The 72,089-nt window shown below is 36.1% G+C and overlaps 1 pseudogene; it reads left to right on the top strand.

Moving 5' to 3' along the window:
* Positions 1 to 54,079: 54,079 nt before the first annotated feature.
* On the top strand, positions 54,080 to 54,261 carry LOC123935611 (annotated as a pseudogene).
* The last annotated feature ends 17,828 nt before the right edge of the window (positions 54,262 to 72,089 follow it).

The raw sequence follows: 72,089 nt of genomic DNA, 5'->3' as shown, positions 1-72,089 counted from the left end.
CTCTGTTCTAATCTTGATTTCCCTTTTTGAGTGTGGAGTTGGCTTAATTTGTTGTTGATTCTCCAATTCTTTAAGGTGTAGAGACAGCTGGTATATTCTGGATTTTTCAATTTTTTTGAGGGAGGCTTGCATAGCTTGTATTTCCCCCTTAGGTCCGCCTTTGCTGTATCCCATAGGTTTTGGACCAAAGTGTCTTCATTCTCATTGGTTTCCATGAATTGTTTAAGTTCTTCTTTGATTTTCTGGTTGATCCAAGCATTCTTGCTTAAGAATGCTAGCTTCCAGGTGTTTGAATTCTTTCTAAACTTTTCCTTGTGGTTGAGCTCCAGTTTCAAAGCATTGTGATCTGAGAATATTCAGGGAATAATCTCAATCTTTTGGTATCGGTTGAGCCACGATTTGTGACCCAGGATGTGGTCTATTCTGGAGAAGGTTCCATGTGCACTCGAGAAGAATGAGTATTCTGTTGTTTTAGTGTGGAATGTTCTGTATATATCTATGAGGCCCAACTGGTCCAGTGTGTCATTCAGTGCTCTTGTTTTTATTGATTTTCTGCTTGGATGATCTGTCTATTACTGAGAGTGGAGTGTTAGGATGCCCTACTATTAACGTATTCATTTCAATATGACTCTTTATCTTGATTAACAGTTTTCTTATGTAATTGGCTGCCCCCATATTGGGGGCATAAATAATTACAATTCTTAGATCTTCTTGGTGGAAAGTCCCTTTAAGAATTATGTAGTGTTCTTCTGTATCTGTATACAGTCATTAATTTAAAATCTCATTGATAGGATATGAGAATCACTAACCCCAACTTTCTTTTGAGGCCCATTGGCATGAAAGATGCTTCTTCATCCCTTCACTTTCAGTCTGGATGTATTCTTAGGTTCAAAATGGGTCTCTTGTAGACAACATATGGATGGGTCCTGTCGTTTTATCCAGTCTGCAACCCTGTGCCATTTTATGGGTTCATTTAGGCCATTCACGTTGAGAGTAATTATTGAGAGATACGTTTTTATTGACATCGTGTTACCTGTGAAGTATTTGTTTCTATAGATTGTCTCCATATATTTCTGTTCAATGATATTCTTGGATTTTTTCCTCTTTTATAGAACCCCCCTCAATATTTCTTGCATTGTCAGCTTGGTGGTCACATACTCTTTTAAACCTTGCCAGTCTTGGAAGCTCTTTATCTCTCCATCCATTTTGAGTGTCAGTCTTGCTGAATAAAGTATTCTTGGCTGCATGTTCTTCTCATTTATTGCCCTGAATACATCTTGCCCACACTTTCTGGCTTGCCAGGTTTCTGTGGGCAGGTCTGATATTATTCTGATGAGCTTTCCTCTGTATGTAAGGGATTTCTTTCCCCTAGCTGCTTTCAAGAGCTCCTGTCTAAAATTATGATTCATCATTTTCACAATCAGGTGTCTCGAGGTCTTTCTAGTTTGTATGATCTTGGAGGGGGTACCTTTCTGCCTCTAATACACGAACACTAGTTCCATTCCCCAGACTGGGAAAATTTTCATGGAGAATTTGTTCAACTATATATATCTTCTAGTCTTCTTTCTTTCTCCTCTCCCTCAGGGATTCCAGTAATTCTGATGCTGGAACATTTCATGGCAACATTTATTTCCCTAAATCTGTTTTCATGGCTTCTAAGCTGTTTGTTCCAGGCTTCCTCCTGATCCTTTTTCTCTATCAGTTTGTCTTCCAGATCACTAATCTATCTTCTGCTTCAGTTACTCTAGCTTTTAGAGAATTTAGATTAGATTGGAACTCATTGAGAGCATTGTTAACATCATCCTTGGTGGCTTTCACTTTTGCCCTAATCAATTCCATTTTTTCATCAAAGGCTTTATCCAGTTTAGCTATTGCCTGGATAATTGTTAGCCTGAATTCCCTTTCTGACATATTATGTCCATATCTAATAGCTCTGATGGAGAGGGCCTAGTCTCTGAATTTTTTTTCTGTTGGGCATTCCTTCTCCTAGTTATTTTGGTGAGAGATGGCTGAATGGATGTGTAGCTGAATGTATCAACCGTGGTGCAGGCAAGATGCACCCTGGAACGCTTCTGTCCACTGGCATCTTCTGGCCCCGCAGAGATCCAGAAGTGTATAATTCTAATCTCAGGCTTATTTCATGGGTGATCAGAGTTCTTTGGTAGGTAATCAGCTCATTTTAGGGGACAGGTTGAAACAGTACCTCCTCCTACTTCTCCACCATCTTGTCTCCCCCCAAATGGAGGCCTTTTATAACATGTATAGGATTTGGACTTTATCTTCAGAATAATGGAAAGACACTGAAATTTTTAGGTAGATAATTGATGATCAAATTTAAAAATCAGAAATAATATTCGTGGTATTGTTGAGGATGAATATGAGGGGTGAGTGTTGAGATGGGAGGGGCAGATATGAATGGAGGGCAACTTAGGTTAATGATGACAAGGATTTGAATCAAGGCAATGCATTTGATTAAAATGAAGGATTTCAAGATATATCTAGGAAACAATTGACTAACCTGGTGATATATGAGGTAAAGGGAGAAGTAGGAAGCGTGGGGATGTGAGGTAAAGGTAGGAGTTAGGATTACTCCTTCGTTTCTTTCTTTGCTTACTGGACAGAAGTACCAACAATAAGTAACATCTGATTTTGAAGCCATATGTCTTATCCTAAGAGAGAACATGACTGCTTATGATTAGAACAGTAGGCAAGTTACTTGAGGATTCAGATAGTCTTACAGTCTTTATAAATTTACATACAGAAACACATGAACTTATTGCCCCAGAAGATTGGTGTTCCCTGACTTGGGCTCAGTGTCCAATGCCTCTGGTTTTCTAGAGTATTTTGGCCTTATTTATGTATCAACTCTGGAACAGGTAACATGGTATAGGTCTCAACATTAAAGAAACCTATATATTAGTCTGAATGGTTCAAATAGGAGTCATTAATACAACTGCTTTACATTTAGTTCTTTTACATTTTGGCTTTCCTTTAGAATGTTGCAGTGTAGGCCCATTATTTTTTCCTCGGGATAGTAATCTTGCTACTTTGGTCTTTGATCATTTATTTGGTTAATATCTGAAGACTTCTGAAGATGTTTCTTCTTCACTCCTCATTTAGGAGATAGAAAGTGCCTTAGAAAGTCTGGAGGTTGACTGGAGTATCACTGTAAGTTGAGTTGGAGGGGAAGGGGTTGAAGATGAAAAGCTGCCTACTTTTAATGGGTTAGATTCAAGTACTTGAAAGTTTGGCCCATCTGTTGTTTATGACTTGGTAAAAAAAATGGGATGTGTCTGAGCAGATTTGGCTGTTCAAGAATTTCTTTTACTGACTCAGTCTAAGGAAGCTTCTAAACAGATTCTATGACTCAAAGGGAGAATTAAAGTAAACAAGGGATTGGATTCCCCATGAGTGTGGGTAGAAGGATTTCTGTGGCTTTAGAACTATAAGAAATGATCAAGGCATATGCTTCAGTTATCTGTTGCAGTGTAACAAACCACTCCAGAACTCAGTGGTAGAAATAACAGAAACCATGTTGTTACAGTCAGGATTTTGTACATTAAGAATAAAAATAAAGCATTCTGGGGAAAGCTTGCTTCTGCTACATCATAACTGGGGCCTTGTCTGTGGTGGCTTGAATGGTTGGGGATTGGATGACTTGATCGGATCATATGTCTGGGGGCCTTGATTCTGGCTAAGTTTTTTGTTTATGTCATATCTTTTGGGTTTGGAATGTCCAAGATGGCATCTTCATTCACTATCTGGGATCTGGGCTGGGCTGGACTAGCTGGAAAAGCTGGGGCTGGTTTTCTCTCTTTCTTTGTATATCTCTCTATGAAGCAATTCCATGTAGCTTAGGATTTTTCATAACCTGGAAATCTCAAAGTAGATGAAATTCTTACCTAATGACTGGCTTCACGTAGAGTGAACATTCCAAGAGGCTTGGGTAGAATTATCCAAGTCCTCCTATGACCTAGCCTCAGAAGTGCAGAAATACTTTTTCTGTTGTATCTTTTGATGAAATAAGTCACTAGGTCAGCCCAAATTAAAAAAGAAGGAAAACATATTTTACCTTTTAATGGGAGAAGTAGCAAATATTTTATGGTTATAGTTCATGGGCTATATAGCACAAGATGAAAAAGTCTTATGATGATGATTTAAAAAAAAAATTTTTTTTTTAGATTTTTTTATTTATTTGACAGAGAGAGAGTAGGCAGAGAGGCAGGCAGAGAGAGAGGAGGAAGCAGGCTCCCTAATGAGCAGAGGGCCCGTTGCGGGGCTTGATCCCAGGACTCTGGAATCATGACCTGAGCTGAAGGCAGAGGCTTTAACCCACTGAGCTACCCAGGCGCCCCTTTTTTTAAATTTTTTTTTTTTAGATTTTTTTTGATGATTTTTTAATTGAAGTAGAAATTAACCTCTCCTTTTGTTGTCTGAGGTGCAGTTCTCTCTGGCTGAGAATAAAAAAGGGAGGGCATACAATTTGAAGTTCTTTGGATTTAACCTGATTTTTAAGGTAATGGGTTAAGGATTTTTTTTTTTCATTATGTAATAGTTTTCCCATAGCAGACTAATAGTAGCATTAATAGCTATTTACTGAGGAACTATAATTGCTAGACACTGCTCGTGTTTTATTTATTTGATTTCAAGTCCTGTGCAAGATAGGTATTATTATTCTCATATTGCAGATGAAGACAGTGAAGCTGAGGCAAATTAAGCCATTTTCTCAGAGTTATAGTAATAAAGAATAGATTTGAACAAAGTCTGTAAGGTTGCTTTTGCTATTCCCACTATACTCTGTTATGTTTAGTGAAAACAGTTTCAGATATCATTATGGAGAGGTAGTAAAAACTCAGTGAACCAAGATGATTAAATGATGTTTGATGATTTTTGAGCAAACTAGTTTAGGTGCCATTTTGGGTGCCATTTCAGTTTTGCTTTGGAGTTAGTCTAGAATATTGTTGTTTTAACCATTAATAAAAAGTAATTTTTAATCAAGAAGTGAACATAATTAAAGTCTGATAAGATATTTAAGTTTTTTTCCCCACCAGAAGGATGGGTTAAAAGATTGAAATCACTGATGTGGAAAATGAAGATAAATATGCATGTCTCATGGAATCCACTGGAATTGGTTCTTCGATACATACACTTGTTTTGAATTTAAATGTGAAACTCTGATCAACTGAAATTAAAATTTTTCCATTTACATAGGCTTGACAGTTGGAAATTATTTTCTTCTCTTCCTTATGCTTATCTAATTATGGAAATAAAAATGTGTGTATTTTGCAAGGTCTCATATTTCTGATTTCATTTTTTCCTGGTTCTGTCCAGATTGAGACCTTCCCTAGCTTTTCTGTTACTATTGCATCAGTGGATAATTTGCTTCTAGATATCCTCCAATTTTGAGTTATCTTACATTGTTCTCTGAGTCATGGTCTAGTTCTGTTATTCCCAAGCATGGTACTTCATATATCTGAAAATTAATTTTTCTATTTATTAAATCGCACCTTCTAGTATTATTGTAAGAAATAAAATTATATATACAAGTAACTTTTTGCTTGTTGCCTATATAGCTATAGTTAAAGATGAATTTTGTGGCTTCACTGATGGAACTAATGTCAGGTTTATTTCTCAAAATGAATGAACAGGGAGAATATAGAATGAGCAAGCAACAGAAAGGCTTACAATATATGAGTAAAACCAAATCAAACAGATTTTTGATATACAGATTCATAGGTTGTGCATTATAAAAGCCAAGGGGACACCATTTATGTAAATAATAAAGTGAACGATACTTCTAGATATATGCAGTACATAGCCTGTACAACTGTACACGGAGGCCCTGAAAGCAAGTTTCAGTGTGATCTTCTACTTTACATAGACCCATTAGGGAAAAGAGAAGAGGATAATGAGCTCAGGGGAGCGGAAGCCCCGGAAAAAAATCTCACTTGATTGTGGTGAATAATTCTTTTAATGTACTGTTGAATTTGATTTGCTAGTATCTTGAGAATTTTTGCATCCATGTTCATCAGGGATATTGGCCTGTAGTTCTCCTTTTTAGTGGGTTCTTTGTCTGGTTTTGGAATTAAGGTGATGCTGGCATCATAGAAGTAAAAGGAGTTTAGAAGTTTTCTTCTCTTTTCTATTTTTTGGAACAAGTATTGTTCCATATTGGTATGGATGGTATGAATATAATATTGGTATTAACTTTTCTTTAAATGTCTGGTAGAATTCCCCTGTGAAGCCACCTGGCCCAGGACTTTTGTCTGTTGAGAGATTTTTGATTACTGATTCAATTTCTTTGCTGGTTATGTGTCTACTCAAATTTTCTATTTCTTCCTGTTTCAGTTTTTGTAGTTTGTATGTTTCTGGGAATTTATCTATTTCTTCCTGATTGCCCAATTTTTGGCATATAATTTTTCACAATCATCTCTTATAATTGCTTGTATTTCTGTGGTGTTTGTTGTGATGTTTCCTCTCTCATTTGTGATTTTATTTATTTGGGTCCTTTTCTTTTTTTATAAGCCTGGCCAGGGGTTTATCAATTTTAATTCTTTCAAGGCACCAGCTCTTAGTTTCTTTGATCTGTTCTTTTTTGTTTGTTTGTTTCTGTATCATTTATTTCTGCTCTAATCTTTATTATTTCCCTTCTTCTGCTGGCTTTAGGTATTACTTGCTCTTCCTTTTCTAACTCCTTTAGGTATGAGGTTAGATTGTATATTTGAGACTTTTCTAACTTCTTGAGGTGCACGTGTATTGCACTGTTCCTCCCTCTTAGACTGCCTTTGCTGTGTCTCAAAGGTTTTAGATTGTCGTGTTTTCATTTTTATTTGTTTCCATGTGCTTTTAAAATTTCTTCTTTAATTTCCTGGTTAACCTATTAATTCTGTAGTAAGATGTTCTTTAACCTCCATGTATTTGTGGTCTTTCCAAATATTTTCTTGTAGTTGACTTCAAATTTCTTAGCACTGTGGTCTGAGAATATGCGTGGTATGATCTCAGTATTTTTGTACTTGTTGAGGGTTGATTTGTGACCCAGTATGTGATCTATTCTGGAGAATGTCCCATGTACACTCAAAAAGAATGTATTTTCTGCTGCTTTAGGATGAAATGTTCTGAATATATTTGTTAAGCCCATCTGGTCCAGTGTGTCTGAATCAAAGTAATTTTAACCAAAAATTAAATTTAATCTTCATTTCTTAAATTCAGCTAAAACATTATTTTTTTGTTATTTTTAAAGGATTTATTCAGTTATGCAAAAATATATTTACAGCTTATACTGATAATGGCATCTACTCCAGCCCACTCTCCTCACTTTTATTTCCATATATCCTGGGTGAGTCAGTCTCCTTTTAGGGTTTTCCAAGAAATCTGGATGTTTCCTAGTTAATAGTCATCTTATTATGCCCATGTGAACTGTTTCCATGGTTTCTTTCTAGGCTTATTATTACAGGAGTTTAAAATAAGTTCATAGCAACATAGAAAGTGAATGTAGACAAACTTTATTCCAAGTATAGATCCTCCTCACCCTCCCACCACCTAATATTCATAGACTGAGAAGTCATCAGGGATAAACTCATCCATGAGAAGTAGATAAGCAGAAAACCAAGAAAGGAAGGAAATCATGGAACTAATTCAGTTGGGGATGAAGGGGTCGATAAATACCCTTTGCTTGGAGAACAGATAAATTTCTGACTATAAAAGAAATCTCTTCAAAATGTTTAACTGTGAGGCACTTGCCTGGCTCAGTCAGTAGAGCATGTGACTCTTGATATTGGGGTTAAAGTTAAAGTCAGTCCCACACTGGGTATAGAGAATATTTAAAAATAAAATCCTAGAAATAAATAAAAAAATATCCATGCTAGTGATTTTTAACTCTTTATTGCAAATTTTGTTGAATTGTTCAGGTACTGAAAGAAACAACTTGTGTCTATGTTTTCCTATAGTAAAAAAAAAAAAAGAAAAAAAAAGTATGGTAGACAGAGAGAATATTCCGTTTATCTAGTTACAGAATAGCCTGAAGATAGGACAGTTGAATGGTAGTTGTAATTTGTGTGTGTGTGTGTGTGTGTGCACGCACACACACACAAGCAAAGCTGCCATTAACACTAACATACATTTTCTCTGATTCAAAAACAATAGTTTAATAGATAAGTGTGGTTGAAAGAACTGATTGACACCTGGCAGAAAGTTCTCAGATTGATTACATTACATTACAAAATGCCTGAGAGGAGATGGGACTGATACTAACCATCAGTAAATTTCAAAACTCAAACAGGAATCTTGTTGACAGCAGGGTGTTCAGTATAGAAACCAGTTTCAGCACTGGCACTATCTCCTAAGGTTCAGTTTATACCAGATATCTGTGCCAAGACAGTGTAATGTGATGGAATGAAAACTGAACTTGTAATCTGGACATGTGCATTAGGTTCCAGGTGAGTTCTTACTACTGGTACTGTCTTGGAGAATTACAGCTCTGGAACTAACATTCTTTGTCTTTAAATGATCTCTAAATGTCTTTTGGGCTCAAAATTTCTGTGATACCCTGATCCCAGTTTATCATTGTAGGGATACCATGTATAGGAAGATAGATTTATTTATTTTTTTAAAAGATTTTATTTATTCATTTGACCAAGAGAGATGGAGAGAAAACACAAGCAGGGGAAGCAGCAGACAGAGGGGGAGGGAGAAGCAGATGTCCTGCTGAGTAGGGAGCCAGATGCAGGGCTCAATCCCAGGACCCTGGGATCATGACCTGGGCTGAAGGCAGACACTTAACTGACTGAGCCACCCAGGTGCCCCAGGAAGATAGATAGATTTAATGTATTTAAATGTGTGTGTGTGTGTGTGTGTGTGTGTGTGTGTGTGTGTGTATTTATATATATAATATACATGTATATATATATATGAATATGTGTATATGTGTGTATGTACATACACACATGCAGTTATTTCCATGCATCACAGATTCTTCTGGTCATAATTATCCTTTGCAAGCATGAAACATTTTGGCTTGTTAAAATGATAGTAAATCATCTATCCTCTATTATTGAAGAGGTAAGGCCTCTTTTTTTTCAGGATTTTATTTATTTATTTGAGAAAGAGAGAAAGAGAGAGAGAGAGAGAGAGTGCACACATAAGCAGGGGAGAGGGAGGAGCAGTTCCCTGCTTAGCAGGGAGCATGATGTGGAGCTCAATCCTAGGACCCTGGGATCATGAAATAAGCCCAAGGCAGATGTTTAACCAACTGAGCCATCCAGGCACCTTGAGGTAAGGCCTCTTAACAGTTATAAGTAAAACTTGAAACAGATTTTTAGGTTATGAAAAATACTATTAAAATAATTCACAAATATTCATAAACATGTATTGTGAAAATGCTTCTTAGTGGATGCAAATATAAATGGTGAATAATAAAAGTATGATGAATATATCTGCAAAGAATTCTAATATTGAAAATGTACTCAGCACTGCTAACTATCAGGAATCCAACTTTGATAAAATAATAACTTCCAATTTTGTTATGTAGGATATATAATTCAGCATAGTACTGGAAGTCCTAGCCACGGCAGTCAGACAAAAAAAGATATAAAAGGCATCCAAATTGGCAAGGAGGAAGTAAAACCTTCACTATTGCAGATGACATGATCCTCTATGTAGAAAACCCAAAAAGACTGCAACATAAACAGTGCTAGAACTGATGAATGAATTCATTAAAGTTGCAGGATAGAAAACCTATGTACAGAAATCTGTTGCATTTTTGTACACCAATAATGAAGCAGCAGAAAGAGAAGTTAAGGAATCAATCCCATTTATAATTGCACAAAAGCAATCGGATACCTAGGGATAAACTTAAACAAAGAGGTGAAAGACCTATACTCTGAATACTATCAAACATTAATTAATGAAAGAAATTGAAGATGACACAAAGCAATCGAAAAAGTTTCCATGCTCATGGATTGGAAGAACAAATATTGTTAAAATGTCTATCTACCCAAAACAATCTATATGTTTAATGCAATCCCTATCAAACTACCAACAGGATTTTTCACAGAGCTGGAACAAACAGCCCTAAAATTTGTATGGAACCACAAAGGACCCCAAATAGCCAGATTAACCTTGAAAAAGAAAGACAAAACTGGAGGCATCACAATTCCAGACTTCAAGTTATATTGCAAAACTGTAGTGAACAAGACAGTATTGTAATGGCACAAAAATCAACCCACAGATAAATGGAACAGAATAGAAAACCCAGAAATGAACCCTCAACTATGTGGTCAACTAATCCTTGATAAAGCAAGAAAAAAAATAATCAATTTAAAAAATTGGCAGAAGACATGAACAGACATTTTTCCAAAGAAGACAACAAATGGCTAAGGGATACATGAAAAGATGCTCAACATTACTTATCATCGGGGACATACAAATCAAATCTACAAAGAGATATCACTTCACACTTGTCAGTATGGCTAAAATCAACAACACAAAAAACATTAGGTGTTGGCAAGGATGTGAAAAAGGGGAACCTTCTTGCACTGTTGGCGGGAATGCACACTGGTGAGGTCACTATGAAAAACAACATGGGAGTTCCTCAAAATGTTAAAATAGAATTACCCTATGATTCAGCAATTATACTACTAGATATTTATCCAAAGAATACAAAAACATACACCTATATCTTTATAGTAGCATTGCCTACAATAGCCAAATTATGGAAACAGCCCAAGTGTCCACTCTCTGATGAATGGATAAAGAAGAAGTGGTATGTATATGCAATGAAGTATTACGCAGCCATAAAAAAGAATGAAATCTTGCTATTTGCAGCTACATGGATGGAGATAGAATATTATGCTAAGTGAGATAAGTCACTCAGAGAAAGACACATACTATATGATTTCACTCATATGTGGAATTTAAGAAACAGATGAACAAAGGGGGAAAAAGAAAGAGAGAGAGGTAAACCAAGAAAGAGTCTCTAAGCTATAGAGAACAAACTGATGATTACCAGAAGGGAGATTGGTGGGGGGGGGTGGCGATGAGTAAAATAGGTGTTGGGGAGTAAGCAGTGCACTTCTTGTGATGAGCACTAGATGAATCAGTATATTGGACACCTGAAGCTAATATTATACTGTATATTAACTAACTGGGATTTTAATAAAAACTTAAAAAAGGAGGTAAAAGTGATTAGAAAGATATAATGATTTAAGATTATTATTTTTTAAATCTAGTATATTTTAAGGATTGCTATAGAGGAAGAGGCTGTTAAATACTTTGAAAATTTATGAAGTGTATTTTCATTAGCTCATCAGCTGAAATATGGAGTTATCCCCATAGCTGCTCATCTTTTTTTTTTTTTAAGATTTTATTTATTTATTTGACAGAGAGAGATCACAAGCAGACAGAGAGGCAGGCAGAGAGAGAGAGAGAGGGAAGCAGGCTCCCTGCTGAGCAGAGAGCCCAATGTGGGACTCGATTTCAGGACCCCGAGATCATGACCTGAGCCGAAGGCAGTGGCTTAACCCACTGAGCCACCCAGGCGCCCCATAGCTGCTCATCTTTAACATTTTTCTTAAGTGCCAAATTCTCACTGTTGAAATTGTTTCTGAAGCTAACTTTTTTCTTTATCTTTTAGATTCTACTGATGTTAATTATGGTGATTTACCACTAAGCACCTCAAGGTGTATTAAGTTATTTAGGCCTCCATAATACATTTAAGAGAGACTATAGCACAGTTTTAGCATGGACATGTGTTTTAAAAAGCACAGTTGCTGGGGGGAGGTGGGATTGGGAGACGGGGAGGGGGCTATGGACATTGGGGAGGGTATGTGCTATCGTGAGTGCTGTGAAGTGTGTAAACCTGGCAATTCACAGACCTGTACCCCTGGGGATAAAAATACATTATATGTTTATTAAAAAAAAAAATTTGGAAGGGGAGGCGAACCATAAGAGACTATGGACTCTGAAAAACAACCTGAGGGTTTTGAAGGGTCAGGGGTGGGAGGTTGGGGGAACAGGTGGTGGGTAATAGGGAGGGCACGTTTTGCATGGAGCACTGGGTGTTGTGCAAAAACAATGAATACTGTTACGCTGAAAAAATAAATAAAATGGAAAAAAAAAGCACAGTTAGCTGTCAAAATCAATTCAGAAAAAAATCCTAATTTTAAACATTTCTCATAAAAAAAATTCAAGGGAACTTAGTTCCTTTAAAAATGAACATTCTTTAAAGCTCCATCCCTGTACCCAATTTTCTTTTACTCCACAGTATTGCAGAATTTCTCACACAGAAATCCCCAGTTATACCCAGTACTGTTACCTTGGCTTGTCCCTTATTCTTTACTACAGATCTTACAGTATTTTCTTATGAAGATAGTCTTCATGCCTCTCCTCCCAAGCATCTCATTTATATTTCAGAAAGAAAAACAGGATAAACTGGATCAGAAATGACACCATTTGGGGGGCAAGTTTGGAAGTGGGAACACTTCCAGATTAATTTTCTTCATGTCCTATGAAGTGTTATGATGATTTTATACTATATTTTGGCCTTATCTGCTACATTTTAACTTCATTGAAGGCAAAGATTATGAATTTATAACTTTGTCGCTGCCACCTCATCTAGTCACAGAGGAAATGGCCAATTATTTAGAAATGACAAAGACATGCGCTCCTTCCAGACTTTCCATCCCTAAGAACAGAGGTTTTTGGCAAACTAAGACCAGTAGGATGGACATCTATTTTCTAAATTCAGTATTAATGGAGTATAGCCAAGCCCACTGAATTAGTGCATGGCTGATTTCAAAGGCAAAGTTGATTAGTTGCCACAGAGACCAGAAGGCTGGCAAGCCTAAAATATTTGCTATTTGGCCTTTAAGAAAAGTTTGCCGACATCTGCCTTAGAAAACAAATTCTAAACTCCCCAGGTTGTTTTTAAAAATATTTGTTAAATTTGTCCAATATATCATTCCTCACTATTAATCTCTACTTTAATGTGGTCATTGCAATGAGAAGACCCCAGCTCATGCTTGATCAAAGCTTCTCACCTAGAAGATTGAAAATAGAGCAAAACACTGCAGTGATGAAAGATGTCTAGGATTATTTCATAGCAGTTATGTTAGTAGTAACTTGCCTTTTGGTCAGTAACATTCTGGCCGTAGTAGGAAGCCAAAGTAGGAAGAGCCATGGGAAGGCTCTCTAACTTCTTGTTCTGTCATCTGCCAAAATGTTCTGTTTTTTTCTCCAGCTCCACAGCAGTACAGTACTATGAATCCTGATATTCTTCCCCAAGTTCCTTTGAAGCCAAGGACAGACAGATTTGGTATTCATTATTTGCTACCAGAAGCATCTTCACATATATACTTGGTATAAAAATACTAATTTGATACCTGCTCATAGCCATTGTTCAGGGCTGTACCCAACTCTGGGAAGTGCCATGCACATTGTTATCATTATGAATGGCACTTTTTAGAGTTGTGCAGCGCCTAACCTTTATTAGCTGTAAAAGACTGCCTTGTATCTGCTTTTCTTTCCAGCTCTTCTTCAGTCGTCTTATATCCATGCTCTACAACTGAGTCAATTCCAACTACTCGTACTATCCAGACAGGCCATGGTATGACTCATTCTTTTTGTGATCACTTCCTTCTCATTGCAAATGCAGACTCTTCATAGTTTGTTCATCTGACAAAGTCCTACCTCCTTTAATGCTCTTCTCAGATATCACCTCTGCTGTAAAACTTTTCCTGTCACATCATTTTCCTGCCCCTCACCCTAGGCATTCATAGTAAATGACTTTATCAAATGTGTGTATAACACTTTGTGTACATATCTATCAAGTCTTCTCATGATGGATTTATGTTCATCTATATTAACCTGCATGTACTTTGAGCAAACGAGTTTGTCTAATTGTGGCCTCATAGAGTAGACCCTAGCATATAGCGATGTTTAAATGGCTATCCCTTTGTGGACTCTTGATTGTATTCTTTAACACTCATAATTCCCCGAATGAGTCAAATTATTTAATACTTTTGAGTTTTCAGTGTCCCATTATCACATATATCCAAATGCAGCAATAGCTACTTCTTGCTACCATTTACCCATGTCAAGTAAAAAAAAATCCCAACTTAGTAAGGAGAGACTTTATTTAAAAAGATAATTGCAAGGAGGGGTCTGTTGCAATAGAGGGAGAAGACTTTGCCAAAGCTGGAACCTTGTGACGGTAAGATCTGCAAGTCTCTCAAAGGTTAGGCAAAAAGGGGTTTTCTTTTATTGGGAGGAATAAACAAAGTTAGAAAGAATAGGATGTGGGAAATGGGACAAAAGTGTGGCTTGATTGGATAGTAGATAAGAGAATATTTTATCCAGCCCGTTATCAGGAGAGATTATATGTTGACTGAAGCTGACAGTGAGTCACAGTTCTGGAGCCTGAAGAAATAAGTGAAATCTTAACTAACATTTGATTAACAAACATTTTGTCTGCTGTTGATTAGTGGGAACAACAGTTCAGCTGGTAATTAAGGAGGCAAAAAAAAAAAAAAAGAATTTGGAGGATCACTGTCTGGCCTTGCTATAGATAAACAAGAGGAGGCATCTGTGAGTCTTAATAATAAGTCAAATAGGGAAAGGTGGTTCTTTGCAATAAGCTATTTCCGGAGCACATAGGACAGAGGAATATTTTAACTTTTGCTGGTTTCCAGGGTTACAGGGCTCAGGTAAAATCCAACATTTTCATCAAAAATAAAGTTTTTAGTATCGAAGGGCAAAATTAGATCTACATATTTTTTTTTCCTTTTCCAGTAGTCATCACAAAGCTAGTAATGTGTCCACTTGCTAAATTCAGTACTTTTTATCTTAGAAAGTTCCCCAAATTAAATAAGTCAAGGACATTTTTATAAAAAGCAAATTACTACTTTCCTGTGTAAATCAGAGTGTGAGCTGAGTTATCAGAGAATTATCAAATTCCTTTCAAGCTAAAGTCACCTTCATTCATTTGATAAGACTGTAGAGGGCACAATGATCCTGGAACAAAGCGTGCAGGAAAGACTGAGAACTTCAGTCTTGAAGGAAAAACTGAGAACACACCTAGGCAATAACCTGAATGTAGGCTGTCAGTGATTCATATCTGCCTTTCAGAACACAGATTTTTAAAAATCTTTTTAAAAGAAAGTTTTCTTATTTGCCACTCTTTCTTTTTAATTAATCCTAATTACTTTTCATGTGGGAAATGTGTTTGAAGAGGTAGAATTATAAATGAATCCAGCATTATTGTTATATTCCCCTGCACTAAGATGTCATTGTAAGGCTAAGGCAAGGAAGTAAAAGATAAGAGATTGAAAAGACTTCTGGGAAAATGAAGGAGCGTGTAAACAAAACAAAACAAACCCAAAACAAGTGACAGGTTTCTGTTACTCTCCTGGAAGTAGCATATATTAGTGGAAAGACCACAAATTAGTTGGGATATCCATGAGCTATTATCAGCTCATTTGTGGTTTCAAAATCCTTTATTATTCTTGATGCCATTTACAACCAAAATGAAGGCTGGCCATTTTCCTAATAGTTTGCTCCTTCCCTTGTGCTATCATATGTGTTAAACAAGTGGCATATACGCACTGTTTACCTTTTCTCCTCTCCTTACCCTGCTTTCATTTACATTCCACTGTTTTTATTTTTTCAGTAATGACTACGTAATTCCCCAATTCACAGGTTTTTCTTTTGTCTCATTTATTTAAAATCTCAGCCGTCTTTGGCAATTTGCTGTCCACAGTTGCCTATCTTTTCCCTTGAACTGTGACTGTATAATACCTTGTTATTCTTCTTTCACATTTGACAAATCAGTTTACCTTGAGTGCTTCTTTTTGATTCTTCCCATTATTTTATTTTGAGAATTCTGCAAACTTCTGTATTTTGCCTGCTGGTTCTCCTTCTCTATCAGAGTATTGATTCAATTTTATGGTTCCAACTAAAACTTGCCACTGGATTGGATATTACCTCAATGGCAAATGGTTCTGATATTTATATAGTTTACTCTCACTAAACCTTCAGTTTTATATTGCTCACTGTCTTATAAATATTGATAAATAGATGTTTTGCTTTTCTTTCAAAGAGAGCTATTCAAAATCACTTTTTCCTCCAAAACTCATCCCCCTTTCTGATTTTTCATCTTTCTACCTCTGCTGTAATCTTTAGATAGAAAAACTTAATTGAATTTTTTTTTAACTTATTCTTTGCTCTTCAGGTTCATTGCTACCCTCCTAGGCCATGCCCTTAAGTCCAGGTAGCTACTCTAGTCTGAGTTCATTAGGATGTTCAAGAGGGCAGACTTTTTTTATATTTAACTATAAATTAACATACAGTATTATATTAGTTTCAGGTATACAATATATCTCCTCATCACAGTAAGTGCTCATCACAATATATACTCTTATCACAATGGTGTACTTAGTGCTCATCTACTTTACCCATCCCCCTACCAACCTTCCCGCTGGTAACCCCCAGTTTATTCTCTGTATTTAAGAGTCTGCTTTTTTGTTTGTCTCTTTTTTCTTTGTTCGTTTGTTTTGCTTCTTAAACTCCATATATGGATGACTGACTTATTTCACTTATCATTATTGTTACTATATATATAAAATTGCTATAACAATACTGTAGCAATATTGTTGCTAATGATTTCCTCTTTTTTTTTTTTACAGCTGAGTAGTATTTCATTGTATACACACACACACACACACACACACACACACACACACACACATCATATACCATATCCTCTTTATCTGTTCATCTATGGATGGATACTTGGGTTTCTTCCATCTTCCATAATTTGACTATTGTAAATCATGGTGCATTTATGATTTTGAATTAGTGTTTCTACCCAATGAAAACCTTTGGGTAACTTCCTAGTAGTAGAATTGTATGGATTGTGCGGTAATTCTTCTCTTTTTAAAATTTTCATTATGTTCAGTTAGCCAACATATAGTACATCATAAGTTTTTGTTGTACTGTTCAATGAAATTGTTTGATAATTCTATTTTTAATTTTTTTGAGGAACCTCCATACTGTTTTCCACAGTGACTGCATCAGTTTGTATTCCCATCAGTAGTGCACAAGGATTTCTTTTTCTCCACATCTTCACCAACATTTGTTATTTCTTGTCTTTTTGATTTTAGTCATTCTTATAGGTATAAGGTGATATCTAATTATTGTTTTGATTTGCATTTTCCTGATGATTAGTAATGTTGAGCATCTTTTCATGTGTCTGTTGTCAATCTGTATGTCTTCTTTGGAAAAATGTCTATTCATGTCTTCTGACCATTTTTAAATTGGATTATTTGTTTTTTGGTGTTGAGTTGTGTAACTATATATTTTGGATATTAACTCCTTATTGGATATGTCATTTGCAAATACCTTCTCCCATTCAGTAGGTTACCCTTTTGTTTTGTTAATTTTTTTGTTGTTGTGCACAAGCATTTTCTTTTGGTGTAGTCCCAGTAGTTTATTTTTGATTTTGTTTCTCTTGCCAGAGTTAACAAATCTAGGAAAATGTTTCTGTGGCTAATGTCAAAGGAATTACTGCCTATGTTCTTCTAGGAATTTTATGGTTTCAAGTCTCAAATTTAGGTATTTATTTATTTATTTTAAAGATTTTATTTATTTGACGGGGAGAGAGAGAGAGAGCGCGCGCGCGCATGAGCACAAGTTGGGGACCAGGAGAGGGAGAGGGAGAAGCAGACTCCCTGCTGAGCAGGGAACCCAATGTAGGGCGCGATCTTAGGACCCAGAGATCATAACCTGAGCTGAAGGCAGATGCTTAACTGACTTAGCCACCTAGGTGCCCCTCAAATTTAGGTGTTTAATCCATTCTGAACTTATGTTTGTGTATGGTGTTAGAAAGTGGTCCAGTGTCATTCCTTTGCATGTGTCTGTCCAATTTTCCCAGCACCATTTGTTGAAGAGACTGTCTTTTTCCCATTGGATATTGTTGCCTCCTTTGTTGTAGACTAATTGACCTTAAAGCATGAGTTTATTTCTGGACTTTCTATTCTTTTCCATAATCTATATGTCTATTTTTGTGCCAGTACCATACTGGTTTGATTACTACAATTTTGTAGTATATCTTGGAATCCAGTATTGTGGTACCTCTAGCTTTGATATTCTTTTTTAAGATATCTGTGGCTATTCAGGGTCTTTTGTGTATTCATACAAATTTTATGATTATTGTTTTAATTCTGTGAAAAATCCATTGTTATTTTGATAGAGATGGGATTAAGTATGCAGATTTCTTTCGGTAGTGTGGACATTTAAACAGTATTGTTTCTTCAAATCCGTGAGCATGGGATATCTTTCCATTTGTTTGTGTCATCTTCAATTTCTTTCATTGATATTTTATAGTTTTTGAAGTCCAAATATTTCACCTTCTTGGTTGAGTTTATTCCTTGGTATTAGAAACTTTTTTTTAAAGATTTTATTTATTTGTCAGAGAGAATGAGAAAGAGAGAGAGAGCAAGCAGGAGGTGCAGCAGGCAGAGGGCGAATTAGGCTCCCTGCAGAGCAAGGAGTTGAATATGGGACTCATTCCCAGAACTGTGGAATCATGATCTGAGTCAAAGGCAAGACGCTTAACTGACTGAGCTACCCAGGCATCCCAGAAACTTTTTAAAAAAGATTTTATTTATTTATGAGAGGGAGAGAGAGTGTGTGGGGAGGAGCTGAGGGAGAGGGGCAAGCAGACTTCATGCTGAGCATGGATCCCCAGACGGGGCTTGATCTCAGGACCCTGAGATCATGACCTGAGCCCAAACCAAGAGTTAGACACTTAACCAGCTAAGCCACCCAGGCCCCTCACCACCCCAGGTATTTTATTATCATTTCTTTGTGCAGTTGTGGATGGGATTATTTTCTTAATTTCTCTTTCTGCTACTTCATTATTAGTACATAATAATGCAATAGATTTCTGTATATTAATTTTGTATCCTGTAATTATGCTGAATTCATTTTTCATTCCTAATTTTGGGGGAGTCTTTAGGGTTTTCTCTGTAGAGTATCATGTCTTCTGCAGAGTGAAAGTTTTGCTTTTTCTTACCAATTCGGGTACCTTTTGTTTCTTTTTCTTGTTTGATTCCTGTGGTTAGAACTGCTAGTACTATGTTGAATAAAAGTGCTGAGAATGGACATCCTTGTCTTGTTACTGGTCTTAGAGGAAAAGTCCTCAGTTTTTACCACTGAGTATGTTAGTTGTGGCTTTTTCCTATATGGCCTTTATTATGTTGAGATAAGTTCCCTGTAAACCTACTTTGTTGAGGGTTTTTTTTCATGAATGGATGTTGTATTTTGTCAAATGCTTTTTCTGCATCTATTGAGAGGATCATACAGTTTTTAACCTTTCTCTTGTTAATGTGATGTATCATGTTTATTGATTTGCAAAACTGAACCATCCTTGCATCCCAGGAATAAATGCCACTTGATCCTACTTTAATGATTTTTTAAATGTATTGTTGGATTTAGTTTACTAATATTTTATTAAGGATTTTTACACCTATGTTCATCAGAGATATGGACTGTAGTTTTCTTTATTTGTAGTTTCTTTATCTAGTTTTGGTGTCAGGGTAATGCTGGCATCATAGAATGCATTTGGACTCTTTCCTTCAAGAGGGTAGACTTCTACATGCTTTGTTCATTAATGTAGCCTGAGCACAAAGGATTGTGACTAGCTCAACGAATATTTGTTAAATGAATGAGTCTAAATATTCAAACTTAGACTCTGCTGTTATTTAACTTATTTTACATTCATTACCAGGTGAATATTTTTTAATGCCAGTTTTATTGCTGCTTTTATGATTAGAAATTCCATCTAGTATACTTTGTCTCTTTTGTGTAGCTTTCAAGATTGCCCATTATCCTATCCTAAAGAGGTCTTAAAAAGTGAATTAATGTTTTGTATAAGAGTGAGCACCCTGAAGTTAAGTAGTCTGAATTTGATTATTGTTTCTTAATTTGCTACTTGGGACAGTTATTTAGTTTTTCTGTGCCTTGATTTCTACATTTGTAAAATGAATATAATGATAATTGGATTGATTTTAGGGTGAAATGATTTAGTGGATCTTAAGTACTCAAACAGTGCCCAGTATTTAATAAATGCTCAATATGCATTAGTTATTATTATTACCTGTTAGTCTCTACATTTCAAAATATTTTTTATGCTGAAGTCTGGTATCCAAATATTTAAAACAACATATCCCAATTTCAAATAAAATTTTATGTATAATCCCAATAAATTTACAAAATATAAAGTCAGTGATACTTTGACTATTTATATCCTCCCCTCTTTGATAAACCTGTAAGTCTCCTTGACACAATCCCCAAATTCCAAGTACTATAATTTAAAATTATTGGTCTAAGTAACTCTTAAAAGGTTGAGTAAATCATATCTAAAACCATCAGATTGTAAAGACAGCAAGCATTTTAGTTATTCATCTACTTATTTGCCTGTCTCAAGTGAGGTTATTCTAGCACAAGGGAGTTATGTGTGTGTGTGCGTGTGTGTGTGTGTGTATGATTTTATTTATTTATTTGAGAGAGACCGAAAGCAAGAGAGATCACAGAGCTCTGGAGAGGGAGAAGTAGACTCACCTCTGAGCAGAGAGCACAATGTGGGGCTCGATCCCAGGACCCTGGGGTCATGGCTGTCGCTTAACCAACTGAGCCACCCAGATGCCCCAAGCGAGTTATATTTTAAAAGATTATCCACCAAAAAAAAAAAAAAAAAAGATTATCCAGCACAGACCATTTATATCTCTTTTGGTAAATTAATATAGATCAAAGGAATAAACCTCATTTTTTTCATATTTTTTTCAGAAAAAATGAGGGAGACATTTGAATTGGAAATCATATTTAAGGAATCAAAGTATTGTGTTATTTTAACTGTCATATACAGAATAATTTATCTTTTGAGTATTTGTAGATGATTTAAAACATTATTTTCTGAACTGAAGCTGTGAGATTTAAAGTATATTTTCTAAATAATAATACTGTGCTTTTCAACTCTAAGCCTAGTGAAACTTTTCACTTTACTGATATCACCATTCTAGCAATATATATATATATATATATATATATACACATGTATATATGTATACGTATACATATATACATGTATATATGTATACGTATACATATATACATATATATGTATACGTATACATATATACATGTATATATGATCCTTGACTGGAAATTTTTAAGAAAAAAATCATTGGAATCATTAAATGAAAGATATGATCTAAAACTATCCTGTCTTATTCTCGGAATCCCCAAATCATCAAATGACCATGGACTAAGAGTCATGTACTCTTAAAAGTATGGAGGTTAACAAATTCATGAGCTATTTTAGTGCCTTTATTTTACAAATGAGAAGGATATGGGTCTGCTGAGCTAAACAATTTATCAAAAATAAACGATTAAATATTAGATATTAAGAAGTATTAAAATTTTGGTTCCCAATCTAATATCCAACATTTGGCATATTAATCATATAGTCCCAAATCAAAACATTTTTTTCCTGTGTCCCAAAAGGAACATACTGTTGTTTTGGAATCCAGATGACATAACAACTTAAAAACAACATAAAAGACAACTTTATTTTTAAAATTTTTTTTCCAATTTAATTTGATTTTTATTTGTTTTTTGTTTCAAGTCTTTATTTAAATTCTAGTTAGTTAACACATGGTATAATACTGGTTTCAGAAATAGAATTTCATGATTCATCAGTTACATATAACACCCGGTGCATACCACAATAAGGGTCCTCCTTAGTCCCCATCACCTATTTAGCCCATCTGCTACCCACTTTCCCTCTATCAACCCTCAGTTTTTTCTCTATAGTTAAGAATCATTTATGGTTTGCCTCCCTCTCTTTATTTCCCTTCCCTTATGTTCATCCGTTCTTTTCCTTAAATTCCACATATGAGTGAAATCATGTGGTATTTGTTTTTCTCTAACTTATTTCTTCTAGCATAACACACTACAGTTTCATCCACATCATTACAAATGGCAAGAGTTTATTCTATTTGATGGCTAAGTAATATTCCTGTGTGTGTGTGTGTGTGTGTGTGTGTGTGTGTGTACTTTATCCATTCATCAGTTGATGGACATTTGGTCTCTTTCCATAATTTGGCTATTATTGATAGTGCTGCTGTAAACATTGGGGTGCATGTGCCCCTTCCAATCGGTATTTTTGTATCCATTGGATAAATACCCAGTAATGCAATTGCTGAATTGTAGGGTAGTTTTATTTTTTAACTTTTGGAGGAATCTCCATACTGTTTTCCAGAGTGGCTGCACCAGTTTGCATTCCTACAAACAGTGTAAAAGGGTACTCCTTTCTCTTCATCCTCACCAGCATCTATCGTTTTCTGAGTTAATTTTAGCCATTCTGAGAGGTGTGAGGTAGTATCTCACTGTGTTTTGATTTGTATTTTCCTGATGATGGGTGATGTTGAGCATTTTCCCATATGTCTGTTAGCCATTTGTATGTATTCTTTGCAGAAATTTCTGTTCATATCTTCTTCCCATCTCTTGACTAGACTTTTTGTTTTATGGGTGTTGAGTTTGATAAGTTCTTTATAGATTTTGGGTACCAGCCCTTTATCTGATATGTTATTCGCAACTATCTTCTCCCATTCCATAGGTTGCCTTTTAGTTTTGTTGATTGTTTTCTTTGCTGTGTTGATTATTTTCTTTGCTGTGTAGAAACTTTTTATCTTGATGAAATCTCAATAGTTTATTTTTGCTTTTGTTTCCCTTACCTCTAGAAACCTGTCTACTAAAAAGTTGCTATGGCTGAGATCAGAGAGGTTGCTGCCTGTGTTCTCCTCTAGGATTTTGATGGATTCCTGTCTCACATTTAGGTCTTTCATTAATTTTGTATTTATATTTGTGTATGGTATAAGAAAGTGGTCCAGTTTAATTCCTTTATTTTTTGCAGAATTTTTGTTCAAATATTTTTTATTTTATTTTTTTATAATTCATAATTCATCAGTTGTGTGTAACACCCAGTGCTCATCATGTCATGTACCCTCCTTAATGCCTATCACCCAATTACTCCATCACCCCACCGACCTCCCCTCCAGCAACCCTCAGTTAGTTTCCTACAGTTAAGAGTCTCTCATGGTTTTTCTCCCTCTCTGGTGACTTCCCTTTCAGTTTTCCCTCCCTTCCCCTATGATCCTCTGTACCATTTCTTATATTCTCCATATGAGTGAAACAATGTAATAACTGTCTTTCTCTGATTGACTTATTTTGCTCAGCATGATATCCTCTAGTTCCATCCACATCATTGTAAATTGTAAGTATTCATCCAGTTTCATTCTTCTGCATGTTGCTGTCTAGTTTTCTCAACACCATTTGTTGAAGAGATTGTCTTTTTCCCATTGGATAGTCTTTCCTGCTTTGTTGAAGATAAGTTGACTAAAGAGTTGTGGGTCCATTTCTGGGTTCTCTGTTCTGTTCCATTGATCTGTGTGTCTGTTTTTGTGCCAGTACCATACTGTCTTGATGATTACAGCTTTGTCATACAGCTTGAAGTCCAGAATTGTGAAGCCTTTAGCTTTGTTTGGTTTTTCAACTTTACTTTGGTTATTCAGGGTTTTCTGAGGTTCCATACAAATTTTATGGTTGTTTCTTCTAGCTCTTTGAAAAATGTCGATGGTATTTTGATAGGGATTGCAATGAATGTATAGATTGCTTTGGGTAGTATAGACATTTTAACAATATTTGTTCTGTTAATCCATGAGCATGAAATGTTTTCCATTTTTTTGTGTCTTCTTCAATTTCTTTTGTAAGTATTCTGTTTTTTTCAGAGTACAGATCTCTTACCTCTTTGGTTAGGTTTTTCCTAGGTATCTTATGGGTTTTGGTACAATTGTAAATGCAACCAATTCCTTGATTTCTCTTTCTGTTGCTTCATTATTGGTGTATAGAAATGCAACATGCTTCTGTATGTTGATTTTATATCCTGTGACTTTGCTGAATTTCTGTATCAGTTCTGGCAATTTTTGGTTAGTCTTCCACATATTCTACATAGAGTATCTGGTCCTCCGTGAAGAATGAAAATTTGACTTCTTCCTTGCCAATTTGGATGTCTTTTATTTCTTTTTGCTGTCTAATTGGTGAGGCTAGGACTTCCAATACTGTGTTGAACAACAGTGGTGAGAATGGAAATCCCTGTTGTATTCCTGACCTTAGGGGAAAAGCTGTCAGTTTTCCCCCATTGAGGATGATAATAGCTGGGTCTTTCATATATGGCCTTTATGATGTTGAAGTATGTTTCTTCTTCCCTACTTCCTTGAGGGTTTTTATCAGGAAAGGATGCTATATTTGTCAATTGCTTTTTGTGCATCTGTTCAGAGGATCATATTGTTCTTGTCCTTTCTTTTATTAATATGATGTATCAAACTGATTGCAGGTATTGAACCATTCCTACAATCCAGCAATAAGTCCTGCTTGGTTATGGTGAATAATCCTTTGAATGTACTGTTGGATTTGATTTGTTGAGAAATTTTGCTTGTTGAGAAATTTTGCATCCATGTTCATAGGGATATTGGCCTGTAGGTCTCCTTTTTAGTGGGGTCTCTGTATGGTTTTGGAATCAAGGTAATGCTGGCCTTATAGAATGAGTTTGGAAGTTTTCCTTCCATTTCTGTTTTTTTGGAACATCTTTGGAACAATAGGTATTAATTCTTCTTTAAACGTTTAGTAGAATTCTCCTGGGAAGCCATCTGGCCTTGGACTCTTATTTGTTGAGTGTTTTTGATTACTGATTTAATTTCTTTGCTGGTTATGGATCTGCTCAGGTTTTCTATTTCTTCCTGTTTCAGTTTTGGTCATTTATATGTTCCTAGGAATTTACCCATTTCTCCCAGATGGCCCAGTTTGTTGGCATATGATTGCTGATGCTATTCTCTTATAATTTTGTTTCTTTGGTGTTGGTTGGGATCTCACCTCTTACATTTGTGATTTATTTATTTGGATTCTTTCTTTAACAAGAAAGATTTTTTTAAATTATTTATTTGTCAGAGAGAGAGAGAGAGAGAGAGAGCGAGAGAGAGCATGAACACAAGTAGGGGGAGCAGAGGCAGAGGGAAAAGCAGTCTCCCTGTTTAGCAAGGATCCCAGTGTGGGACTTGATCCCAGGACCCTGAGATCATGACCTGAGCTGAAGGCAGGCGCTTAACCAACTGAGACACCCAGGTGCCCCATTTCTTTTTTCTTTTTGGTAAGTATGGCTAGGGGTTTATCAATTTTGTTAATTCTTTCAAAGAATGAGCTCTTAGTTTCATTGATCTGTTCAGTTGTTTGTTTTTAATTTCTATATCATTTATTTCTGCTCTAATCTTTATAATTTCCCTTCTTCTGCTAGTTTTAGGCTTTATTTGCTGTTATTTTTCCAGCTCATTTAGGTGTAAGTTGAGGTTGTATATTTGAGATTTTTCTTACTTCTTGATGTAGGCCTCGGTTGCTATTTACTTACCTCTTATGACACCTTTGCTGTGTCCCAAAAGTTTTGGACTGTCATGTTTTCATTTTCACTTGTTTCCATGTATTTTTAAATTTCCTCTTTAATTTCATCATTAACCCATTCATTGTTTAGTAGGATGTTCTTTTTTAATTACTTAATTCTTAAAAGATTTTATTTATTTAATTGACAGAGAGAGACACAGTGAGAGAGGGAACACAAGCAGGGGGAGTGGGAGAGGGAGAAGTGGACCTCCCACCAAGCAGGGAGCCTGATGCAGGGATTATCCTGGGACTCAGGGGTCATGACCTCAGCTGAAGGCAGATGCCTAACAACTGAGCCACCCAGGCACCCCTAGTAGGATATTCTTTTTTTTTTTTTAAAAAAGATTTTATTTATTTATTTGACAGGCAGAGATCACAAGTAGGCAGAGAGGCAGGCAGAGAGAGGAGGAAGCAGGCTCCCTGATGAGCAGAGAGCCCAATGCGGGGCTCGATCCCAGGACCCTGAGATCATGACCTGAGCTGAAGGCAGAGGCTTTAACCCACTGAGCCACCCAGGCGCCCCGTAGGATATTCTTTAAACTTGATTTATTTGTGGTATTTCCAAAGTTTTTCTTGTAGTTGACTTCAAGTTTCATGATTTTGTGGTCTGAAATATCCATGGTATGATCTCTGCCTTTTTGTACAGGTTGAGACCTGATTTGTGACCCAGTATGTTGTCTTTTCTGGAGAATGTTCCATGTGCACTTGAAAAGAATGTGTGTTCTGCTACTTTTGGGTGAAATGCTCTGAATATAGCTGTTAAGTCCATCTGGTCCAGTGCGTCATTCAAAGCCATCATTTCCTTGTTGATTTTCTGCTTTGATGATTTGTCCATTGCTGTGAGTGGGGTGTTAAATTCCCTTGCTTTTATTGTATTATTCAAAATTCCAAATCTTAAAGGACCTGACAAGGTATGGACCTGCTCCCCTTCCCCAGAGGAGAGCCTTGCAGTGCTGTGCCTGGTGCCATTCTGTCCCAGAAAAGGAGTCACACATTCCTGCAAGTGCCTGGAGTCTATGGTGAAGCACAGTGAAATGCTGTAACCAGATTATCTGCGTTATGCATGTGCCTCTGTCCTATCCTGTTGAATGGCCACTCAGTGGCACCCACCAAGCTCCTTGTCCTTGTAGAGACAATATACACTCTTCCAAATATCCTCCAGGAAGGGTAACATTCTCTCCCAATGTGACCCAGAGGATCTCCACACCATGCTGTCTGCCATCAACTCCCAAGCCTTCTTTCTTCCTCTTCCCATGAACACCACTGCCTATCTGGCTTAACTACAGTGAATAGTACAGATTTCTAAAACCTCAGAATTTGAGCTCCACTGTTTGCAGAAAAACTTGCATTGTTTCACTCGATTCTCTAGTCAGTGGTCTTGGGTAAGTGTTCCTTTTGCCCCAAACTGACATGCTGATCTCACCACTGCCCCCCATCCCACCCCATCTTCTCTCTTTAAAAGGGGCCCCTACCCCCTCTGTGTCCCTAAACCTCACAGCTGCCACATTCTCTCCTAATTGTGTAGATTGTTCTCTTCATCTTGAGATCTATTTCCTAGTTTTTCAAAATGTTTTGATGTTGATCCAGCTGTGTTCAAGGGACAAGACAATTTCAGCGTCTCCCTACTATTCTGCCATCTCAACTCCTCCTCCTGCGTATACTACATTTTCTTTATCCATTTATCTATTAATGGATATTTAAGTTGTTTCCATATCAGGCTATTGTGAATAATGGTTCAATGAATACATAAGTGCAGATATCTCTTTGAGATCTTGATTTTAAATATTTAAAATATACCCAGAATTGGGATGCTGGATTGTGTGGTAATTCTATTTTTAAATTTTTTGAATATACTCCATACCATTTCCATAGCAGCTGCACCATTTTGCACTCCTACCAACAATGCACAAGAGTTCTAGTTTCTTTACATCTTCATCAGTTTCTTATCTTTTTTTTATAATAACCATTCTAACATGTTTGAGATGACACCTCATAGTGGTTTAGATTTACATTTCCCTGATGATTAGTGAGCTTGAGCACTTTTAAATGTATCTGTTGGCCATTTGTGTGTCTGGAGAAATGTCTATTCAAGTCCTTTGCCCATTTCTAAATCAGGCTATTGTTTTTTGGCTATTAAACCATAGGAATTCCTTATATATTTTGAATTTGTAATTTGTATATGTTGCCTTTCCATTCTTTTGTTTTGTTTTTTTTTTTCATTGCTGTGTGGAAACTTTTCAGTTTGTTATAGTTCCATTCACCTATTTTTGCCTTTGTTGCTTGTGCTTATGGTGTCATGTCCAAGAATTCATGCCAAGATGAATGCCAAGGAGATTTCCCCCATGTTTTCTTCTAGGAAAACCTATGGATTTTAGATCTTATGTTTGTCTTTAATTCATTTTGAGTTTATTACTGTGTATGATGCCAGAAAGGGTCCCATTTTATTTTTTCACATGTAGATATCCCGTTTTTCCCAATACCATCTGTGAATTCTGAGAAAGGTAGCCACCTTGCCGAAGGTATCCACTTTCTGATTTCAAAATATATTACAGAGTTACAGTATTCAAAACAGTATGGTACTGACAAAAAATAGATTATTATTGAAGTCTTCTGTGATGATGTAGTGTCCATTAATGACCTCACTAGGGAAAATCATAAAGACCTGACATACATATCGGAGAGTGGAACAGAATAGAAAATCCAGAAGTAAACCCACACATATATACGCAATTAATCTATATATCAATGGGGAAAGGATAACCTCCCACTGCCTTTAGAAGCAACCATGCTGCCCTACAGATTTGGAGTACTCCTGACCTTCATAATTTTAAGTGAGTTACTACCCAATTTTCTCTAGTCAGTTCATTAATGAAGAGTAAATTGCAGGAGACTCCAAGGATAATTTTTTGAATAACTTTCTCATTTTTTGCTATGGGATACTTGAGTCTTATTCCTTATTGCCAAAGGGAGATTTATTGCCTTCAGTGCCAACTAGACTAGATACATGATGGCAGTTTTCCCTATTTACTCAATGCTATGTTGTCTCTGATCTCTCCTGGTATTAATTTTTATATTAGAGCAACCATGACTTATTCTGGCTTAAGTAGGAAAAAAAACTGTTAAAAATATATTGGGCAGTTTATGGAATTTTTGGAAGAATTCAAGAACCAGGATTACAGTTTAAAATCTTAACATTATGCCCAGGATTCACACTGTATAATTGGTCTAGGAAGCAACCTGCTGCTAGATTTGCTGGGCAGAGATACTGCAGCTGGAACTACAAATGCCAGTGATATGGGATGCTAAATACCATTATATAAATCACAAATAAGCTTCTTCAGGATGCTGAAAGTAGTTTCTGCTTCCCATTTCTGGAATAGATTATAACCAGTGTATTCTTTTTGTAAATAGCTTCCAGTCCAATCTCGAGTAAATATAAATGGTGGAGGCAAGGTCATATGCTACCCCATAGCTTTAAAGAATGCTCAGAGATCAGGTAGCTGGCATTTTCAGTCTCTATGAGAGACAGGTTCTTCCTCATTAGATACAGATTTCCATAACTTATATATGGTGTTCACATGCTGGCTGACAAAAATAAGGATTGAGAACTATTGATTAGAGCTTATTCATGAATAACTCCCACATAAGTCATTGTTTTCTCTGTAATATTTTATTTTAAAAATTTTAAAAAGATTTTATTTATTTATTTGACAGACAGAGATCACAAGTAGGCAGAGAGGCAGGCAGAGAGAGAGAGGAAGGGAAGTAGGCTCCCCACTGAGTAGAGAGTCCAGTGCGGGGCTCGATCCCAGGACCTTGAGATCATGACCTGAGCTGAAGGCAGAGGCTTTAACCCACTGAGTCACCCAGGCGCCCTTCTCTGTAATATTTTAGAAACAATAGTAAGGAAGTTATATGTGTAGTGCGAATGTGTGTAGTTTTATAATTTCTGGCTTTATATGAAGTGGGCCTTTGATTTTTACTCTTACTGCTTTAAATTCAGAATGGGGATTCTTCGAGGTGTAAAGAAGAGAATGAGAACATTTTTTTTTTTTCTGAATTAAACTAAATGAAACATGAACATGAAAATTAACATCATCTCTGAGACAGGAACTTCAAAATCATACTTCTTGATCAATGGTGTAGTCAGTTCTTGGCTTTATTAATTATTAATGGAAAATATGTATTCTAGACACTACTGCAAGTAAATATTTTAGAATATGTCCAACTATTCCTGGTAGAGCAAAAATTTTTTTATAATTTATAAGAACAGATTTTTTTCAGCAAAGCTTCTTATTGTGTATTCTCACATATTATAATCAGTATTTAGTTAATGTTAAGTGGAATCTCTGGGTTAGAATAGTAATTTGTTACAGAGTTGGTGGTATGAAAATTATTCTTTTTTTTATATAGTATTCTAATTAATTTTTTTAAAAAAGATTTTATTCATTTACTTGACAGAGAGAGAGGGAGAGGTAGGCAGAGGGAGAGGGAGAAGCAGGCTCCCTACTGAGCAGGGAGCCTGACACAGGGCTTGATTCCAGGACCCCATAGGGCTCAATCCCAGGACCCTGGGATCACGATTGCAGCCAAAGGCAGACACTTAACCTACTGAGCCACCCAGGAGCCCCAGTATTCTAATTTATATGGAAGATATTTTTGAGGGACTGCTCATCTGGCTAATAAGTGAGTTAATTAAAAATAGGAAGTTTAGGGTACCTGGCTGGCTCAGTTGATAGAGTATGTGACTAAACCTCGGGGTTCTGAGTTCAAGCCCCACACTGGGTATGGAGCCTAAACCTAAAACAAAAACAAAAACAAAAAAGCAGAAGAAATTTATGAAGAGTGATACCACAGTATCTTTTGTATCAGATGTAAATTCAAATTATTAATGATAATTTTCAAGAACCTACCACATCTAGGTGTATGGCTTTTAAATTTTCTCTGGGAAGTCAATTTTCATCATTTAAAAAATAAATTTAAAAAACAATGAAGTTTTTTTAATTAAAGATTTTATTTATTTGGGAGAGAGTGAGAGTGTGAGAGAGAGAGGGAGCATGAGCAGGTTGAGGGACAGAGGGAGAAGCAGACACTCAGCTGAGCAGCTCAGTCCTGGGACTCCAGGGTCATGACCTGAGCTGAGGGCAGACGCTTAACCAATTGAGACACCCAGGCATCCACTTAACAAAGTTTTTAAGAGCAAAATAAATTTTAAGGGCCAGACTCCAAAAGACGAAAACCTTTCCAAGTAACTTAACTGTGTTTCAGAAAAAAACTCAATAATATTTACAGAAATACAAAAATATTCATCACCACCACAAGGTAAAATTAATAATTTATGGCATCCAACCAAAGATTACCAGGCATGCAAAGAGACAGGAAAAGATGAGAATGATCACTTGAAAGTGACCCAGGACTGGGGCACCTGGGTGGCTCAGTCAGTTAAGCGTCTACCCTTAGCACCCAACCCTTCAGTTCACTGTCACTCTCAGAGAGCTTACAGGATGTCTTGGTGTTATATAATAGTAACCTAGAGAAAAAGTAGGAGGGGGTTTTTGCTAACAGTAGCTAAAGTGAGACATGGCTTCCATTTTGGAGGTCTTCTTGGGTGAAACAGGCAAGAATTAGGATGAACCATAAACTCTTCCTATGCTAAAGTCACAGAGTAAACCCATCCCATACTTTTAGAGACTACTGACACCAGAGGAACGAGATCAGGATCATATCCTGACAACCAATGAATAGCCAGTTATGCCATAATTTGAGAAGTAGGGTCTCCCCTTTTTCTTTTTTATTTATAAATTCAGATTTATAGTCAAATAGAATAGGAATTTAGAGGAGAGCATGTGACTACTTGGTATTGTTGCCTTGAACAGATATGCCCCAAATAATACAACAACCTAACAATAACAGTACATGAAGTGTCTGTATATTTACTTAAGTGAATTCTTTTTTTTAAGTGACAAAATATTTATCTACTTCAACTTTCCAGGGAGCAATATCTCTCAATATCATCTAATTCAGTTTCAAAGTCCACCTTGGATGCTAAGTAGCAAGTTTGCCACTTAGACAGCAGACCAAAGGCTAAAGGAGTAGATTGGGATTCAGATTCAGACTCTCAGCTCAGTACTCCTGCATACTGAGTATGCTGACATCATCTTCCCTGTCTGACCGATTTAGCAAATAGGGAAAAGCCCTTCTGAATGGGGATTTTCTTTTTTTTTTATATTTATTTTTATTTGTTTATTTACAGCATAACATTGTTTATTGTTTTGGCATCACACCCAGTGCTCCATGCAGTACGTGCCCTCCCTATTACCCGCCACCTGGTTCCTCAACTTCCCACCCCCCCCCCACCCCCCTGCCGCCCCTTCATAACCCTCTGGTTGTTTTTCAGAGTCCATAGTCTCTCATGGTTCATCTCCCCTTCCAGTTTCCCTCAACTCCCTCTCCTCTCCATCTCCTGAATGGGGATTTTCTAATTTGTTGTGACCATGACTCACTTTGAAAGAAACCAGTCAGTTTTCCCCAGGCTTGGTGCTGAGCAAGTGGTGGAGCAAAAGCAAGCTGCCTTCTACTTGTTAGCCCAAGAATATGATCTGAACGTCCCTTCAGAGTTCAGCCAATATCCCTGTGGGTAATTTTTCTCCATGGCGAGGTTACTTCTCAAGTGTGACCAGCAGCCATTCTTGGAGATTCAGAACAAATCTCAGTATCAGGTGATCTGTCTTCTAGTTCCAGCCACAATACCTGGGTGACCTTGGACATGTGTACTTAATGTCTTTGCATTTTCATTTTCTCCTCTGAAAGGGAAAGTAACGCCTTTTAAGGATTAAATGATCTAAGACAAAAAGGTACCTTACACAGTTCCTAAAGCATGCTTGTGGAGTTGGGATCTCAATATAGGGCCAGCATTAATCCCATGTGGTGATAGGCCTAGGAAAATCTCCTAGTCCCCTGAATCTCCCTTATAGCTGCCCTGATTTCTACTGATACTTGGGGTGAGGTGGTGATTTTCAAGCTTTTTTTTTTTTAAGATTTTTAATTTATTTGAGAGAGAGAGAGAGAGAGAGAGAGAGCATGAGCAAGGGCAGAGGGAGGGGGAGAAGCAGACTCCTCATGAGCAGGGAGCGAATTCAGGATTCAGTCCTAGGACCCTGGGATCATGACCTGAGCTGAAGGCAGACACTGAACTGACTAAGCCATCCAGGTGCCCCTGTTTTCAAGATTTTAAATCAATTCTTTAAAATTAGAGGTAATTGAACAGGTTTTGGTTGAGATTGGAATGGTGTTAAATCCCTTCATGGCAGTTAGTGAAAAAAATTAAACATTTTGTTTTTTTGCTTTATCATGTTTGAATTTCCCAATCAAACCATGTATGATAGTCTGGTCCGTTAGTGTTCATCTATTAATAGACACATAATCTGATGCTAAACATGACATTGTGGCTATGTAAATTATTTTTACATAATGTAAATATAATTTACATAAATTATTTTTACATATACATATATGGTATAACATGAGAGGATCCTCACCCAATTAACACTCCCCCATAATTTTATTTTAATGAAACACATAGTTTAGATGGAAAATAGAGCCTTGTGGACTTTAAAAAAAGTATCTTTGGAAATGAATGATAATGGAGCCTTTAAAAGTTAGAGGCTATAGGGCTTTGGTTTACTTGAAAGTCTTTAAATTGTGCTTCTGGTTAATACTGGCTTTAGACTTTGGAGAACAGTCTATATATTCTACACTCTGGTAGTTCAAGTGCTTCCAAGAAACAGTGCCTGAATGGGTTTAGGTCTCAAAAGTTAAGACTCAAGAGAAGTCAGATCACCACTACGATGGTAAATGTCCTCTACTAAAAACTTTTTTAGGGGTACCTGGGTGGCTCAGTGGGTTAGGTGTCTGCCTTTGGCTCAGGTCATGATCCCAGAGTCCTGGGATCAAGCCCTGTCACAGGCTTCCTGCTCAGTGGGGAGTCTGCTTCCCTCTCTCCTCTCCCCTGCCACTAGCTCCTGCTCTCGCTCTCTCTAATTCACTCTCAAATAAATAAAATCTTAAATTTTTTTAAAAAAAAATTCTGCCTTTCTCATTAGAATTCTACAGTGCATTATTAATCACCTCCTCAAGGATAAGTGTCATGTGGTTCTGTTCTATCTTTCCAATTTTATGCAGTAGACAAGATTTTCTTCCTTTCAACTTTTTTTCCTTCTCATTTCCTCTAACTAGAAGAAACCCTAAAATTAATTGAGAAATGAGAAAGTTTCTGTTATCATAACATCAAATAAAGGCTATCAACATTTATAGGACAATTTTGGTTGTAGATATTAACTGAGAGATCTAAAGATATTTCTAGAGGATCCTCAAGATACCTGACTTCTCCCATAGCCAGCTTACCTACATACCTAGCTTACTGATAAGAAAGATAAAAGGAACCTTTTGACTGATAGTCAAAATCTTGAAGGGTGAGAAGGGGACTAAAGAAACCAAGGTAATGGCGGAAGAGGAAGAAAGTTAGGGAGAACCTATAGAAATGCACATGTAAGTTAAAACCTGAACGAACTTGAAATCAAAATTTTATCTGTGTTGTTCACTATTCTCTAGGTGTTTTGTATTGTGAAGTAGGGTTTTTTTTCTAGTAATAAACAGACTTTCATGCTCTTCCAGACATTGAAATCTATGTAAATAAAGATTTACATACTTCTGGCTTTATCTGAGGTGGTTGTGCTGTGGCAAAACATATGGCAGTGCTTCCATCTAGAATAACATAAAAATCAGCCAGAAACTATTTCAGCGTTCATCTAAACTATTTACCAGATTGTTGTTGAGGAAGAAGAGTCCTCACAGCTTCTGCAAATGATGTAATGAATACTTTTTTTAGCCGGAGGGTAACGTGAGAAAAGTAGTCATCTTGGCATGGAAGCACTGGCTGAGTGTAAAGTTTGTGAATGCACAGTTTAACATGAATGCCCAGGATGATGCTTTCTTGTGAGTCTATTAGTTTCCCATAGGAAATTTTCACTAGATTATACCGGGCAAAGTATGAAACAGAAGAAAGTTAAGAGAAGATGGTTTGCATATCTCTATTATTCAAAATCATGACTAAAGGGAAATTAGTTTGTTTTCAAAGGAGACGGAAAGGTCCCTGAAAGATATGGCAAAATTAGTAGGGACTATGCAGTTGATTAAGTATTTGGTTCCAGGCACCTAGGAAATCTGGCTTGAAACTAGTGAAATGACAGAAACTAGTGCAAAGACAGTATCTGAGAAGGAGAATGTGTTGTTTAGGAATTCATGATTCTCTGCTTTTCTCAAGTAATTCATTGAATCATTAATAGGATGGGCAAAGAAATTGAATAAAGAAGCTTTATAGAAACTGATACAAATTATGTAGTGGGCAATATATATTATGGTTGATTTAAGAGGTTTTCAAGGGTAGTTTTGATTTTACTTATGTAAAAATATATTTTCCACTGATTTAAGCATGTAATCAAACATCAGGGCAAGATGTGACTGCTCTCGGGCGCCTGGGTGGCTCAGTGGGTTAAGCCGCTGCCTTCGGCTCAGGTCATGATCTCAGGGTCCTGGGATCGAGTCCCGCATCCAGCTCTCTGTTCAGCAGCGAGCCTGCTTCCCTCTCTCTTTCTCTCTGCCTGCCTCTCTGTCTACTTGTGATCTCTGTCAAATAAATAAATAAAATCCTAAAAAAAAAAAGATGTGACTGCTCTCTGTGAGCAGATTTGAATTTATAAAATCTCAGGTAATCTAGGAAGGGTAGGAAAGTTTAAAGAGAAGTTATACATTATAACTAAAAAATTATCTTTTCCACAATCAGGGGTGGGAGCTGTTCAAAAGGAGAATTCTAATTATAGAATCCTAGAGTTTGTGGAGATTTTCAGTATGATTGAAGCAGCAAAGAACAGTGGTTTATGGTGCCATAGTAGGAAATCTAATATCATGATATCATAATATAAAAGTTAATAGGCCTATTCAATTGAGATGATGTTTTATTTTTTAAAGATTTTTGTTTTAAATTAATCTCTACACACAGTGTGGGACACAAACTTACAACCCTAAGATAAAAGGTCACATGCTCTACTGACTGAATCAGCCAGGCACCCCAATATGATGTTTTAAAACACTGAGAAGGAACACTTGGGTGGCTCAGTCAGTTAAGCATCTGCCTTTGGCTCATGTCATGATCCCTGGGTTCTGGGATTTAGCCCAGTATAGGGCTCCCACTCAGTGGAGAGTCTGCTTCTCCCTCTGCCTGCGGCTCGCCCTGCTTCTGCTCTCTCTCTCAAATAAATAAGTTAATAAAATCTTTAGAAAAATAAATAAAACCCTGAGAAAATTAGCTTGTGTGTGTATGTTTGTGTGTATTATAGGACATCGAAGAAGAAATTCATTAATTCACCATGTCCCAAATGCAGGATTCAGAAACTGGCATGGCATATAGTTAGGGAATTTTGTGTGTGTTTTAGATTTAAAGAAGGAATGAATATTATTTCATACCCATAGGAAGACTAAACCTAAGAATTCAAATTCTTTTTTTTTCCAGTGAAATTATTTTTTCTTATTTTCCTTTGAGAAAATGGCTCAGAACTACACTTAAGTAAAAACTCTTACCAGTGATTAATGGAGAGAGTGGCTATTGATAGCAGTATTTGGAAGTAAGGGAGTATGTAAATAATAAAATTGGGTTTGGGAATTAAGGGCACTGAAAAAGCAAGAAAAATCACTGTTCTAAGGTCAAGATCACCTTAATGAAGTCAGTTTGAAAATAACATGTAACAGGTGGGAGTTTTGACACACTTCAGTGAATATGTACAACATATTGTTTATTGACAAGGGGAAAATGATTAGTTATCACATTAAGAAACTCATTTCTTACCAATATTAAAGAACTAAAGATGTTTGGAGAGTTCAGATGGTATTATAATTGATTGATCCAAGATCAGTCCTAGAGTAGAATAATTGAGAGGGCCTTCACCATCTATTTGGTCTATTTTATAGTGTGCTTTCTTAAACTGCAGAAGCTAAAAAGTTTAAAAACAATCTCAGACACTCTTTCACTTGGGATCTTGGTATGAAAGAAGTTCCACAAAGTCATGGCATTCATGTGAGATTTGGAAGTTGAAAATTTGGAAAGGCAATAATCCTAGTAATTTAGCTGTTGCAGCTAGTAAGTATCACTGCGGACTCTTAAGAATTCTTCTGTAGCAGAATTCTTGTGTGCTTTAGATCCCTAGGCACTAGGTATGATAGTTGTTCTGTTTGGTGAGTTTACATAAAAGAAGAATACAATATATATACATTGAATGAATAATTATGAAGCAAAAGTAAATGTTACAATCACAAAGGTGAAGAAATAGGATATTGCTAACAGTCAAGAATTCCCTCTATGCCTTACATCATCACAGAATTCTCTCTTAATACAAGCAATAACCATTCATAAAACTTTTATGTTAATCCATTAATTGTTTTCTTTGTAGATTTACTACTTATGTGTTCATTTCTATAATGCTGTTGATGAATATTTCTGTTATTTTCTTTTTTTAAACTTTTTATTTAAATTCCAGTTACTTAACATATAGTGTAATATTAGTTTCAGGTGTAGAATCTAGTGATTCATCACTTACATAAAATACCCAATGCTCATCACCAGTGCCCTCCTTAATCCCCATCACCTATTTAAATCATCCCCCCACCCATCTCCCCTCCAGTAGCCCTCAGTTTCTTCTCTGTAGTTAAAAGTCTGTTTCTTGGTTTGCTTCTCTCTCTTTTTTCCCTTTTACACATTTGTTTTGGTTCTTAAATTCTACATATGTGAGAAATCCTATGGTATTTGTCTTTCTCTGACTTATTTCACTGTAGCATTTTACTCTCTACCTCCATCTATGTCCTTGCAAATGTCAAAATTTTGTTCTTTTTAATGGTTGGGTAATACTCCAACACACACACACACACACACAAACACACACACAACTTCTTTATCTAGTCATCATCTCTTTCCATAATTTGGCTATTGTTGATAATACTGCTATAAAGGTGCATGTATCCCTTCAAATCAGTATTTTTTTATTCTTTGGGTAAATACCTAGTAGTAAAATTGCTGGATCATGGGGTAGTTCTATTTTTAACTTTTGGAGGAACTTCCATACTATTTTCTAGAGTGGCAGCACCAGTTTGTCTTCCCATCAACAGTGTAGAAAGGGGTCCCATTTCCACATCCTCATGAACACGTTTTGTTTCCTGTATTGTTAATTTTAGCCATTCTGACAGGTGTGAGGTAGTTTTGATTTGTATTTCCCTGATGATGAGTGATGGCTAGTGCCTTTCCTTGGGTCTGTTAGCCATCTGTATGTTTTCTTTGGAAAAATGTATGTTTATGTCTTCTGCCCATTTTTAAACAGGGTTATTCATTTTTTGCATCTTGAGTTGTATGAGTTCTTTATATATTTTAGATACCAACCCTTTATCAGATGTGTTATTTGCAAATACCTTTTCCCATCCCATAGGTTGCCTTTTGGTTTTGTTGATTGTTTCCTTTGCTGTGCAGAATGTGTTATTTTCAAATTTTGGTTGTCATGAACAGTGCTGCTATGTATATGTGTATCATCTGTCTGTCTATCATCTATCTATCTTCTATCTATCTATCTATCTATCTATCTATCTATTTCATGGTACAGTACAGAGAGCATATTTCTCCAAGGACTAGAATGCTGGGTTACAGGGAAGCTTCAGGTATGAAATGCTGGATCATAGGGAAAAAATACCTTTAAAACACAAGATAATAGAAGTGGTCAAATTAGTTTATACTTCCAACAATAGGGGTGAGTCTCTTATATTTAAATTCTTTGACATTAATTATTTTTTTAAAGATTTTATTTATTTATTTGACAGATAGAGAGCACAAGTAGGCAGAGAGGCAGGCAGAGAGAGAGGGAGAAACTCCCCACTGAGCAGAGAGCCTGATGCGGGGCTCGATCCCAGGACCCTGAGATCATGACCTGAGCCGAAGGCAGAGGCTTAACCCACTGAGCCACCCAGGCGCCCCTGACATTAATTATTATCACTTATTTAAATATTTCTTATCTTATAGGTGCATAGTGGCACCTCATTATGATGTGAATTTTAGTTTTCATGATAATTGGTGAGATTACACCTTAAATACAGTTATCAACTTTTGGGATTTGCTGTCTTTCAAAGTATATTGAAGTTTTTTGCCAATTTTTTCTATCAGGTTATCTGTTTTCCTCTTTTTTAAGAGTTTATAAGAGTTCTTTTCATTTTTTTGGATGGTAGTCCTTTATTAGTTTTATACATTGCAACAATATTTTCAAAGTCTGTAGCATGGCTTGTCTTTTAATTATGTTTTCTTTTGGTGGGAAATATTCCTTAACTTAATATGGGTAAATACATCAATCTTTTCTTTTAAAGCTTGTACTTTCTCTATCCTAAAAATACTTTTCTACTTTGTGGCAAAAAGATATCCGCCTATATTGTCTTTTAAAATATATTTGAGCATTCCACATTTAGGTCACTAATTGGGAAATAGTTTTGTTTATGGTATGATCCAATTTTAATTATTTTCCATATGGATACCCTATTGCCCAGCATTTTTTAATTGAAAGTTTGTTACTTTGTCTATCTGTTGTGATATCTCTGCCATACAAATTGTGGGTGTGTGGGTGTGTGTGTACCTATATATTATATGATTTTATTTGAATATAATTCAAAGTCTGTTTCTTGGGTCTCTATACTTTTGATCCATTCATTGGTCTCTATATTAGTACTGCACCTTCTTATTTACTCTAGCTTTATAAGCTTTATAAGAAATTTAAGTATTCAGTAGAATGAGTCCGCCCACATTTATTGTATTCTTCAAGTGTGTGGTGGTTATTCTTGGGTTTTGTAATTCTGTATAAATTTTTGAAGATGTTCGTCAGGTCCACAACAAAATCTTTGGTGTTTTTACTTAGATTTTGCTTACTCTGTAAATTAAATTTTAGAGAATTAACATCTTTTTAGTATTAAGGCATCCAATTTATAAACACAGAATATATCTCTATTCATTTCTTATTTCTTCAAGGTATTTGAGAAAGTATTATAATATTGTCTGTAGAGAAAGACTGCACATCTTGTTAGATTTATTACTACTTCAGCTTTTTGTGCTATCTGAAAGGATTTATCTCTTTTTTATTTTTAAGATTTTACTTATTTATTTGACAGAGAGATCACAAGTAGGCAGAGAGGCAGGCAGAGAGTGAGAGGGAAACAGGCTCCCCACAGAGCAGAGAGCCTGATGTGGGGCTGGATCCCAGGACCCTGAGATCATGACCTGAGCTGAAGGCAGAGGCTTTAACCCACTGAGCTACCCAGGCGCCCCAGGATTTATCTCTTTTTAATATAATTTTCTGTTTGTTGCTATTATATAAAAATACAATTTATTTTTATTGATTTTTATCTAGAAATCCTATTAAACTCTCTTATAAATTCTAGCAATTTCCTGTATATTATTTTGTATTTTTCTTTACACAACAATATTATATATGAATAGCAGAAGCTGTGTTTTTTCCTTTCTAATCCATAGGCATTTTGATAATTCTATTTCTTGATTTCTGTCCTGGCTAAGATCTCCAGTGTAATAATGGATAGAAGTGGTCACAAAAGGTATCCCATTCTTATACCTGATCTTAAAATTAAATCGTTAATTATCTCAACATTATCTATGCTGTTACTATATAATATAGCTACTTTTCAATTAATAATTTCTACTTCGATAAGATTTGCTGAGTTTAAAAAAAAATTTTAAGTATTTTAATTCCAGCTAGTTAACTTACAGTGTAATATGAGTTTCAGGTGTACAATAGTGATTTAACACTTCCATATATCACCCAGTGCTTACTGCAAGTGCACTCCTTAATTCCTATCACCTGTTTCACCTACTCCCCCACCCACCTCCCTTCTGGTAACCATTAGTTGTTCTCTGGAGTTGAGAGTCTGTTTCTGGACTTGTCTCTTATTTTTTCCCCTTTGCTTGTTTTGTTTCTTAAATTCCATACATGAGTGGAGCAACATGTGAAGAAAGAAAGCTGGACCACTTTCTTACACCACACACAAAAATAAATTCAAAATGACTTAAAGATCTATATGTGAGTCCTGAAACCATAAATATCCTATAAGAGAGCACAGGCAGTAACTTCTTTGACATGGGCGGTAACAGCTTCTTTCTAGATATGTCTCCTGAGGCAAGGGAAACAAAAGCAAAAATGAACTATTGAGACGACATCAAAATAAAAAGCTTCTGCACAGCAAAGGAAAGAATCAACCTGTTGAAGGTTTTTTTTAAACCATGACTGTTGAAATTACAAGAGACTTTTTAATTTTTTATTTAATTTTTTATTTTTTATTTAATTTAATTTTTTGTAAGGTTAATTTTATTAATTTTGTTGTGCAAAATAACTTGGCTTGTGTGACATAAACTTAGCTTTGCATGCTGGGTTCAGTTTGGCTATATTAGGTTTATCATCTAGTTTCCAGGTTAAGAATGCTTCTAATTATGTTTTCTTATAATGTTCTTTCCTGTCTTGAAATGAAGAAAATTAAAAAAAATAATTCAATAGTGTTCCCTCTTTCTCCAGTCTGAGAAGAGTTTATGTAGGATTCAAACTCTTCCTAGAATGTTTATCAGAACACCTAGTGAAATTCTTTTGGATTTCAACTCTCTTTATGGAAAAAGAAGTGAATATTGATTTAATTTCTATAATGTATATGTGTATCTATACATATCTATTTTTCTTTGAATCTGTTTTGATGTTTTATTTTTCTAGAGGATTGTGATTTTTCTAAAATTTAAAATTTATTTAAAAAAATTTTCTGGGGTTGCCTGTAAATCAATAACCTGCAGTCCATATCTCTATATGTATACTTGAAAGGAAACATAATAAAAGTTAATGAACTAAGTTTTTAACACAAGACAAATAAATTGGGGCACGGAAGAAGAGTAATTAATAAAACAAATAGGAAAACGGGAAATAAACAATAGGGAGTATTAACAATCTCCAACTTGCAAGATGCCTCATGCTTACCTATTTAAAAACAGTACAGGAGAATGATCAAGGCAATATGCTACTGACAAAGGATAGACCATATGTCTTTTTTAAAAAAATAAAGATTTTATTTATTTATTTGACAGAGAGAGAGATCACAAGTAGGCAGAGAGAAAGAGGGGGAAGCAGGCTCCCTGCTGAGCAGAGAGCCTAATGCAGGGCTCAATCCCAGTACCCTGAGACTGTGACCTGAGCGAAAGGCAGTGGCTTAACCCACTGAGCCACCCAAGAGCCCCGAAAACCATATGTCTATGGTCAACTGATTTCTCTTAAGTGTGTCAGTGCCATTCAGTGATGGAAAGAAAAATCTTATCAGCAAATAGTGCTGGGACAACCTGGGACAACCCCAGGTAAAAGAGTAAATTTGTACCATTGTTTTACACCAAAACCAAAAATTAACTCAAAATGGATTACAGACCTAAATGTTAGAGTTAAAATGTAAAACTCTTAGAATAAAACATAGGAGTAAATCCTCATGACTTTAGATTTGGGAAAGGATTCTTAGATATGATACAGAAAGTATGAGCAACAAAATAAAAGAAAATATGGACTTCATCAACATTAAAAATGTTTTTGCTTTAAAGGACACCATGAAAGGACAATCCACAGAATGGGAGAAAATATTTACAAATCATATATTTGATAAGAGACATATCCAAATTTATAAAGATCTCTTATAACTCAGTAATAAAAAGAAAAGTAACCTATTAAAAATACGCAAAGGATATGAATAGATGATTCTCCAAGAAAGATATAGAAAATGGAAAATAAGCAAGTGAAAAGATGATCTGTATCATTTGTCATCAGGGAAATTCATATCAAAATCACAATTAAATATCATTTTACATGTTCTAAGATAGCTAGAATCAAAAGGTCTTATAACAAAAAGTGTTAGTGTCGATAAGGAGGAATTAGAAGTCTCTTACTGCCTAAGGGAATGTAGAATAGTATAGCTAGCTGCTTTGAAAACCATCTAGTGGCTTTTCTAACAAATAAATGTAAAATTGACCCAGAAATTGTACTCAAAGAGAAATGAAAACATACATACACACACCAACTTGCACAAGAATGCTAATAGCAGGGCACCTGGGAGGCTTAGTTAGTTGAGTGTCTGCCTCTTGATTTCACCTCAAGGTGTGACCTCAGGTTTGTGAGATTGAGCACCACATCATGCTCCATGCTCAGTGGGGAGTCTACTTGAGATTCTCTCTCTCCCTCCCTCTTATGCCCTCCCCGACTCTCTCTCTAAATAAATAAATTAAAAAAAATAAATAAATTCTTTAAAAAATAACAATAGCAATATTTTTCACAATAACCAGCAGGTGAAAGCAACCCAAATGCCCATAAACTGGTGAATGGATTAACAAAGGTGGTATGTCCATACAGTGAAATATTACTTAGCCATAGAAAGATACCAAGTACTGATACATCCTAGTAGATAGATGTGCCTTCAAAGCATTATGCTATGTAGCAGAAACATCCAAAACTCCTTGTCTGTCACACTATTCTTGCTATGATTTCTCATGAGATCTTTCTCTTTTAAAATTATGAGAAATAATTTTAACCATAGCCACTTTAATTCTTCTATGGATAGTTTGCTATTTTATTGTGTTGCTCTTTGCTACTGGCCCGAGAGCTTCCCTTCAACAAAGAACTGTCTCAGTACCCCATGAAAGGGACTATGGCAGGTACTTTTGGGTGTAGGTTTCTGATGATATCAAATAATCAGCAGTGGAATTTTTAAAACTCTAGCAGAAAAGCAGGTGGATTTAAGAGACTACAAACCCAAGATAGACTAGAATGATAATTACCTACATTAAACTGAATGATTTGATCAAAACAAAACAAAACAAAAAACCAAAGCATTATGCTAAATCAAAGTCAGTTACAAAAGAACTCTAAGGCCCCATCTCCTAATACAATCGCACTGAAGGTTAGGATATCGATATACAAATTTTGGGGGGACACATCCATTCCAAAACAATTTTATTCTCACTTTGTGGAACTTTCCAACCATTTACTCTCTTTTAGCCACTTGGATATTCTGTCAGTTCTTAGAACATGAATATCCCAACCTTTTTTTTAATTTAATTTTATTTTTTTGGTGTTTCAAGATTCATTATTTATGCACCACACCCAATATCTCAACCTTATTTTTACCTCAGGACATTAGCAGTTGTTATTTTTCCCTGCCTGGATTGTTCTTCATATATATCTCTTTATGGCTGGATCCTACATATTCAATTTTAGATCAAAAATACATTCCTTGTAGAGATCTTTCCTGTTCACATTATCTATAGGGTAACTATCCTCTTCCCCTGATCTGTGCCACTGTATCGTGTACATTCTCTTTTTTTTAGATTTATGACTCACCATTATCTAACTTTCATTTAATTTACTCGTTTGTCCTCCCTTTATCCAAACTAGACAATATACAGTAAATTCCATGAGAACAGGGATCTTGTCTGTATTGTTTGTTACTCTCTTCTTACTACTCTGCAAGGCCACCATACATACATGGCTGTATATTTGTGTGCTGTACAACTCAAAGGTCACCAATAACATAGATGATGATATTATGAATGACAAATGAACTTGGCAATGACTCAAACAAATGCTCACTTATTTCTTAAGTGCTTAAAACAATGCTTGACATATAGTCACTAACTAGAAAACACTTCTGATCGTATGGATTTGAGGTAAGGAGGATTGCTTTTGCCAATACTTCTTTCTTATCCTACTCTGTGTAAATACTTTTTATAATATAAAGTGTACTTTTTGTAATATAAAATACTTTTTATAATATAAAGTGTAAATACTTTTTATAAAGACTACAAAGCAGGAATTTTTGATCAAAGGAAAGATTCTCAGAATTTTATTGGTGTGATAAGCTCTACCCCCACTACTGAAGAAAAATTGGCAGAATTTATTTTTTCCAGTTGAACTCCTAGATCTCAGACCACATGCTGCTCTTTATGAATTCTTTTTTCCCAGCAAGACTTCCCTTGAGGTTTATTTTAACCAACTTTCACCCATATGAATATGGACTCAAAATCCAGGAAGGTCAGCATCCTCAGCATCAAATAGCTATGAATAAGCACCAGGCACTGGCACTATACATAACCACAATGATCTCACATCAGGAAATGTATTTCTTTTTCCATGGTGCTCTCTAAACTACTGATTTGTAGCTCTGTTGGAAATATCACTCTTCTTGCAGTGGGTTAGAAACAGCATCACTAACATATAATAGAAAGGTTTTAAAGGTCATGGTAGATTACTTTTCTGTCAAACAGCCTCAACTATGGATGAAGAATCAAAACAACTGTTTTTTATTCTCTTATAGGGGGCTCTGATCTGACGCTGGCCATATGCAGTCTCATTCTAGAAATCTATTCTTTCTCCCTCTTGTTCATTTAATTCATCTCTCCCATTTATATTTTTCCCTGGTTCTACTTTACACTGTTTGGTTCTTTCTCTTATTTCCTTTCATGAGAATTTGGTTGAACTACAGCATTCAGTAAACTTTGAAAATACTGAGTTTCAGTGCAAACATAAAACATACTACTCACAGATCCACTCTTGCTACTTTTTTTTTTTTTCATTTCTGAAGAGGGAAAGTTTGATAAAAAAAAACATTTATCCGGGCACCTGGGTGGCTCAGTGGATTAAGCCGCTGCCTTCGGCTCGGGTCATGATCTCAGGGTCCTGGGATCGAGCCCCACATCGGGCTCTCTGCTCCGCAGGGAGCCTGCTTCCTCCTCTCTCTCTGCCTGCCTCTCTGCCTACTTGTGATCTCTCTCTCTGTCAAATAAATAAATAAAATCTTAAAAAAAAAAAAGCAAAACATTTATCCTTTTAAAGCCCCACTCTTGTAGATCTGAGTTGCAAAAGGTAGGAAGAAAATGTTAATTTCTTTGGAAACAAGGATGTACTCATATATTTCTCTTTTAAAATTTTATCTTATTGTGCCCTACAAGGAAGAAGATACAGACTTTGTAGGAATATCATTTCCGTGTCTGACACTTGCCTTGGAGCTCTTCCTAAGGAGAGCAGGTAGATGATTTCCTTTTAATATGCTTTAAGGTGATTGATGTAAAGGTGAACTGTTAGCCAAAATCTCTTCCAGAGTTAATTCAAGGATGAGAAAATGTGTAACAAACTGTCAGATAGACTGTACCAAGCAGAGGTCAGGTTAGCATCTGCTGTATCCGCAGATACCACAAAGTGCTTATTATATGTTTTGGAAATTCTACAAGCCATTTACCAATTTTTTAAAAGGATTATTTATTTGTTTATTTGAGAGAGAAAGAGAGAGAGGAGGAGCAGAGCAAGTAAGAGAGAACCCGAGTGGGGGGAGGGGCAGAAAGAGAGGGAGGATCCCTGCTTAGGATGTAGAGCTCCATCCAGGACCCTGGGATCATGACCTGAGCTAAAGGCATATGGTTAACCAACTGAGCCACCCAGGCACCCCCATTTTCCCATTTTTTAAAAAGGATACAATGACAATATTCTCTTCATAGAACTGTAGCCTGTAAATTAATCATGTGCATTTGATGAAAAGCTATTTTTCTAATTGATTTGAGAAATTTGAAACATAATTGTTGAAATAATTTTATAGTGAACACCTATATGTTCATTATTTACAGACTGCAGTTAACATTTTTCTATCTTGTCTTTGTCATATATTTACTCATCTATACATCTCTCTCCCCTTCCATCAATCTCTCTTATGTTTTTAATATATTTCAAAGTCATTTACTGATATCAATACAGTTTCTCCCAAATACCATTTAATTATTAAGTTCTAAGAGTATCTTATATATTCTGGGTACCAGTCTTTTCAGATATATGTTTCATGAATATTTTCTTCAGTCTTTGACTTGCCTTTTTGTTTTTTTTTTTTTTTTAAAGATTTTATTTATTTATTTGACAGACAGAGATCACAAGTAGGCAGAGAGGTAGGCAGAGAGAGAGGGGGAAGCAGGCTCCCTGCTGAGCAGAGAGCCGGATGCGGGACTCGATCCCAGGACCCTGAGATTATAACCTGAGCCGAAGGCAGAGGCTTTAACCCACTGAGCCACCCAGGCGCCCTACCTTTTTGTTTTTAACTGTGTCTTTAAAAGTGCAAACATTTAAAATTTTGACACAGTTTATCATTTTTTAATAGTTACCCAATTTCTATTTTAAAACCCTGTGGTAAGAAATGATTTTAATTATAAATGGAAAAGCCAGATAGTATGGGCATGTGATTTGGCTTGTATTGAATTTGGCACTCTGGTAGCTTGTGAATATTTTCAGTTTGTACTATTACTGCATGCATGAATTCATTATAATATGTATTTATATGGTACATATATTCTCTAATATTTAATATGTGATGCATATATTCTCCAATATTTAAATTGTCAAGATTTTCTATTTACTTACAACATTTCCCCTTTCAGCATATTGAGAAGTAGAGATATTTGTTTTCTTAACTCACATAAAACCTTTATTGGTGGGTGCATTAGGTAGGAGAGAGAGGCTGATAAAGGATGAGGGAGGGCAGATGAATAAGAAGGATGGGGAACCACAAAGGGAGTGTGAGGACATGAGAGAAGAGTTCAAAGGAAAAAGCAGTAACTATCAGGAATAGGATTTAGGAAATGGAATGTGTAAAAAATCTTTTGGAAGCCTAGCTGTATGCTGTGTGATTCCCCTACCTTTAAGGCAACTCAACATGATCTTCAGTGCTTTTTGAAGACTGGTTTCAGTTTGTTTATGTTATCATACTGAGGCTGTGATATGTTTGACACTCTAAATTTTTATGGAACTTATTTCCTACTCTGACTTCTGTGTATCTTTTTTTTTTTTTTGACTTCTGTGTATCTTATTGACGTAACTTGAGCTTTTCCTACCTTCTTCTCATCACATCCAGTTACCATAATCTCATCTATAAAATGGACTATCATAATGTTTTTGTTATATCGAGACTATGAAATATAATGTTATAGACATCAGGAGATTTGGCATAGCACTCAAGTGAAACAAAATTTAAGTGTACTTCTATCTCTGTTGGGTAAAAGTGAACTGCCTCATCATCCTTACTATTTAATGTGGAGCCAAAAAAGTATTTTCTGGATCCGTAGCTGTCTGTCAGGAGTTAGAGATGTTTTGGTTTGCACCAGGGAAAAAAGCAAAACATAAAACCCAGAAGCTTTGATTAGAGTTACCACCTCATTATTTTTTTATATTCAGTGGTCATTGTTCATGATTCATTTGCCTTTTTCACAAGCCAAACAGATTACTTAAGTTGGGCAGGTAACAGAGACATGGATGGAATGAGAGAGTATAAGACTAAGAGAAATAAGTCAGAAAAAGACAAATAGCATATGCTTTCACTCATATGTAGAATTAAGAAACAAAATGAATGAGTAAGGGGAAAAAAGAGAGAGAGAGAGAGAGGCAAACCAGGAAACCGACTCTAAACTATAGAGAACAAACTGATGGTTACCAGAGGGGAGGTGGGGGCGGGTTTGGGTGAAATAGGTGATGGGGATTAAGGAGGGCACTTGTGCTGAGCACTGGGTAATGTATGGAAGTGTTGAATTACTTTATTGTACAATTGAAATTGCTATTACACTGTATGTTAACTAACTGGAATTTAAATAAAAACTCCAAAACAAAACAAAAAGTTTTTATGTTAATTTGAGTCTGCCTACCTGTATTTATCCTAAATACTCAGTTTATTCTAATCTTAAATATCAAATTCTTCTTCATCTGTGCCCTGATATTAATCTGTAAGACTCAGCACAGATGTGCACTAAACTTGAATTTTAATTCTGCAACCCACCTCTTTAGATTTGAAACTGATCCTTAGCCATGGCTGCTTTTTGGCTATATGACATGAGAAACTTTTAAGGTCCTTGGAGTGATTTCCTTATCTTATGCCTTAATCTGAGAGTTTAAACTCCTTACATCATTCTCATTTTGTAAACTCTCTGGTGCTATCAGAAGCAGCTAATGGTCTCCATAGTGCTTAGTAGTTATTACTACCATAATAGATAAAAGCAGTTATTTGTGGAGCATAACAAATAACATGGAGGACATGGGGAGATGGAGAGGAGAGGGAGTTGAGGGAAACTGGAAGGGGAGATGAACCATGAGAGACTATGGACTCTGAAAAACAACCAGAGGGTTTTGAAGGGGCGGGGGCGGGGGAGGTTGAGGAACCAGGTGGTGGGTAATAGGGAGGGCACGTACTGCATGGAGCACTGGGTGTGATGCCAAAACAATGAACACTGTTATGCTGTAAATAAACAAATTAAAAAAATGCAAAAAAAAAGCAGCAGCCACTTGACTTATAAAGTATTATCTTCAATTAGCAATTTATCCAAGGCAAACCCTGGTGGTAATTTAAATAATTATGTTGCCACTTCTTGGAAGAAGCATTTCTCTTTTTTACATTAGCAATGAAGTCACTACTACATTCAAGCTCAAACGGATGAGAAATCTAATTCCAGAGTTCCATCTTGAAGATTTCCTTCCTGGGATTATTCAATAAGAGTTTGGAGAAAACAGAAAATCTGCTTCAGGAAGTTTAGAAAGTAGATTCCAATATAAGGATCTTGTTTCAAAAATTAGAAAAGCTAGAGTCAAGCAGGATAGGGAGGCAATCTAGTTTGGCAAGAGAAAATCTCCTAAGCAGAACTGGAATGAATGTAGAGTCCACTGGTGGATGCTGGGAACATGGAAAAAGAACATCTTGAGCAGAAATTGGACCCATGAAGGAGACAAAGCCTTAGTTATATATACCACTCAACGAGGGCATTCTGGGTTCTCCCCTGTTCCCTTCCTCCAATATCTCACCAGTCCTTCCTTTGCTGAAAATTAATGGGAAGCTAGTTATCAGTGGATACTGGGAAGCAGAGTTTTTAGGAGTCAGTCCTCTACAGTAAAAATCAGAGCAGGAGAAAGACGTAGAAATGGTCTTTAAAAACTGACAGCATGGGGTGCCTGGGTGGCTCAGTAGGTTAAGCCTCTGCCTTCAGCTCAGGTCATGATCTCAGGGTCCTGGGATCAAGCCCCGCTTCGGGCTCTCTGCTCAGCAGGGAGCCTGCTTCCCCCCTTCTCGCTCTGCTTGCCTCTCTGCCTACTTGTGATCTCTGTCTATCAAAAATAAATAAAATCTTAAAAAAAACTTGACAGCGTACTATATACGAACCACATCCTCTTTATCCATTAATCTGTTGAAGAACATCTCAGCTCATTCCACAGTTTGGCTATTTGGATATTGCTGTTAGGAACATTGGGGTGCAGGTGCCCCTTGTTTTCACTGCATCTGTATCTTTGGGTTAAATACCCAGTAGTGCAATTGCAGGGTCATAGGGTAGCTCTATTTTCAATGTTTTGAGGAACCCCCAAACTCAGCCACCAGAAAGGGTGAATACTTACCATTTACATTGACATGGGTGGAACTGGAGGGGATTATGCTAAGTGAAATAAGTCAATCAGAGAAAGACAATTATCATATGGTTTCACTCATGTATGGGATATAAAAAAATAGTGCAGAGGATCACAGAGAAAAGGGAGAGAAAATTTAATGGGAAGAAATCAGAGAGGGACACAAACCATGAGAGACTCTGGACTATGGGAAACAAACTGAGGGTTGTGGATAGGGAAGAGGGTGGGGGATGGGGTAACTGAGTGATGGGCCTTAAGGAGAGCACATGATGTGATGAGCACTGGGTGTTGCCACTTCCTAAGGGTGCAGGGGAGACGAATGAGGCAGAAACAACTTAGCTATAAGAGAGAGGGAGCTGGGAACAACAGCTGGAAGGACTGCTGCCCTGAACAACTCCTCAGTCTTGTATTTATTAGATACAAGGTAAACAACCAGCAAAGGAGAAGAAGAAGGTTATATATTAGTCATAGGTCTTACAGGTAAACAAAAAGAAGAGTAGGGTGTGCCTGGTCAAGCTGCATAGAATTTATAGTTGAGCAAGTGCACTTAAAGGGATTATTCTAGCAGCAGGCTTTCTCTGAGGCAGAGGAGACAATGAAAAAGGGAAGCAGGCGGTGTTCCACCCTGAGTGGCCAGGATTTCCCAGCAGCTCAGCTTCAAGGACATATATTATCCTCTCCACCAGAGGCCTGCTGCTAGTACATGTTTTTCTCAAGGTCATCTTTAAGCATGCTTGCGTGATCAGTACAACTCCTCATTAGTTATATTTTAAGCAGTATATTATTCTGAGGGACCGTTACAGGGTGTTAACGCAACTAATGAATAATTGAACACTACATCAAACACTAATGATGTACTATATGTTGGCTAATTGCATTTAAATAAAAAAATAAACTCAGACATTTATAAACGTCAAAAACCCCTGACAGCATACTGTTCCACTTCTAAAATTATTAAAAATGATGCTATCCCTCTAAAATAACTTCTCACATTCTAATGTAATTGTTCAAATACTCCCTCACCATGATTGTACTTTGAAACGGATCTATTTACTGCTTTGCTTTTTTTCTAATACTGCTTTTGCATCCCTCCTTATTCTCTTAGATTCCAGTGTCCAGTGTCTAATGTTGTACTTGTTCATACCCCAGATTTCTTTGCTTCATTGTCTTCTTTTAAAAAGATTTATTTATTTATTTGAGAGAGAGAGAGAGAGAACGTGTAGGGGGAAAGGCAAAGGGAGAAGGTGGCAATGAGTCCTAAGTGGACTCCATGCTGAGTTCAGAGCCCGACATGGGGTTTGATCCCAAGACCCTAACGTCATTACCTGAGCCAAAACCAAGAGTTGGATGCTCAACCGACTGTGCCACTGAGGCACCCCCAGCTCAGTGTCTTTTAATTATACCTAGTACTGGATGACTGCATTCTCTTTTTTTGATCTCCATCTGTCTTTTGTTGTTGTTGTTGTTTCAAGTTTTTATTTAAATTCTAGTTGATCTCCAACTTTCAAAGTCTCCCCAAGAAAAGTACATAATAGTTCAGACTGTTTCCTTTATGAATTCATGATTACTAACCTAATTCTGCTACATTAATCTGGACCAATCATTCTCCCACTTTCTACATGTGTTTTTCTGTTCTTCTCTACTATCCTTAAATAGTCATGTCCCTATTCTTTGCTGCAGTATCCAGACTGCAGACTATGGAGATAGTCTATTCTAATTCACAGGAAAAAAAATAAAAGACATTAGAGGGGAACTTTCCTGTTAATGAACGTAACACAATTACTACTTCTGCTTCCATCTTTATCTCCTTTGGTAATTTAACAGAACAGAAGCTCTATTCCTACTAAGGACAATTTCCTTACTCCTGATTTGGATTGCATCAACTTCAAACCTCTCAGTATTCTTATATTGATCAATATCTTCTCTTATCTGAGTTTTTTCCATTATCTTTTAAACATTTTAGCATTGACCATATTGGGAAGAAAAATGAAGACAAGGAAAACAAAAAAGAAAAGCAAAACCAAACTCAGCATTTCTCTACCAATTCCTCAGCCTTTTCCACTAATTACTACCCTATCCATTTTCTCGTTCAAAGCCACACTTTTTAAAATAATTCTTGGGGCACCTGGGTGGCTCAGTGGGTTGAAATCTCTGCCTTCAGCTCAGGTCATGATACCAGGGTCCTGGGATCAAGCCCGCTTCAGGCTCTCTGCTCAGCTTCTCCCTCCCACCCCCGCCTGTCTCTCTGCCCACTTGTGATCTCTGTCAAATAAATAAATAAAATCTTTAAAAATATAAAATAATTCTTAAAAATGTTTTTCTGTCTCTTGGCAGTTGTGAATAATGCTTCAGTGAACATGGGAATACAATCTCTTTGACATCCTGATTTTAATTTATTTTGGATATATATACCTAGAAGTGGGATTGCTGATGACTGGATCATTTCATAATCTATTTTTAATGTTTTGAGGAACTTCCATACTGCTTCCTGAGCTGATTATACCATTTTATATTCCCACCAAAAGTATACAAGAGTTCCCATTTCTCCATATTCTCACCAACATAGGTTACCTTTTTGTTGTTGTTGTTGTTGCTAGCCATTTTAACAGGTGTGAGGTGATACCTTGTTGTGATCATGATTTGTATTTCACTGGTGATTAGTGATTTTGAGCATCATTTTATATACCTTTTGTCCATTTGTATATCTTTGGAGAAATGTCTATTTAAGTCCTTTGCCCATTTTTTGATTGAGTTACTAATTTTTTTGCTATCAAGTTGCATGAGTTTCTTTCTACATATTATTCTTTTGTAAGATATATGATCTGCAAATATTTTTTGCCATTCCAGTGGTTGACTTTCCATTCTGTTGGTTATTTCCTTTGTTGTGCAGAATCCTTTTAGTTTGATATAGTTCCGTCTGTTTATTTTTGATTTTGTGGCTTGTCTTTTGGTGTCTTATTAAGAACTTATTGCCAAGATTAATGTCAAGAAGATTTTCCCCAAATGTCCATTGACAGATGAATGGATTAAAAAATGTATATATTTACAGAAATATTAATCAGTCTTTAAAAAAAGGAAATTCTGCTCTTTGTGGCAACATGAATGAAACTGGAAGACAAACATGTTAATGAAATAAGCCAGTCTCAGAAGGACAGATAGTACATAATACCACTCATATGACATTTCTAAAACAATCAGATTTATAGAAGCAGAAAATAGAATGATGGTTGCCAGGAGCTAGGGGAATGAAGAAATAGGTAACTATTGTTCAACAGGTATGCATGATAAAGAAGTTCTAGGGATCTGCTGTACAACAGAGTGCCTCTAGTTAATATTGTATTGTCCAGTTAGAAATTAGTTAGGAGGGTAGATTTCACATTAAGTGTTCTTACAACATATACAAGGAAAGGAACACAAGAAAGCTCTTATAAGTGGTAGATATAGCTACTACCTTGATTGTTTTGATGGTTTTGTGGGTGTATACATATGTTCAAATTCATCAAATTATATACATTAAATATGTACTGTTTTCTGTATATCAGTTATACCTCAATGAAGCTGTTTAAATAGAATCCATCCTTTATGACTCCAATAAAAATTACTTTATGTTTTTCCAGATTTATAGATGCAATGGAAAAATTTCTTTTCATTACTTTGACCCATAAGTAGGATTTGTTTCCATCTTTGAAACTTGATTTCCTTTGACCCTAAACTCTTCTTTTCCTCTAATCTCTGTGGCAACTCATGGTCTGTTATCTTTGTATGTACATCTTCTCCTAAGACATTAATTGCTGAAATTCTTCAAAATTCAATTCTGGGCCGTTGTGTTCTCTCATTCCAGAACTCAGAATATAATTTCATAGAAACACAATCACTAACTCTGTGAAGTTTGGAAGTGTGCATTTGACACCTCTAATCTGATTCTGGAAATTCAGTTGCCTATTTAATCTCCAGACCCATTCATTTAAAATAGAAGCTTTGCGCAGTGGCAGTATCGCAGCCAATGAGGTTTATCCGAGGCGCGATTATTGCTAATTGAAACATTTAAAATAGAGATAAAACTCAAAATTCTTATGGTCTCCCTAAAACCCCACATCTGTCCTCCTTTATTTTTGTTTGCTTAGTGTTTGTGGCACCATTCATCCCATTTAATATGCCAGTTACCTACTAATAATCCTTGACTTCATTCTCTCTCATCATCTACTATATCATATCCATCACCAATCTTATCCATACTTCCTAGATTCTTCCTTAGTCTTATCACAGTACTCTGTCATTCAACGCTATAAGAGGTAAACTAATTCATAAATCTAAATTTCCCTGCTTGCTTTGTGTGATCATTTTTGTGGCAGAAAAATTTATTAAATTTTTTTTCTGTTAATCTTCCTGTATATTTCCTTCTGAAACTTTATCCTCCCCTTCCCATTTCAAGCAAGTATCTGGGACTCCCTAAGAATCATTTCCCCAGGAAATGTGCCGTTCTTAAGCATCAAGATGTGAAGGAGATTACAAGGCAAATAGAGGGTAAGGGCCAGTGGGTAAAACAAGCAGTGCCTGACACTAAACTTGTTACTGGACAGAGCTCTGGAGCTGTACCAAGTCATTAGAAAGACATAACTGGAGGGAGATATAGGGAAGTCAGGTGATAAGAATGATGTATCTATCTCACTATTTTAGCATTGCACAGTATATTGCACAGAAACATTTACCAATGGGAAGAGAAGGTACCAGTGATCCTTAGAAGACTAGAGGGACTTCTGTAACACCTTTGTATTTTAGGATTTTTATAAAGCTCTGGTTGTATAATGTACCTCAAATAATGGCTACATCTGAATTCTCTACCTGTTCAGTTAAAGATTTAAATTCATTTTTAAAAAACATTTTATTTATTTGACAGACAGAGATCACAAGTAGGCAGATATACAGGCAGAGAGAGAGGGGAAAGCAGGCTCCCCGCTAAGCAGAGAGCCCAATACGGGGCGTGATCCCAGGATACTGAGATCGTGACCTGAGCCGAAGGCAGAAGCTTTAACCCACTGAGCCACCCAGGTGCCCCAAGATTTAAATTCATTTAAATCAAATAAAGAACTACTGGTTTTACATCAGCAATTCACAGCTGCTTACTTATATAGATTTAGAACTAAATCATGGCAGCTGTCACCAATATATGGAAAACCCTTTGCTTGTTTAATTTTAAATACCTGGAATAATTCACCTTCCACAAGAAAACTGAAAAAAATAAACTAAGGAACAAAACATTTTTACTCCTTTTTGTTAAAAATGAATATTTTTTAAAAAAGTAAAAACAATCTGAAAACTTAGAAATTGGTTTCTTTAGCTAAAACTAAAGATCTTAGTACTGAATATATAGTATTATGTCATATGCTTTATTATTCAATATATAGAAGTAATTGTTCATGTTCATGGAGAAGGAAAAATATAGTTTTAGTCCTAGTAGGTACTACATGATAAAAGGGGAATTCCCTTTCCAAAGGAAGAGAGGGAGTTCAAAAATGCTATGCCATAAAATGTTAAATTCAACAATTTAATATATTTTGAGCATTTTGAACTCAATATTTTGAAACATTTTAAAAGTATAGCATATATATGTAATTTTTACATGTTTAAAATGAGTTGTTGAATTGTTAAGACTTCCTTTTTAAAAATTAAGATTTGCTAGTCAGTCCTAAGAATTGCCTCCAGAGGGTGACCAAGTTGCATTGCTGCAAAAATTGCATCAAAATTTAACTTTGCTTCCAACAAAAGCATGGACTTTCTAAAGTTAGTTTGAAAGAACAGTAATAATAGATAATCCTTGAAAAAACTGCCATCAACCGAAGTCTGAATAGCTCTGCAAATATTGGATGTTTAAGAGAGAGACTACCTCTAATTTGATCTTTGGGAGATCAGAGACCTTTGAATCTGGCCCCACCTCACAAATTTGCTACTAGATCAGCAAAACTTGTCATTAGTTCATTCATTCTCCATTTTTCCTCCTCACTAAAGTCTATATTCCAGACATCTTGTATTAGCAGAGTTTGGCTTTGCATTTCAATAGACTTAGATTCAAAGGTAAGCTTGGCAGCTGGTTGATATATTATCTTGTAAACAGAATTTCATCTGAAGAATGAGGTAAATAATATCTTCCTCATGTATCATGGTTTTGTGAGAATTAAATGAGATAAATGTGGAAAACACCACAGTGACTGGTGTGTAAATGTTACCTTTTGCCCATTTCTTTTGTCTCTGTCTTTTTTCGCCCTCCTTCACATTGAGAAAAATAGGATCCAATTAGGTCATTCACTTCAGTGTTTTAATGACATGTTGGTCTTCCATTACTTGTTCCAAAATAGGTTTTTAAAAATCTCATAGAAATAAAATAGTTATTAAGTTGAAATAATTGATATTTCTCAATCCCCAGGCAGAAATATATCTAACAAATTTTGTAGGTTTGTTATTCCTTGGCTCGGTAATGACTGTAATAAATAAAGAACTATTTCTAGTTGGGGAATCCATCCAGTTGGCTCTTACCTTGTACCAATGGATTATTATGTCTACTTATTTCATCCTTATTAAAGCAGCATCCCTGAGAAAATTAGTTGAATTTACCTTGTCACAGCTCTTTCTTTTTATTCCTGACCTATATCTAACCAGCAAATAATTAGTTTTGATTCTTCTTAAGAAGTTTCTCAAAAGAAACTACATAATCTACTCCTATAGATTATGTTTTTATAAAATAATCTTCCTGTGGGTATCCCTAATTTTAGTCACGAACCAAGATGGCCTTAATGGTTGCATCAGTTTGACTGAACTTTAGACAATTTTCCTCTTGACCGTAGGGCCCTGACTTCCCTTTTCTGAATACATTTACCTTAAAAAATTTAGAATTGTAATTTTTTTCTCTGCCCCTTTGGGATGCACATTTTCTCCCAGTAACCTTTACAATCCAGGAATATCTTTCTTAAGAACCTGGAAGCCATCTCTTTGAAACATAATCTTTGAGAAAGATAGGAAACCTACTTCCTGGTCTCTGGGGGGAGTATGGGAGCCTAACTTTGGTAAGGGCCAGTTAGCAAACATGGACAGTCTTATCACATTGACCACCCCCACTCTTCCCCAACATTGTTTAGTTTTTCCCTATAGCTTACCCTGGCACTTAAAATCTTTCCTGTTTTTTGTTTCAGCAGAGTTGAGTTCAGTCTCTCTCCCTTATTGCAGTAATCTTGATCCCTATTGCAATAGTCTTGAATAGACTCTTTGCCTGTTCAAACATCTGGTATAATTTTTCTTTGAAGTAACTCCATCACCAACTCTAAACTGCCTAACAAGTTCAGATTAATCTTTTCATTTATTATTTTTTCATCATGATAAGTATTCCTTTAATCTCTATCACCTGTTTCATCCATCCCCGTATCCATTCCCCTCTGGTAACCATATTTGTTCTATATAGCTAAGAGTCTGTTTCTTGCTTTGCCTCTCTCTCTTTTCTTTACTCATTTATTTTGTTTCTTAAATTCTGCATATGAGTGAGATGGTATTTGTCTTTCTCTGACTTCTTTTGCTTAATATACTCTCTAGCCCTGTTCATGTTGCAAATGACAAGATTTCATTCTTTTTATGGTTGGATAATATTTCACATCTTCTTTATTTATTCATCAATCGATGGGCACTTGGGCTGCTTTCATAGTTTTGCTATTGTAAATAATGCTGCACTAAACAACAGAGTGCATGCATCCTCTTAAATTAGTGTTTTTGTAATTTTGGGGTGAATACCCAGTAGTGTGATTACTGGATCATAGGTTAGTTCTTTTTTTAATTTTTTTTTTTTTGAGGAACCTCCATTGTGTTTTCAAAATCGGCTGTACCAGTTTTCATTCCCACCAACAGTGCACTGGTGTTCCTTTTCCTCCTTATCCTCACCAAGACTTGTTTCTTGTGCTTTTTATTTTAGCCATTATGGCTATGAAACTTTAAATCACTCTATATTTCTTATGGCATAAAGCCCACCACTGAAACTCTTCCACAGTCTTGGAACTTCCAAATTCATAAGTCTTATCTTCTAATTCCTGACTTCCTTTCTTTAATAAAATTAGTTTATTACCTTTCCAAATGTGGCTAATATTCCCCCAGTATGAGATTTTTATGTCTTCTCTAACTTTTTTTAATATTTGAAAATTTTTATAGCATCTGCCCATATATAACAACTAAGAAAAGTCACCTCAACTTTTTGCAAATAAGAAATTTAACATAGGGAGTTAATAACACCAGTGATGAAGTTAAGAAGGACCAGTGAGATAATGAAGTGATTAGCAGGAACATGAACCTACTTCTACTGGAAAGACAAAATCAAGGAGTAGGTTGAACGAATTAATGTTTATTTGAGATCTTTCTTTTTTCTTATTGAAGGTGTTTATCACTGTAAACTTCCCTCTTAGAACTGTTTTTGGTGCATCCCAGAAGTTTTTTGGTGTGTTGTATTTTTATTGTCATTTATTCGATACATCTTAAATTTTTCTTTATTTTTTGACACATTGTTCAGAAGTGTGGCATTTAATTTCCACATATTTGTATTTTCTAGTTTTCTTTCTGATATTAATTTCTAGTTTCATACCATTGTGTTTGGAAGAGATACTTGGTATGATTTCAATTTTCTTAAATTTGGGAAGACTTGTTTTGTGACCTGTCATATGTTCTATGCTGGAGAATGATTTCTGTGTGCTTGAGAAGAATGTGTATCCTGCTGCTCTTGGGTGGAATGTTGTATATATGTCACTTAGATGCATTTGTCTGCAGTTAAAGTCTAGTGTTTTCACACTGATTTTCCATCTGGATGATTTATGTATTTCTGAAAGTGGGGTCTTGAATTTCCCTGCTATTACTGTGTTGTTGTCTATTTCCTCCTTTTGATCTGTTAGTATTTGCTTAATATATTTAGATGTGGTGATGTTGGGGTTTTATATTTATATATACATATATATGTATATATATGTATGTGTGTATATATATATATGATTGTTATATCCTACTGATGAATTTATTCCTTTATCATTATATAATGACCTTTATCGCTTGTTACTGCTTTTTCCTTAAGGTTTAATTTGTTTATATAAGTATACCTACCCTGGTCTCTTTTGGTTGCCTTTCCAATGGAATACCTTTTTCCATCCCTTTACTTCAAACCTGTATGTTTCCTTAAAGCTGTCTCCTCTAGGTAGCATAGAGTTAGGTCATGTGTGTGTGTGTGTGTGTGTGTGTGTGTGTGTGTGTGTGTGTATTTAATCTTTCTAGCCACTCTGTGCCTTTTGATTATAGAATTTAGTTCATTTACATGTAGACTTACTATACACAGGTAAGAACTTCTATGGCCATTTTATTGGTTTCTGACTGTTTTGTAGTTCCCCAGTCTGTTTTCCTTCTCTTGCTCTCTCCTCTTATGAATTGATGATTTTCTGTAAGTAGAATGCTTTGTTTCCCTTCTCTTTTCCTTTTATGAAACTACTGTAGGCTTTTGCTTTGTAGTTACCATGAAGCTTACATAAAACATCTTAAAGATATAGCAGTCTATTTTATAACTTTGATAGTAAACAAAAATTCAACCCTTTATTCTCCCTCTTATATTTTTGATGCCCCTGTTCCCTCTTTTTGTATTGTACTCATTGATAAGTTATTGTAGCTATAGTTATTTTAATAATCTTGTTCTTTAACCTTTATACTAGATTTAATTGGTTAACACAACACCATATCACAGTATTGGAATGTTCTGAATTGTCTGTATACCATATACACTTTACCAGTGTGTTGTATATATTCATATGTTTTCATATTACTAATTAATGCCCAATGATTTCATCTTAAAGAACTACTTTAAGCATTTCTTATAAGACAAGTCTAGTGGTGATGAACTCTCTCAGCTTTTATTTGGGAAAGTTTTTATCTTTCTTTTATTTCTGAAAGATAGCTTTTCTCCAATAATTTGAAAATAATTTCTTTTGATATCTCATGGATCATCTAGACTTTCTTTACTCTTTTCATTATTTTGTTGTTGTTATTGTTCTTCCCAGACTGGGTAATTTTAAAAGCTCCTGTCTTCTTCTTTTTTTATTTTTATTTTTATTTATTTAAGAGGGGGAGAGAGCACAAGCAGGGGGTGTGGCTGAGGGAGAGGGAACAACTGAAAATAGAAAGGCTAAAATTTTTCAGAGTTTTCCTGCTCAAATCTGGTTATATTGCCAAAGGCCAATTTGCAAATGTGAATACACATTTGGATTCAGTCTCCTTATCTATAGCTGCCACAATAATCAGTTATGAGCCAGAACTATTCTTTCTTTACAGTGATAGATTCCATAACTCCTTGAGCCACCTAATTTTCCTGTTGGTACAGTTACAGTAGGTTTGGAAGTACAGAGAGCAAAATAGTACTCAGAAGGACTAACTGTGCAAATGGTGGTATAATAGATTGGAGGCACAAGAAGAGGGCAAAGCCTCTGGGTTTGTGACTTTAATTTCTCAGGTAGAAACCAGTAGCCTGTGTCAGAGGGTCTGAGTAGTGGAAATATGTTAGACAGAAAGTTACATTTGGTCCTTGATATAGATGAACTTCCCTTGTTTATGGTATATTAGATGTCACTTTGTCTTTTTTAAATAGTTCTGTGTTTTATAGGATTGTTATCTGAGGCAGCTGGTGGGAGTAGAAAAATATTTCAGGAGGTAATAGAATTTTTGAATTATATTGCGACTAATGTCAAGTGGTGTTATTTTGTATGGAAGGATGGAAAAGTTTATGAATCAATGTCACTGTATTCAAGTGGGGATCCTAGTTGTTCTAATTATAGGAAAGATAACATGTGCATATGATGGATTTACATGTTAACTTGTAGAGATGGGGATGAAAAAATGATATGAAATAAAAGCAAAATTTGGAAATTCCTTAAATAACCCATAAAGTAAAGTATTTGTGGCTTTGTGCTTATAGTCCTGAAGGGCAGTTTTAATGCGAGACCATGAGAAACATTGAATTAGACCAAAGAAAGCAGCCATCCACAGGAATGTGTACAACCAGAGATTTTGATTTTGAAACGATTCTGTCTTTATAAGAATTGTTAAACACTTAGCTATGGTAAATAATTCTAAAGTATTTCTGATTTTTTTCTAAGATTTATCTTACATTCTTTTATTTACTAAACCTCTATATTCTTAACATAAAGCATTAGATTTTTTTTATTGTCATGAAGATTAAACAAGATAATAAATGTGGATACTCCAAACACAAGGTCTGACACACAATATATATTAAATATATTGCTGGATTTGAATAAAAATTTTCCTTGATCAGACATGACATAATCTGTTATTCAAAAGGTTGAAGGCAAATTGGGATTACCCATTTCCCTGCATTCCAAACTGATTATTATTATTTTCCCATGGAAGAGCTTTCATTCTTAAGCCTTTGTGTATTGATCTTACAACCTTCCAAAGAGCAGCTTTTTATAATGTGACTCCATTGTAAAGTGAAATAATTTTCCAGCACCTACTTTGTATGTCCTACTGGCTATTGAACTACAGATGTGGTAGAAGGGAGACCTGAAAATATAGATTAAGGATTATCAACATAGAAGACATAATTAAATACATGAAAATTGGTGAGGTCCATCAGAGTAGAACATAGGATTATTATAGTATTGGGGGGCTGTTTGAGTAGGAAGAAGAGTGAAGATGGAATATGGTGAGAATTAAGTACTAAAGAAGCCAAAGGGAGAAAATATTTTTTAAAAAAGATATGGGATTAATTTTACTACTTACCAGCTAACTTATTCTGGGTACTTTCTGAATACATGAGAGATTTCATTTATTGAATTATCTATGGATTGGTGGGACATGTAATTTTGGCCAGTGATGTATGAGTGGACTTAACATATGTTACTTGTACGGTGGAACAATTAACCACTGTGAGACATTACAGAGTTCTGCTTTCCATCTTGTTTGGCAAATGGCAATGTTTATGATGATGGCTGTTCCTCCATCTTGAGGCCTGAGTGAGATGAGAGAACCTCTCTCCCTCATTGTGAGAAAGAAATAAATTTACTGTTTTTTGTTTTTTTTTTAATATTTATTTATTTTTTATTTTTTTATAAACATATAATGTATTTTTATCCCCAGGGGTACAGGTCTGTGAATCGCCAGGTTTACACACTTCACAGCACTCACCATAGCACATACCCTCCCCAATGTCCATAACCCCACTCCCCCTCTCCCAACCCCCCTCCCCCCATCAACCCTCAGTTTGTTTTGTGAGATTAAGAGTCACTTATGTTTGTCTCCCTCCCAATCCATCTTGTTTCATTTATTCTTCTACTACCCCCCAACCCCCCATGTTTCATCTCCACGTCCTCATATCAGGGAGATCATATGATAGTTGTCTTTCTCTGATTGACTTATTTCACTAAGCATGATACCCTCTAGTTCCATCCATGTCATCACAAATGGCAAGATTTCATTTCTTTTGATGCTGCATAGTATTCCATGGTATGGAATCCATCTTCTTTATCCATTCATCTGTTGATGGACATCTAGGTTCTTTCCATAGTTTGGCTATTGTAGACATTGCTGCTATAAACATTCGGGTGCACGTGGCCCTTCGGATCACTACGTTTGTATCTTTAGGGTAAATACCCAGTAGTGCAATTGCTGGGTCAGAGGGTAGTTCTATTTTCAACATTTTGAGGAACCTCCATGCTGTTTTCCAGAGTGGTTGCACCAGCTTGCATTCCCACCAACAGTGGAGGAGGGTTCCCATTTCTCCGCATCCTCGCCAGCATCTGTCATTTCCTGACTTGTTAATTTTAGCCGTTCTGACTGGTGTGAGGTGATATCTCATTGTGGTTTTGATTTGTATTTCCCTGATGTCGAGTGACGTGGAGCACTTTTTCATGTATCTGTTGGCCATCTGGATGTCTTCTTTGCAGAAATGTCTGTTCATGTCCTCTGCCCATTTCTTGATTGGATTGTTTGTTCTTTGGGTGTTGAGTTTGCTAAGTTCCTTATAGATTTTGGACACTAGCCCTTTATCTGATATGTCATTTGCAAATATCTTCTCCCATTCTGTCAGTTGTCTTTTGGTTTTGTTAACTGTTTCCTTTACTGTGCAAAAGCTTTTGATCTTGATGAAATCCCAATAGTTCACCTTTGTCCTTGCTTCCCTTGCCTTTGCCAATGTTCCTAGGAAGATGTTGCTGCGGCTGAGGTCAAAGAGGTTGCTGCCTGTGTTCTCCTCAAGGATTTTGATGGATTCCTTTCTCACATTGAGGTCCTTCATCCATTTTGAGTCTATTTTCATGTGTGGTGTAAGGAAGTGGTCCAATTTCATTTTTCTGCATGTGGCTGTCCAGTTTTCCCAGCACCATTTATTGAAGAGGCTGTCTTTTTTCCATTGGGCATTCTTTCCTGCTTTGTCGAAGATTAGTTGACCATAGAGTTGAGGGGCTATTTCTGGGCTCTCTCTTCTGTTCCATTGATCTATGTGTCTGGTTTTGTGCCAGTACCATGCTGTCTTGATGATGACAGCTTTGTAATAGAGCTTGAAGTCTGGAATTGTGATGCCACCAGCTTTGGCTTTCTTTTTCAATATTCCTTTGGCTATTCGAGGTCTTTTCTGGTTCCATATAAATTTTAGGATTATTTGTTCCATTTCTTTGAAAAAAATGGATGGCATTTTAATCGGGATTGCATTAAATGTGTAGATGGCTTTAGGTAGCATAGACATTTTCACAATATTTATTCTTCCAATCCAGGAGCATGGAACATTTTTCCATTTCTTTGTGTCTTCCCCAATTTTTTTCATGAGTACTTTATAGTTTTCTGCATATAGATTCTTAGCCTCTTTGGTTAGGTTTATTCCTAGGAATCTTATAGTTTTGGGTGCAATTGTAAATGGGATTGACTCCTTAATTTCTCTTTCTTCTGTCTTGCTGTTGGTGTAGAGAAATGCAACTGATTTCTGTGCATTGATTTTATATCCTGACACTTTACTGAATTCCTGTACAAGTTCTAGCAGTTTACTGTTTTAAGTAATTAGAGATTTTAATTAGTTGCAAGTGCACACATCTTAGCTTATTTACTTATTCTGATCACAGTTGATGGTGGAAAATGGTTCATTTAGCAAGAATCAAAGATAGTGAAAAAGGATGCAAGGACATTGAATTTAGCTTATTAGATACATTAATATCTATCTGCTTACCATATACATATACATATATACATATATGTATATATATGTATATAAAGAGAGACAGAGGGAGAGAAAGGGAGGGAGGAAGGGATAACATTTTGTGCATTTTTTGTATTGTGAGGAAAGCATAAATATGCATGTTATGGAGGAAATGAGTGATGAAGAGATTCATAGACTTTCATCTGAAATGTTTGGCAATAAAAGGAGTAGAATAACAGAACATTAGAGGAAGCATCAGAAGGGGGTAAGATGTTCATTTTTTTTTCTTCTGAAGAATGAGAAGATGAGTAATTATGGGTCATGGATGAGGGAGAGATATGAGGAGAGTGGGTGGGTGGTGCTCGAATAGGATGAGTAAGTGGGTAAGGTTTTGAGATTCAGGATTGGATGGAATGGGTTTGAATTCAGAGATGGGTTACTTAGGTTTATTCAGGAGGAGTGATGCCCCTTTCTTTATAAGTAGAAGGAAAATAAGAGAGAAGCAAGAATGTGTTTAGTATTAACATCTAAAAGGCATCTTACATTTTATCAGGGAAGGGTGGCAGATTTTTAAATCCTGTGATAGAAATGCTAATTACTATCATTATTCTGGCATAATGCATACTGTGGACAGCACCCCTTCTGTTCTCACCATTTTTTGGAGCCTCCCACACAGAACTTCTCAACTTTTGAAGCAACCTTTCTCAGAGACATTTGCCATGTGTATTTCATACTCTGAGTTTTAAAAATGACAAAATTATATTCAGAGCAGCTAACAATTTGCAAAGGGTCTATCACCTTGAAAAGAATAATTTGCCATTAGCCCAAAGTTTACCTAATAAACGGATTTCTATTGTGAGAGGAAGAATCTGTGGGAGCAAAATTATAGAGGGAAAAATCACTTAAGTCTATCTAATACCTTGATGTGGAAATTAGACCAGTGTGTAACTCAGAAATTACATATAAATGCCAAGGTCTAAACCAGGGATTCTCAAATTTTGGTGGACATCAGGATCACCCAGTAAGCTTGTTAAAAATGCAGGTTTTGGGGACCATGCTGAAATTTCCTCTGTCAGAATATTGAAAGGAGAGGTCCAAGCTTTTGTCCAAGTGTTTTCTGGTTCTGAGTAGAGGGCCTGTACTACTTAGGGACTAAAAAAAGCCAGATCATAGATCACAGGGTGTTAAAATCTGAGAGGGATCTTTGTGTTTGTCTATCAAATCTTCACATTTTATTAATGCGTAGACTAGGGCTTAAAAGGTATATGAATCCTTTTTATGGTCACAAAGTGGCATACAAGGGCTAACAATGGAAGATTTTGACTTCATCTCCTGTATTTAACATTAGGTATACTCATATGACTTTTGTCTGCTGAAATTATTCTACCATCTTCCTGGAAAATGTTATTTCTTGTATTTCCAGACACTCTGCTTTTTCTCTGAGTGTTTTAATTTACAAGGGAAAAGGAAAGCTACCTAAGTTTGTGGGTTGATTTTCTGAATTGTATATATTTGTGAAAGTGGCAAATTACACATGTATGTGGAAAGACTTTAAAAAAAAGACTTAAAAAAGACTTCCTACTCTGAAATATATGTACTTGCTGTTTGCCCTGTGTTCCCACCCAACTCCATGAACAAAGTTTATTTCCTCCAGAAAAAATTAATTTGGGGGTGTAAGTAATTTCTTTTTACTGTGATTCTTTAAAAGACTGCTGTTTTGGAAAGAGCTGACTCATTATCTTACCAGTAGCTTCACAAAACAAATAGGTTTTTGATTGTTTCCTTTTGTGATTAGAGGGTTTCAGGGCAGAAAAAAACTGCTAGAGACCTTTTGTTTGAGAGGGGAAAAATATATTGATACTACAAAAAAGGGGTTTGAAAAGCAACTAAAGATAGCTTATTGAACAATATTTCTGGGGATTGGCTCAGGAAGTGCCTCACAAAACAATATTGAGGAATCGATGAGAAAGGCCTACCACTGATTATTTTCCACCCTTTTCACCATCATATGAGAAGTTAAACTTAAGTCAACATGTTTATAAACAACTCCATATTTTAAATCCCTTATATTTGAAATACCTAATATGATTATGTTCTTGCTTGCTTGGAACCTATACTGCTATAATAACTCTATTAGGGGATACATTCAAAATTTTGATAAAGAGAAAAAAAATGGTTATTATTTATTATTGCTCCTATTTGATTCATTGATTTTTTTTTAAAGATTTTATTTATTTATTTGACAGAGAGAGATCACAAGTAGGCAGAGAGGCAGACAGAGAGAGAGAGAGAGGAGGAAGCAGGCTCCCTGCTGAGCAGAGAGCCCGATGTGGGGCTTGATCCCAGGACCCTGAGATCATGACCTGAGCCGAAGGCAGTGGCTTAACCCACGGAGCCACCCAGGTGCCCCTGATTCATTGATATTTTTGTATTGGAGTATTTAGCTTCTTGTTGTTTTAAAAAAATTTCTCATGGACTACAATGGTATAAACAAAAATTAAAATATAAACTATTGACTAGAAGAAAATCCAGGATTTAGTTAACAGCTTTAAATAAAGCCTGCATATCAAGAAAAAAATTAGTGAATTGGGGTATTTCACCTTAAAGCATGAATGATATAATATTTTTTATTTTTCATTACATTGACAAAAGTAAAAAAGAATGTCACATTCAGTCTTGGCAAAGCTGTGGAGAAATGTGCATTTTCATATATTTTTTGAGAGCACGTGGATTGGCCTATCATCTTTCAATTGGGGTTAGCATCAAGTACTACAATTTAAAATGTCCACAACTTTGATCCAGAAATGGCATGTCTGGGAATACATGCTTAAAAACCCTTGCGTTTGGGGCGCCTGGGTGGCTCAGTGGGTTAAAGCCTCTGCCTTCGGCTCAGGTCATGATCTCAGGGTCCTGGGATCGAGCCCCACATCGGGCTCTCTGCACCACAGGGAGCCTGCTTCCTCCTCTCTCTCTGCCTGCCTCTCTGCCTGCCTCTCTGCCTAGTTGTGATTTCTCTCTGTCAAATAAACAAAAAATATTTAAAAAAAACAAAACAAACAAACAAAAAAAACCCTTGCGTTTGCACAAACCTAAACAATTAGAGTTAAATAAATTTATGGTGTATTGGTACTATGGAATAGTAAGCGATTATTTAAAAGAGTTTTATATAGTAAAATAGAGAGCCCCAAGACTTATTTTATAAAAAGTTAGTAAAACAATAAGTAGTATTATAGGTCTATTTATGATTTTGCCAATTTATATTTTGCTAATATATTGTACTATGCCATATGATACTAGAAAATAAGGATGTTTAGGATGGCACTGTAATGAATGCTGTTGCACATTGCCCAGCATTCCGTTTAAAATGGATGGACTTTCCCCCACTTTGTGGCTTCTCAGTGGGTGGGCTGCCTGCCTACAGCTGTAGCCTCTCAGTCTTTTCTGGAACTTGCTCTTGTTGAGAGTCCTGCTTCATTCAAGATCACAGGGCCTGCATGCAATGACCAATCATTGCCAGGGTAGAAATGCCTGTTTCTTACTGCAATTCAGGACATCTCTGAAGGGTCATCCCAGATTTCTTTATGCATTTAGCTGCCCCCTTGATTGAGAGTGTACTGTAGCCCACCTTCCCCCTTTGACCACTCCTGCATTCTTTATTCCTTTTTGCAGATGTTGATCTTGGGAGTACTTCCTAATAAACTCTTATACAGCAGTATCTGTTTAAGGATCTGCTTCCCAGAGAACCCAATCTATAACACTCATAATTTATTAATAATGTGCATTTCTTCTGAGGTAAATTTATTTTTGTTTTTTAAAGTTTTTATTTAAATTCTGGTTAGTTAACATACAGTGTAATATTAGTTTCAGGTATATAATATAGTGATTCAGTACTTCCATACATCACCCGGTGCTCATCATGGATGCACTCCTTAATCCCTGTCACCTATTTAACCCATCCCCCTCCCCTCCTCTCTGGTAACTGCCAATTTGTTCTTTATAGTTAAGAGTGTTTCTTGGTTTGCCTCATTTGTTTTTCTCATTTGTTTATCCCTTTGCTCATTTGTTTTTCTTTAAATTCCACATATGAATGAAACCATATGGTATTTCTTTCTCTGACTGATTTTGCTTTGCATAATACTCTATAGCTCCATCCATGTTTTTGCAAATGTCAAGATTTCATTCCTTTTTTAAAAAATATTTTATTTATTTATTTGACAGATAGAGATCACAAGTAGGCAGAGAGGCAGGCAGAGAGAGAGAGAGGAGGAAGCAGGCTCCCCGCTGAGCAGAGAGCCTGATGTGGGGCTCAATCCCAAGACCCTGGGATCATGACCTGAGCCAAAGGCAGAAGCTTTAACCCACTGAGCCACCCAGGCGCCCCTAGATTTCATTCCTTTTTATGGCTGAGTAATATTCTATTGTATTTATACCACATCTTCTTCATCCATTCATCTATTGATGGACACTTGGGCTGTTTTCATAGTTTGGTTATTGTTGATAATGCTGCTATAAATATCAGGATGTATGTATCCTTTGAATCAGTGTTTTTGTTTCCTTTGGGTAAATACCTCGTAGTGCCATTGCTGGACCATAGCGAAGCTCTACTTTTAACATTTTGAGGAACCTCTGTACTGTTTTCCTTTCTGCTGAGGTAAATTTAAATGAATGGGGAAAAGAGGACTTACAATTTTGTTACTTTATTGACACCTGACCTTGAGCTTCTATGTATGCATGTAAGGTACTCTGAGTATGTGTCACAATCTATCAGTATAAATGCCATCATTTTCTTATTTTAAAAATAGTCCAGTAAATGAATTCTACTTCATTAACTTGAAATTTTAAATTTCAAGTTAATAAAGTAGAATTTACTTAAGCAATAACCCTTTACCTTATTTTTTTTTTTATCCTGAATTTGGAACTTCAGAGTCTTCCTCAAGACTTTTATAAACTCTTACGGATTTTTAAGTCCTCCTTGACATTTAATTTCTGCTCACCCAAAAGCTTTGGTTCCTGCATATTTCCCCCACTAGTACTGACTCAACCACTCTTTGGTCTTTCCATTCAAGTTAGTTCACTTTCACCACTTCACTAGCCTCCTCCTTTTTTTTAAAAAAATGATTTTATTTATTTATTTGACAGAGAGAGAGAGATCACAAGTAGGCAGGGAGCCAGGCAGAGAGAGAGAGATGGGAAGTAGGCTCCCTGCTGGACAGAGAACACAATGCGGGGCTCGATCCCAGGACCCTGAGATCATGACCTGAGCCGAAGGCAGAGGCTTAACCCACTGAGCCATCCAGGCGCCCCACCAGCCTCCTTCTTATCTAAAAGCAGCACCAATACAAACTGTTATGTGGAATAGGTTTTGTGGTTATGGAGAGTACAAAATAGCATGGAATAGTAATTCACCTACATTTAAAGGTAAATTGCTGTTCTTTGACTATTTCTGCTACTGATACGTCTCCATAGCCATTTTTCTTCCTTAAATTGTATTTTGACTACTTTTTCTCTTCTTTTCTTTATGTTCTGAGACTCTCCAAACCCTGAAATCTTAGTTTGTCAAGAACAGATTCTAGGGGCGCCTGGGTGGCTCAGTGGGTTAAAGCCTCTGCCTTCGGCTCAGGTCATGATCTCAGGGTCCTGGGATCGAGTCCCGCAACGGGCTCTCTGCTCAGCAGGGAGCCTGCTTCCCTCTCTCTCTCTATGGCTGCCTCTCTGCCTACTTGTGATCTCTCTCTGTCAAATAAATAAATAAAATCTTTAAAAAAAAAAAAAAGAACAGATTCTAAAGCCTACTACTTGATTTTTAAAGTAATGTAGCTCTCGACATTTACCCTAGGATATTTTAGAAATTTCAGTCTCCTTCAATGTGTCTCAGTTAAGAATGGGTGCAGTATAATGCATATTAAGAGCATTACATTTTTTTTGTAACATGAGACTGACGTTTTTTAGTCTGTCTTTCAAATTCAATCTGATGAGCTCCATAAATTAATAACTTTCATATAAGTATAAATATAAACATTTGATTTAAGGGGTCTTTTACATGACTACATAATCCTAGCCTAAAGCTCTGTCTTCTACATTTCTGGATCACCTGTTATAGATAGTTACCATAACCTTGTTGCTTAAAGTATAAAAGCCAATTACTCTCCATTGAAATAAATTATTTCTTTAGTGAATTCCAGAGCTGTCATCTTTTTAAAACAGCTCTAATTTATCCTCATTGTTCTTAGTAATTTTATTCCCTATGTACCCTGATGATATTTGAAAAGCACACTATTGATTAATAGAGCCATTCCCCCAAACACTTACTGAGTCCCTACTATATGCCAGGCACATGGTGTTCAAAGTGTTTGGAGCACAATGTGGAACAAAACATAAAGAGTTCCCTTTTTATCCTGGAACTTAGGTTCTGGCAGATGGTTAAACTTATGATGTTCTGTCTATTTATCTACTTACTTGCTACTTTACTTACCAATACAATACACTTTTTATGTATGGTAGAAAGTATTAAGTTCTATGATAAAAAAATTTGAATATATTTGTCAGGAGAAGATAGATTTTGCTGATATAACTACCTCCAAATATTAATGTCTTTAGGAACACATATTTCTTTTTAAAAAAGATTTTATTTATTTATTTGAGAAAGAAAGAGAGAGAGATTATGAGAAGGGAAGGGTCAGAGAGAAGCAGACTCTCTGCTGAGCAGAGACCCTGATGTGGGACTTGATCCCAGGACTCCAGGATCACGACCTGAGCCGAAGGCAATTGTTTAACCAACTGAGCCACCCAGGCGCCCCACATACTATATTTCTTATTCCATCATCTGGAGTGTGGCTGGTTCCTGTGGCAGTGGGGAAAGAAAGTGGCAAATTAAGTATGGCTCCTATAGGCTTTCAATCAAAACTGATATGCGTCATTTATGCTCATTTCATTAGCCAAAGTAAATCAGCTGGGCAACTTGAACTTATAAGTGTGAAGTATAGTTTTCTCATGCTCCTGAATAGGGGAAAAATACAATCTCTATAAACTGTTCTAATGACTTTTTGTGTAAAGAACTGGTACATATGATGAGGACAGGTTGCATTTGTAAAGAAGTTTGTAAAGATAGGTTTCATGGAGAAGATATGATTTGACTCAAGACAGAGCAGACAAAAGTGTTGGCCATGGATAAAACTGGGGTTTGGAAACCCTCAGTTTTTTAAAAAAATAATTTTCCAGATTTAGGAAACAGCCAGTGTAAAATCATCAGGCAAAAGCATGTTCAGACTATGTCAGGAACAACAAAACCAAGTGGCTGAAGTAGAATGAGCAAGATGGAGGGCAGTAGGAGATCATATTGGAGAGAAAAAGAATAAACAATAATATTTAGGGTGTTTAGGTAATAATAATAATAGTAATAATAAGGTCATAATATTTAGGGACTTTAGGTCATAAGCCTGGCCTTTACTTCAAATGAAATAGAGAGTCATGAGATCTTGACTTTCTTGTAGACTGGGCCTCTTTCTCATCTATCAGGTCTTCACTACTCCTGTTATGAAAGTATTTTACTCCTCCCTTTTCCCTGATCTCTCTGCAAACACACTCATATTCCATCATCAACTCATGGTCTCCAAGTTTGTTCAGGATCCCTGTGTGGCTGCGTGTAGAAACATTTCTGCCTTGCCAGGACTCTGCTGACCTCACTCCGTTACTTAACCACTGGTACCCACCTCTCCTCTTCTTGTTATTACATACCAAAGCATTTGCGCTTACTGTCCCTCACACTTTCCAGAGCCTCTGAC

The sequence above is a fragment of the Meles meles genome, chromosome X, assembly GCF_922984935.1.
Source record: "Meles meles chromosome X, mMelMel3.1 paternal haplotype, whole genome shotgun sequence".
Classification (NCBI taxonomy): domain Eukaryota; kingdom Metazoa; phylum Chordata; class Mammalia; order Carnivora; family Mustelidae; genus Meles; species Meles meles.
This window is presented reverse-complemented; position numbering and strand designations above follow the sequence as displayed.